General features: G+C 42.4%; 2 protein-coding genes and 1 long non-coding RNA gene across 5 annotated transcripts; 2 read left to right on the top strand and 1 right to left on the bottom strand.

Annotated features, from left to right (window-relative positions):
• Positions 1-1041: 1041 nt before the first annotated feature.
• LOC125122834 (uncharacterized) lies at positions 1042-15644 on the bottom strand. 2 transcript variants are annotated; one of them, XR_007133915.1, is made up of 3 exons: positions 15618-15644; positions 10651-10756; positions 1042-1221 (listed from the first exon to the last, which is right to left on the bottom strand). It is a non-coding gene; the product is annotated as an uncharacterized LOC125122834 (long non-coding RNA). The 2 variants fall into 2 exon arrangements; XR_007133916.1 differs by lacking the exon at positions 1042-1221 and adding an exon at positions 9701-9817.
• Positions 15645-18999: 3355 nt separating this feature from the next.
• SNRPB2 (small nuclear ribonucleoprotein polypeptide B2) lies at positions 19000-29185 on the top strand. 2 transcript variants are annotated; one of them, XM_047771642.1, is made up of 7 exons: positions 19000-19076; positions 20679-20768; positions 21150-21322; positions 25666-25806; positions 26887-26937; positions 28247-28335; positions 28823-29185. In XM_047771642.1, exons 2-7 carry the CDS (start codon positions 20705-20707, stop codon positions 28980-28982), a joined length of 678 nt encoding a protein of 225 aa, XP_047627598.1. In that variant the 5' UTR covers positions 19000-19076; positions 20679-20704; the 3' UTR covers positions 28983-29185. The 2 variants fall into 2 exon arrangements, with proteins under 2 accessions (XP_047627598.1, XP_047627599.1); XM_047771643.1 differs by lacking the exon at positions 19000-19076 and adding an exon at positions 19086-19179.
• Positions 29186-38274: 9089 nt separating this feature from the next.
• Positions 38275-41550, top strand: OTOR (otoraplin). The gene is made up of 4 exons (XM_047771641.1): positions 38275-38689; positions 39070-39209; positions 40390-40500; positions 41480-41550. The coding sequence occupies exons 1-4, from the start codon at positions 38575-38577 to the stop codon at positions 41501-41503; spliced, it is 390 nt and encodes a 129-aa protein (XP_047627597.1). The 5' UTR covers positions 38275-38574; the 3' UTR covers positions 41504-41550.
• Positions 41551-50704: the final 9154 nt, after the last annotated feature.

Here is a 50704-nt window from a genome sequence, read left to right as displayed (position 1 = left end):
TTGGCCAAGATTATCTCTGAAAGTAAAAGACGGAAAAAAGCAAACTCATATTGAACAATGGGATTTCACCCATTTAACTTAAACAAGCAAAAGCAACAGCAGTAGTAGAACACATGTGATAGCAAAGGAAAAAAAAAACTGTCATTTTCATTGATTCACAATAAATCTACTAAATTTAATGCAACATAACTTATTGATTAACCCAGTGAAGTAGGTATTAGAAACCAGTCTTGCAGGGGAAAAAAAAATATCTAGTTTGGGAAAAATTATATTCAAGAGATTCATGTTCATTTTAAACCTCAAAGTGTGACAAGTAATAAAAAATTGAGGCCTTAAGCTTCTGATTGAAATTGATTTAGGAGTGGCTTTACTCAAAGCCAAGGAAATGCAATAGAAATCCTCATTATTTCTCTTGCATGGTTGTCCTTCAATTAATTAACCCTCCATTGTTCCACACAATACTCCTGTGAGAAGGAAACCTGGAGAAGTACTGCCTTCTTAATGAGAAGGGACATGAGGCAATGGGATGTAAAATGATCTCTTAAGTCACAGAAGGAATCCATAGTAGAACCAGTACAGAACACACGTCCGCCTGGCTTCCTCTCAGGTGTAAAGAGAGAGAGGTCTGAATAAGCAGATGCTTGCTCTTCATTCTCCACCAAAGGAGGCCTTTATAACTTAAAGCGAGAGGCAGTTAGATTCTGCACCATATTTTTTGCAGCCGTTCAAGACAAGCAGCTACGATGCCATGTAGTACCTGGATTTCCCAGTATTGCATGTTTACAAAGGGTTTGAAAAGCAGAGAGAAAAATGGTTGTATATAAACCTACACTGATCTTTAGCTTCTTATGACTGGCTGCCTTCTAAAGGGAAATTGAATTTTAAATTTGGGAACGGATTTTCAGAGCATGGTGCAAGCAATGCATTGTGATGACCCAGTCACATTTCCAAACATTCTTTTTTAAAACATTTTTAAGTGGTTCTTTCACACTGTCTGGAAGGACGAAAGTAAATAAAGTAAATGTTCTGGTGGCTATAATACACTGCTGGGCCCAAAAGCTCTTTATTTCAAGATTAAGATGACTAAGAGCAATTGTAATCAGAATAAATCCGGAAAACTGGAAGGAGTGGGTGCTCTTAAGAAGTTGGCAGATAGACCGTGAAATCCCATCCGAAGAGCAGGAACAACTTGGCTCCACAGAGCTACCTTCATTCAAATTCCTGGAAGAATAAATCAGCAGCGTTTGAAATGCTTCCGAGCGAGAGTATGAATGTGACAAGCACAGAAGGAATTACTGGAGGCAGGAATCCAGCCCTGGGCATCAGGGTTACTGAGATGCACTTTTTTCACTTTCGAGCCATTCAAAGGGGAAAAAGAAAGAAAAATAGAGTGTAAGCAGATGTTTCCTTTTCAATGTGTTTAGCCAACACTCAGAGCAACTGGATACAGTTGCTTCCCTTGGTCTACACAGGCCACCATTGTACTGCAGTCGGTGGATGGTTAGATAAAAAGAGCCCAGAGGGCAAAGAGCCTGGGGGGCTTGCTTCCTGGTAGTTTGCCCACAAGCGCAGTGTTCAGGGTTCAGACTTACTTGTGAATCTTGATGTTGCTGGGGAAAAGCAAACTTCTAGCCCCAATTTAGAGGGCGGTAGTGAAGGTCCCATGATCTTGGTCAAGGACGACAATCAAATTGGGATGAAGTGTGTCCATACCTGCCGTTTCTTTTATTTATTATTATTTTTTTGGCCGTGCGCAAGGCACGTAGAAGTTCCCGGGGCTGAGGATTGAACCCTCGCCACAGCAGCTACCCTCGACACTGCAGTGACAACACCAGATCCTTAACTGGCTGAGCCAGGCTGGAACTCTGCCACTGTCTTTCATACACTGAAACCCTAACCCCCAGCACCTCAGTACATGACTCTGTTTGGAGATGGAGTTTTAAAGAGGTGATGAAATTAAAATGAGGCCCTAAGAGTGGGCCCTGATCCAGGCTGACTGATGTCCTTATAAGAAGAGGAGATGAGGACACAAGAGTGTCAGGGACACACACACAGAGCAAAGGCCATGTGAGGATATGGAAAGAAGGTGGCTGTCTGCATGCCGAAGAGAAAGACCTTGGGAGAAACCACATCTTTAAGGACTTCCAGCCTCCAGAACTGTGGGAAAATAAAATCCTGCTGTGTAAGCGGCCCAGCCTGCAGTACTTTGTCAGGCAGCCCAAGCAGCTCAAGGCACTGGTTCTTGATCCTGCTAGCTGTCCACACTCGTCTGCACAGGAGCAGACCCCCATGTCCAGGCATGCAAGAGGAGATCAACAATGTTCCCGTTGTGGCACAGTGTAAACAATCCCGACTAGTATCCATGAGGTTGAGGGTCCCCGATCAGTGAGGTAATGATCCAGCATTGCCGTGAGCTGTGGTGGAGGTCGCATACGAGCCCTGGATCTGGCATTGCTGTGGCTGTGGTGTAGGCCGGCAGGTGCAGCTCCAACTCAGTCCTTAGCCTGGGAACTCCCATATGCCATACACGTGGCCCTAAAAAAAAAAAAAAGTTTGTTGAATGAATGAATGAATGAATGAATGCAATGGACATGCCTCTCCTTCAGCTTCCTTATTTCTTTAAATAGGCACAGTTATAGTAACTCCAGAACCGTGGTTGGATGTAGCTGTCAAGTGCTTAGAATGTTGTGGCCGGCATACAGTAAACCCATAAAAGTGTTTGTTCTTATGACCTCTATTAATTTTTTTCTTTTTAAGGCCACATGTTCAGCATATGGAAGTTCCTGGGATAGATGCTGAATTGAAGCTGCAGCTGTGACCTGTGCCACAGCCATGGCAACACTGGATCCAAGCCACATCTGCAACCTACACTGCAGCTTGCAGCAACACTGGATCCTTAACCCACTGAGTGAGGCCAGGGATGGAACCCTCATCCTCACAGAGACAACACTGGGTCCTTAACCCACTGAGCCACAACAGGAATTCCTCATGACCTTTACTGTTAAGCATTGTATTACTTTTCCTCTTTTGGTGGCTTTACAGACAAGGAGCATTGAAGTAGGCAGTGAGATACACTCTTGAGCACCAGGAGTATTTTACCTCATGCAGTTCCAATAGAAGAACCTGGGCTGTTTCTATTATATCTAATTGGTTTGTGGGCCAGAATATCACCGAAATTAGAAGTAGATGTGACAAGCCCATTCTTTTTTTTTTTTTTTTTTGCTTTTCAGGGCTGTACCCACAGCATATGGAAGTTCCCAGGCTAGGGGTCGAATCAGAGCTACAGCTGCCAACCACAGCCACAGCCACAGCAACATGGGATCCAAGCTGCATCTGCAACCTACACCACAGCTCACGGCAACACAAGATCCCTGACCCATTGAGCAAAGCCAGGGATTGAACCTGTATCAATCCTTGGATAGTAGTCAGATTCATTTCCACCGTACCACAATGGGAGCTCTGTGTATCATTCTTTTTGTTTGCTTGCTTGTTGTTCTGGTTGAAGTTTCCCGGCCAGGGATCGAACCCTAGCCACAGCAGTGACCTGAGCTGCTGCAATGACAGTGCCTATGGTATTTTATATCAGGAGTGGGACTGCAGAATGTGAGGAATGAACCCATATTCTTTCCTTTCCCCACGCTCCCAGCTCTCGAATCCCAGCAAATACATGTGTCCTAAAGCAGTCAGGACTTGGGCCTGGACTGTGCATTGCGTTGGGTGGGAGAAAAGTCAAGTTCCTACAATAAGGCTTTAAGTACAATGAGTGTTGGAAAGTTCATGATTTTTGTCTTAATAACATTTCCACTATGGGCTAGATTTTGCTTCTCCTTGCTCTAAACTCCCTTAGCTTCACGTGATTATTCTTAGTTATTCCCCCTCCCCCAGAAATACTCTTCTACAGCACAAGCCCCCCAGTGAGGCTAGCAAAGGCAATTTTTGTGCTCTCAATATTTCATGATTAAGGAGCCAGCCTGCTTCATGCTCCATTAATCTCTCAAACCAGTCTCACACTTGGGCTGCAATGAAAGCGTTTCTAATTTGAACCTGTCTTGTCTTCTGTGAGGCTTTGTTTATGCAACGCTGTCTCGGAGGGCCCTGTGCTCCTTCTGTGTTCCTTTTTATGTTTAATTCCCTCACCACGTTATTTTCTTTTTTGGCTGTCCTGCAGCATATGGAGTTCCTGGGCCAACGATCAGAACCAAGCTGCAGTTGAGACCTATGCTGCATCTGTGGCCACACTGGATCCTTTCATCCACTGTGCTGGTCTGGGATGGAACCTGCACCTTGGCGCTGCAGAGACTGGCACTGCAGAGCTGCTGCCGCTGATCCTGTTGTGCTACAGTGGGAACACTGTTACCACCTTACTGTTAATTTGGGGTTTCTCATTGTGGATTGCCCATAGTTTGCACACATCCTGCACCCCCCTTTAGGTCAGCAGCTTGTGGAGAGCTTATCTGCAGGGTTTGCTTCTTCTGTAACCTGCCTTCACGTGTGAGCAGAGAGTGCCTACTAACTAAATGATGGGATAGGATGTGCTGGTCACATGTCCATGTCCCCCTTTGATCCTTCTTCCCATCCACGGACACTTGATTCTTTATTTTCTCTCTTGATTACTTTTTTTTTGAGCAGTCAGTGTAGTGGAGCGCATCAAAGTTGCAAGTATGCCATTGAGAGATAAAGCAGAGAGGGAGAGTGTTTTAGGTTTTAGATTTTGAAATGCCATGTGCCTCCAGGAAAAGCCAACAGGGCGGGCTCAGCCATTAGGTGGTTGGGTAACACAGCCCGCAGAGGACGTGTGAGCTCATAGCAGCAGTCACAACGAGGTGACTGAGACAGGTGCCAATGAGGGAAGAGTAGAAGGGGACTTGTCCCAGCCACCTGTCAGCCCTGAAATCAAAGGGTGCCAGCAGTGAAAGCTGCTGACAAGGTAAGAGAGAAAGAGGATGAAGGAAGAGAAGAGGAGCACGAAATCTATAACGTGCAGCTTCCTAACTCCCCTCTCTTCACTGAAGGATGCTCTGGCCCCACACACTGCTTGTCCCCAGGACATGGGACACATAGCTCAGGCACAGAGGGTGGCTGGTGAATACATTGCACCCATGTAACCAGCATCTAGATTAAGAAATATACCCTTCCCAACACCCTACAAGCCCTCACTGTGCCTCTTTCAAGGACAACCCCCCTTCCACCTTTTTTTTTTGTCTTTTTGTCTTTTTGTTGTTGTTGTTGCTATTTCTTGGGCCGCTCCCGCGGCATATGGAGGTTCCCAGGCTAGGGGTTGAATCGGAGCTGTAGCCACCGGCCTACGCCACAGCCACAGCAACGCGGGATCCGAGCCGCGGCTGCAACCTACACCACAGCTCACGGCAACGCCAGATCATTAACCCACTGAGCAAGGGCAGGGACCGAACCCGCAACCTCTTGGTTCCTAGTCGGATTCGTTAACCACTGCGCCATGACGGGAACTCCTCATCCTGATTTCTAATAAGATAAATCCATTTGCCTGTTTCTGAAATTTATACAAGTGAAACCAAACAGTAAGGCCTATTTTATGTTTGGATATTGATTGATTGATTGATTGGTTGGTTGATTGTCTTTTTAGGGACTGCACCCAAAGCATAGGGAGGTTCCCAGGTTAGGGGTCTAACTGGCCTACGCCAGAGCCACAGCAATGCCAGATCTGAGCCACATCTGTGACCTACACCACAGCTCATGGCAATGCCAGATCCTTAACCCACTGGGCGATGCCGGGGACCAAACCCTCAACCTCACGGTTCCTATTCGGATTCATTTTCGCTGCACCACGACAGGACTCTTGTTTGGCTTTTTACACTCAACATTGTATTTGTAAGATTTATCCATGTTGTTGCATGTAGAAATGGTTGGTCCATTTTTTTTTTTCTTTTTGGTCATACCCATGGCATGTGAAAGATCTTGGGCCAGTGATCAAACCTGAGCAATGGCAATGAAAGGCCAGGTCCTTAACCTACTGCCCACAAGGGAACTCCCTCCTTGTCCTTTTTTCTTTTAAACCTGCACTTGCAGCATATGGAAGTTCCCAGTCTAGGAGTCAAGTCGGAGCTACGGTGGCCGGCTTACATCACAGTCATGGCAGCACCAGATCCAGCCACATCTGTGACCTATATCGCAGCTTACAGCAACACCAGATCCTTAACCCACTGAGCAAGTCCAGGGATCAAACTTGCATCCTCATGGACACAACACTATGTCCTTAACCTACTGAGCCACAATGGGAACTCCTCTCCTGGCCCATTTTTATTGTCATATACTAGTCCATTGTGTAGATGTATACTTATTCCATATCTTTATCCACTATACTGTTGAAAGATATATGGGTAGTTTCCAGTTTGGGAATATTATGACTAGTGCTCTGAACATTCTAGTGCACGTGTGTTGTTTTGTTATTGATCTTGCATGTCCACAGGCATGTCTATGGAACATTAACTTGGAGTAGAGTTTCTGGGTCATAAAATATTCCTACATCCAGCTTTAACAGGTATAGCCAAACAGTTTTTGAAGGTGGTCGTACTTTTTTTACACTTCCCCAACAATATCTGAGTATTGTCTGCCTTTTCCATTTGAGCTATTCTGGAATGTGGGTTAGAGATTGCTTTTAAGACCCAGAAATTTGGGAGTTCCCACTGTGGCACAATGGGACCAGCAGCATCTTGGAAGCACTGGGTTGCAGGTTGGATCCCTGGCCCAGCACAGTGGGTTAAGGATCCAGCATAGCCATAGCTATGTCACAACTATGGCTAAGATCTGATCTCTGGCCTGGGAACTCCATATGCCACAAGGTAGCCAAAAATGGAAACAAAACAAAACAAAACAAAAGACTCAAAAATTTGGAGTAAGGTTTTGTTTTTGTTTTTTTTTTTAACCCTTAGTGGAAACCTTCAGTGAGCTAGTTAGTCTAGTGCTCCTCTGGTATCTGATGCCCACTGCTGGAGCAATCTACAGGACTCTATCAACCTGGAAATATCTAACACCTAAGGTGGAATGATTCAGAAAAAGTATGGGGCAAAGAGCTCATGATCCACTGGGAAGAATTCTCTGTATGACACTAAAAGGCCACAGTGGAGTACTAAAATGTTTGGGACCAATGTTAAACGTTCTCTTAATGTTTGCTGAATGTTGGGTGTTCACTGTCAAATGCAAACAGTAGCATCAGTCCCCAAGTGCAAACAGGAGAGATGACAAAGCACTGGGGCTGGGAAAATCTTCAGGAGTGAAACGGGACTTCAGTTGGGCATTTCGGTGTAGGATGTTTGCAGGTGGGGAAAACTAGAACAGTATTTCATGACATTTTCTGGGCAGATGGGCATGCACATCTGTGTGTATGTAATACTGAGCAAATATTTTAATATTGTCAATTATCTAAATTGCCAGCACTTTAAGGAGAGGCATGATTATGTCGGAAACACAAGGCACAGGGATCAGTCCATCCAATGTTTCAGAGAGTTAGTGTCATCCTTTATGTTTCAGATTGTCTTATATCTTGCATTAGCCATGACTTCAGTCATTTAGAGCAGAAGGGGCTTTGAAATTAGGGCAGGCGTTAAAATATGATTTGTATGCTGTTGTCAACTTTCCCACCTAACATTTCAAAATAATAAAGTAAATCTCTCATTTCTTGTAAGCTCTTAAAAAGAATAAATGTTGCTATAATCATATACTACAAGAAAGTCTTTATGATGCATTTAACTTGGTGGGTATATTTTTTTAGACTCAGGAAAGAAATGTGACAGATAGGGTCTTGCCTGCAAATACTAATTTTTCACTTTTTGTCTTTAGAAAACAAAACCACAGGCAACATCTCCTACTAAGAAGTACATTTTTCAGCCTTGTTTGTAACTAGGTGAGCTTCTATAACTGAGTTCTGTCCAAAATGATATAAATGTAAGTATATTTTGAGACTTATGAGAAGCCTATCTAAAAGATAGTGGAGCAGTTCTCGTCGTGGCACAGCAGAAATGAATCCAACTAGGAACCATGGGGTTGCGGGTTTGATCCCTGGCCTCGCCCAGTGGGTGGGGGATCCGGCATTGCCATGGGCTGTGGTGTGGGTCTGGACGTGGCTTGGGTCTGGTGTTGCTGTGGCTCTGGTGTGGGCCAGCGGTGGCAGCTCTGATTGGACCCCTGGCCTGGGGACCTCCATGTGCTATGGGTGCGGCCCTAAAAAGACAAAAGACAAAAGACCAAAAAAAACAAAAACAAAAAACAAACAAAAAAAACTAGACACTCTCGAGAAAAGAAGAAAAAAAAAAAAAAAGGACTTTCTGTGTGGCTCACAACATAACTACTTGGTGTTGCTTCTACTGTGGCTATGGCTTGACCCCTGGCTCGGGAACTTCATATGCCATAGGTGCGGCCACTTGTTTAAAAAAATAATAAATAAATAAATAAATAAATAAAAGATAGTGGAATAAGCCTTCCTCCTTCTTTCTTTCTGCTGCCTAGAATGTGGATGTAATGGCTGGAACTCCAGTAGCCACAATGGACCATGCGGTGATCTTTTGAATGAAAGGTTCGATTTGTTTCAGGCTAACATAATTTAGTAGGGTGGATCTTTAATCCAATATTTCTGGTATCTTTATAAGAATAGGAGAAGAGACACAGAGACATACAGGAGAGAAGGCCATATGATGACTGATGCAGAGATGAGAGATGTGTCTGCAAAGCTAAGGGACACCAAGGCTTTCCAGAAGCCAAGAGAAAGGCATGGAGTAAATTGTCCCCTAGACCTCCAGAGAAAGGTCCTGCTGATACCTTGATTTCAGATTCTAGCCTCCAAACTGTGAAAGAATGAATTTCTGTTAAGATACCTCATTAGTGATAGTTTGTTACAGAGGCCCTAGAAAATGAATACATCACAATCCCTACCCTTTCCACATCTGATCCACCAGCAAGACCTGTCAATTATGGTTCTAAATAGCATTTAGGAGTTCCTGTCATGGCTCAGTGGAAATGAATCCAACTAGTAACAATGAGGATGCGGGTTCAATCCCTGGCCTTGCTCAGTGAGTTAAGGATCCAGTATTGTCATGAGCTGTGGTGTAGATTGCAGATGTGGCTTGGATTCTGCTTTGCTGTGGCTGTAGTGTAGGCCAGCTGCTGTAGCTCTGATTCGACCCCTGCCCTGGGAACTTCCATATGCTACAGGTGTGGCCCCCAAAAGAAAAAAGAAAACAGCATTTAAATGTCTATTTCTCTGATGCCACATTAATTCAGCCTAACCTCATCATCAGTTGAATATTGCAGCAATTTCCTAACTGGCCCAGACTTGACCCCTCCAATTTATTCAGAAAGATCCACACAAAGCCTCAGATCATGTTCCTCCTCTGCTTGAACATCTGACTTCTATTGCTCTTGGCATAGCATCTAAATCATGGCTTGCAAGATGCTACATGATCTGATCCAGCTATACTGCTCTTTTCTTTTTCTTTTTATAGTTATTCAAATTTGGCAAATAATTCCTTTTAATCTCAGGGCCTTTGTAAGAAGTATTTACTTTGCCTGGAGAACACTCCATTGCCTTCCTCTCACTCACTATCTTTCTAACTGCCTACTCCTTCTTACATTTAAGTCTATAAAGTCTTTCCCTCCATGTCTGCTCTTCCTTCCTTCCCTCCTTCTTTTTCTCCAGTCATAAAGAAGATTCACATATCACCTACCTTTTGATGGCCCAAGACACTGAAGTTCCAAAGGTAGCTCAAATATCCTAGGAAGAGCACCCCCAGGAGAAACAACCTTGACCACTATACCATCATCAAGTTCACCCTGACCACCAAGTCAGCTGTGAAGGAGAGAGAAGACAACAACTCACTGGTTCATGCTCATTGTGGATGTCAAAGCCAATGAGCACCAGACAAAATGGGCTGTGAAGATGTTCTATGACATTGATGTGGCCAAGGTCAAAACCGGATCAGGGCTGATGGAGAGAAGAATGCATATGTTTGACTGGCTCTCCATTATGATGCTTAGGATGTCACCAACAAACTTGGGATCATCTAAACTGAGTCCAGGTAACTCTAAATACAATTTTTTTCAACATAAAATAAAGATGGCCATAGTAGTATCTCCCTTCCCACAAGTTTTCTACAGTGTGAATTTGCCATTCCCACACCAACAAATGGAATTCAGTTTCCTCCCCCTTGAATTTAGGCTGGCCTTATGACTTACTTGTAATCAACAAGAAACTTTTTAAAGTTTTGTTGTATGACTCTCCAGTCTAGGTCCAAAAGATCATGTAGCTTCCACCTAGCTTTCCTAGGATGCTTGGTATGGGGAAACCTGTCCCTATATAAGAAAGTCATTGGCCCTGAGACCACCAGGTTCTGGAAACGCCATGCCTGGTTGCTTCAGTTGACAGTCCCTTGTGAGCTCAGTCTTTTAGCCACTCATGCTACCAGACATGTAAGTGCAACTGTTGGGATCCTCTAGACCAACCCACCTGCCACCTGAGCCCCACTGAGTGACTTAGGTGGCTCCAGAAGGAGTAGAAGAAAGAAGAACCACCAAGCCACACCCTGCCTGAATTCCTGATCCACAGAGGCAATGAGACATAACCAAACAGTTGTCTTAAACCATAAGTCTGGGGTAAGTTTGTTATCCACAGTAGCTACTCACCATGCACAAACATTGACTTTTGGTCTGACACATCAGAGACATCAGAATCCCTGTGATAGCAGGTGGCACATCTATGCTTCTTCAGCTACTGTCATGTCTTCAGTACCTAAGAGGATTCAGGATGTTGTAGGTGCTCAATAAATATAAGAGGGTCCCCAAGTCTGAGGGCACAGACTTCTGGGCCACCTTGTGCTAAATGAAGCCAGAGAGGAGCTCTTGTCTTTGCCACTTGTAATGGAATCTGACATTTGCAATTTCAGTCATGAGGAAATAACTTAGAACAAATCTCTTTCAGGCTTCTAAGCTGACCAGTCTTATTTAGAACCTTCGACTGAAATGACAAAATGCATTATAAGTTATATTAATATCTTTTAGGAGCTGAAGTCATTCGGTAATTTTAAATGTCAGAAAGTAGATTCATATTAAAGCTGAAAAAAAAAAGACTATGATTAAAGGGAGACTATCCAATATCAATAGGGGATAAATACTACTTCCTACTTTTTTCACCATCCATTTTAATAAACTCATTAACCCATGTGATGATGTTTCTGCTAGTGGATACTGAAGAAATTTACAATAGTTTAACTGACCCACATTCACCTTAAACAAAATAGAATAGGAAGTACCAGCCTCATTTACATAATTGTTTTGGATTTCCCAGACAGAAATAACTTTCAGGGTTGTCTTGTCTGAACATAATCTGCAATTTAAACTACAGGCTTCTTTTTTTTTTTTTTTTTCTTTCAACTTCCTTGTGATAAGAATCCAGACTGTCTCATGATGTTAAATCTTGCCTGAAATGTTTTATACATATCCTGGTCTCTTGTCTCAAGATGATTCTGACCACCCTAAAATTAGAGTGTGAACATGACATCTCTTTATTTTTTCAGAACCCTTCCCTGAAGGTATGTGAAAATGCTACCAACCACTAATTCTTCTCTCAGTTAGGTTTCAAGATTTTTTTGTTTTTAAGGCTGCACCTGCAGCATTCTGAGACCTACACCACAGCTCATGGCAATGCTGGATCCTTAACCCACTGAGCAAGGCCAGGGAAGGAACCCGTGTCCTCATGGATATTAGTCAGGTTCATTACCACTTAGCCACAGCAGAAACTCCTCAAGATAGTTTATTACACAGTCATTTTACATAGGTGCTCAATAATTTTAGGATTAAATTATTCAATGAAGGTCACTCAGAATGTAAATCATATAGTTGTAAATTGATTACTTTGATTTTCTCCCTTGAAAAGGAATGATTCACCTCAGATATATAAACTCTTATACACTTAAAATAGTCTGTAATTATGAAACTGCTTATATCAACTCTTTTGAACTTTCTAAGAGTTATTAATCAGAGGCAGTTTAAATTAGTGTGTAAGTCAGGATAGTTTAGGATATGCTGCATTACAAATATCCCCTAAATCTTAGTTAATTATTTCTTGCTTATGTTACATGACCAGTTTGATCTGGTGTATCTGTGTGAAGAGGAGCTGTTTTCTGGTCATTGTGGTCACTTGGGGACCTAAACTTGACAGAAATTCCTCCTTATGATATAGGTCTCAGATCGCAAAGACAGGAAAACAGACATTTGGCAAGTTGTGCACTGGTTTGTAATGCTTCTGCCTGAAAGTGATGCTTATCTCATGTCCTCACACTTTGTTAACCAAAGCAAGTTACATGACCATGCCAGTTTGCAAAGGGTGTGATGTGTAAGCCCTCCGTGAACTTGGAAGGAGACAGGAAGAAGCACACTTGTGCACAGCTGCAATAACTACCAAAAACAAGAAGGTGACCCAGGACCTCAGAAACATCCAGACAACCTCTTGTCAAGAAGGAACAAAAAGTCCAGACGTTCTCATTCTCAATTAAGGCTTATTTCTGGAGTTCCCATCGTGGTGCAGTGGTTAATGAATCCAACTAGGAACCATGAGGTTTTGGGTTCGATCCCTGGCCTCAATCAGTGGGTTAAGGATCCAGCGTTGTTGTGAGCTGTGGTGTGGGTCGCAGACATGGCTCAGATCTGGTGTTGCTGTGGCTCTGTCATAGGCCCAGCAGCTACAGCTCCCATGATTAGACGCCTAGCCTGGGAACCTCCATGTGCCACTGGTGTGGCTCTAAAAAGAAAAAAAAACCAAAAAAAAAAAAAAAGACTTATTTCCAGTTGCCCAGGCACTTAAAATAAAGTACAGTTTCAGATACACAGCACTTCCTCAGAAAGAAAGAATCCATGTGTGTTTGCATAAGATCGTGTTCTGTGTCTATTGTGCAGTCTTGGATAATTGAGCAACACTCTTAAAGAGGATATGCTTAGGATCTTGCAACCCCAAATATGGGACCAGCAGCATGAGCATCTTGTGAGGACTTGCTCTACATGCAGATTCTCAGGCCCTACCCCAGCTCTAGCAAATAAAAATCTGATTTTAACAAAATGGTTAGGCTATCTGTATACACATTAACATTTGAGAAGCACTGGATTAGGATATCTGCCTGGGATATGCCAACAAAATCAATGATACATCATGCTTGAAATGACAACATTGAAGTCCCACATTTTTAAAAGTTTGCCCTTTAAAAATTTAGATTTTTTTTTGTCTTTTTGTCCTTTCAGGGCTGCACCAGCAGCATATGGAGGTTCCCAGGCTAAGGGTCTAATCAGAGCTGTAGCTGTCAGCCTATGCCAGAGCCACAGCAATGCCAGATCTGAGCCATGTCTGTGACCTACACCACAGCTCATGGCAACACTGGATCCTTAACCCACTGAGCCAGGCCAGGGATCAAACCCAAAACCTCATGGCTCCTAGTCAGATTCATTTCTGCTGCACCTCAATGGGAACTCCAAATTTGGATTTTTAAACTGTCACAGGGCTCAAGACTCAAAAAGAAAAATTTACTGCACTGAATCATAAAGCAAAACCTAAGAATTTTATCTGCATAATGTCTTGCTTGTTTGGTGGGCTGCATGGGACTGGCATCTTATTTTCCAATCTTTTTTTTTTTCTTTTCACGGCAGCACCACAGCATATGGAAGTTCCCAGGCTAGGGGGCAAATTGGAGCTGCAGCTGCTGGACTATGCCACAGCCACAGCAATGCTGGATCCAAGCCACATGCAGCAGTGTAGGATCCTTAGCCCACTGAGTGAGGCTAGGGATCAAACCTGCATCCTCAAGGATACTGTGTTGGGTTCTTAACCCACTGAGCCACAATGGGAGCTCCTACTTTTCCAGTCTGGAAGGGAATGGCAGTCGTGTGATGTTACTTCAGTGACTTTCAGAGGAGGTCAGACTGTACCATGCAGAGCACAACTTACACAAAATGTTGAACATTAAGAAGTTCAGGTTTCCTTCATGAATCTTTGAATTAGTTATTAGGTCTTCAAAGGCAAACTACTGCTTCCAAACTTTATGGGGTGCAGACATTATCATAGCCTATCTCAGATCCCTTCTATTTTGGGGAAGAGGGTATTATCCTGATGGATGTGAAAAACATCCTCTTATTAACATTAACAAAGTAGTGCACATTAGAGGTGACGGTTACCACTTTGATTTTTTTCTTCCCTAAAAATAAGAATATTTCCAAAAAAGAGGAGTTCCTATTGTGGCTCAGGGGTTAAGAACTCAACCAGTATCTATGAGAAAGCAGGCTCAATCCCTGACCTCACTCAGTGGGTTAAGGATCCAGCAGTGCCACAAGCTATAGAGTAGGTTGTAGATGTGGCTCGGATCCCCTATGGCTGTGCTTGTGGCTGTGGCTGTGGCTAGCAGCTGCAGCTCCAATTCGATGTCTAGCCTGGGAATTTCCATATGCCACAGGGGTGGCCACACACACACACACACAAAAATGACTATTTCCAGGAGTTCCTGTTGTGGTGCCGTGGAAATGAATACAACTAGGAACCATGAGGTTGTGGGTTCAATCCCTGGCCTCACTCAGTGGGTTAAGGATCTTGCATTGCCATGAGCTGTGGTGTAGGTTGCAGACGTGGCTTGGATCTGATGTGGCTGTGGCTGTGGTGTAGGCCAGCAACTGTAGCGCAGATTGGACCCCTAGCCTGGGAACCTCCATATGCCTCAGGTACAGCTCTAAAGAGAAAAAAAAAATTGCAAAAATAATAAAAAGGAAAGATTGAGGTGAAATAAGTAGAGTTAACTGTACAAAATGCTTTCTTCCCTGAATTGTGGGGCTGAGTGCTTTTTAGGAAGTTTCAGCCACCACCATCCCAACCATCTAGGAAAGGTAAACCTGATTTGATGCTCAACAATAATGCCTCAGTTTGTTTAAGGCTTGTTGTGAAATAATTTCACTCTACATAAATTTTTTAATGTAATCACCACCTGGGGAGCAAAAGAAGATACAAATTGTCATATATTTGTGGTTCTATCTGACATAAACAGGCCAAAATTTATCCACCACAGTTTTATGATTCATTTTCCTCTAAATGTGGCTCTGTCTCCAAACTACTGCAGCAAGATATTGAAAACATTAATGAGAAACATAAAATACATGCAGACAAGGTAGGAAAAATATATGTGTATTCAGCGTCACTAAGGAACGTCTCAGTTATCCTTATAATTTAGATGTCTTGACACAGTTTTTTTCCCAGATATTGGTGGTAATTTTTCTGCAACCCCTAAAACAAGTGAGCTTCATCATCAGCAGACACATTAAGCTTGGCTAGTGTCACAGCACTGCCTCTGGGTTTAGTTTGATAAAAACCCTATTTCACAGGAAAGTAAATCATGTCACCTAACTGAAATTTGAGAGACAGGACTGAGTAGAACTGGTAAACCCATTTGCTTTCCTAGTATTTTTTTCTTTAAATATATGGGTTTTTCAGAAATAGACTCAAAGACATAAAAAAAAAAAAACTCACTTATAGTTACCAAAGGCATGGGAAGGGATAAATCAGGAGTTTGGGACTAACAGACACGCACTACTATATATAAACTTGATAAACAACAAGGACTTACCATATAGCACAGGGAACTATATTCAATATCTTGTAATAACCTATAATGGAGGAGAATCTGAAAAAGAATATACATACATATAACTGAATCACTTGGCTGTGCATCTGAAACTAACACATTGGAAATCAACTATACTTCAGTTAAAAAATATGTGAGTTTCGACATCTGATTCCTGGTCTAATCCTCAAGAGGTGAATTTTGGTTATAAAGGAGTAATGGTTCTTTTCAGCACATCTCACTAAAGTTTGGGTGTTATAATACTCTGAATATAGTCGTGTAACCAGATAATGCAATGCTTCTTACAAGATCAGAAAAGCTCCTTTGTCCCTTCTTTCCTTTTTCAGGCCTACTTTCAAAGATGGGTTTCTCCAAATCACTCAGGAAACTGCCCACGGACAGGAAAATCCACTGGCTCTTTTTAGAACCTGGGAAAGAGCTTGCAGGTCATTGCCCCTGAGTTGACACTAGAAGATTTCCTCCTCACGGTGTAATGTAGAGTAGCCACTGTTTTAGTTGGTCATAGACCTCCACCTGTCCCCTGTCTTTAGGTCTCTGCATTTCCTGTGGCATTTTCTGCCAAGTAGAGTGTCTTTGCAAAGTTTTATCCCCTTCCCCCCCCCCCTTTTTTTTTTGCTTTTTTTAGGGCTGTTTGTGCTGCGTATGTAAGTTCCCAGGCTAGGAGTCAAGTCAGAGCTGCAGCTGCCAGCCTACACCACAGCCACAGAAACACTAGATCTGAGCTGCATCTGTGACCTACATCACATCTCATGGCAATTAACCCATGAGCTAGGCCAGGGCTCAAACCCACATCCTCATGGATATTAGTCAGGTTCATTACCACTGAGCCACAGGGGAATTCCCTATCTTACCCTTTTTTTAATGGTTATAATGAGCTCTTGGTCAGAACAATTTACAAACCACAGTTTATCCATCTTCATTATCATCAAACAGAATTATTGCTCAGATGCCCCGTGTACAGGGCAGCTTGTCTTTTGTTATTCAGCAATGTTTCTATTTCGTTTATTTTCTCTTTAAATGTGTTAAGGACATTCTCTTTGTATTCTCTCCTAAGTCCTTACCTGAGGCAGGATTATTTACATTCTAATTTTTATATCTACCTAATAAAATATGCCTTTCTGTGATTGTTTAATATCATTTCCTACACTTATGTGCGTCTTCCTAAGGCATCTCATTTGTTCAGTTGCCTAATATTCCATGAAGCATCATTCATTTATTCAATACATATTTATTATCAGTCACTTTTTCAGTTAATGAAGGTACTTGAGTGAAGAAAGTAGAGAAAAATCTCTACCCTCAAGAATCTTACATTATTTTGAAGATTACTTGTTGCACCTCTACATGATCTTTTTTTTTTTTTTTTTTTGGCTTTTGTCTTTTTGCCTTTTCTTGAGCGGCTCCCATGGCATATGGAGGTTCCCAGACCAGGGGTCTAATCAGAGCTGTAGCTGCCAGCCTACACCACAGATCCAAGTTGCGTCTGCGACCTACACCACAGCTCATGGCAACGCCAGATCCTTAACCAACTGAGCAAGGCCAGGGATGGAACCCGCAACCTCATGGTTCCTAGTCAGATCCGTTAACCACTGTGCCACAAAGGGAACTCCCATGATCTTTTAAAATAAAAATCCCCATCTTATAAAACAAATCTAGTTGACCCCTTTATCCATATGTCCAAATCATAGCCAGCATTTAGAAATAATATTTATGGGAGTTCCCATTGTGGCTCAGAGTAAGGACCCAATGTTTTCTCTGTCAGGATGCTGCTGAATCCCTGGTTTTGCTCATCCGGTTAAGCATCCAGCATTGCCACAAGCTAGGGTGTGGGTAGCAGATGCAGCTCAGATCTGGTGTTGCTGTGGCTGTGGTGTAGGCCACAGCTGCAGCTCTGATTCAACTCCTGGCCCAGGGAACTTCCATATGCTGCAGGTGCAGTCGTAAAAAGAAAAAAAAAATTATGAACCATTTATTTTGTGTCTGGCAATGTGCTGACTGTTTTACATTTTTAAACTCACTTAATATCACAGAAGGAAGTAGCATTATGATCCCTAGTTTACAGATGAGGACAGTGAGGGTCAGAGGGATTAGTTAAGGAGAAGATACAGGATTCCTTTTTTTCTTGGTTCTCAACAACCATTTCATACTCCAGATGATGCTTTACACACATTTGATAAGTGGATGAATGAACACACATACTTTTTGGAATTCTCCTTCAGCTTGCCATTAATCACCAACAACTTGATTACTAGAACAATCTACTCATTTTGTGGGGAGAGAAGGTGGGAAGGGTGGTAGGGAAGTGATGCTTTTTTCAGTGAGTTTAGGAAGATGATTGTATCAGTGTTTAGCTATTACTGGAGGTAACTGCTTTATCAGGTGAGACAGCTGGACAGAGACATCAATTCCCTCCAACGTGGGAACACAAATTAGGTGCTTCTAGGATTTAAGCTCTTCAGTAGAATGTTGGAGAAGAGTTCCCTCAGAGTCTCAAGAATTGGAAGAGACTTGGGTGGGTGGAGGGTACCAGCTGCCCTGAAGGTGGGGGCAGCCACCTGGAGGTGGAGGCAGCCCTCTGGAGAAGGGAAATCAGGGCACCTTCCCCCTGCAGTGGACAATAGGTGCTGCACTTGTAAAACTATTCAGAGGGTCCTTGACTTATGACGGTTCGACTTAAGATTGTTTGACTTTACAAAGGTGCAAAAGTGATAAGCATTCAATGAAAACCAGACTTTAAATTTTGAATTTTGATCTTTTTCTAGGCTTTTGATATGAGGTAGACACAGTGTCCTGATGCTGGGCAGCAAGCCAAAGCTCCCAGCCAGTATGGGACCACGAGGGTGAGCCAGACTACCACTGTGTTTTGCACTTTCAGTACAATATTCACTGAGTTACACGAGATGATTTTGTGCAACTGCAGGTTAATGTGAGGGTTCTGAGCACTTAAGGTAGGCTGGGCTAAGTTGTGATGTATGGCAAGTTAGGCGTATTAAGTGCATTTGCGTCTTACAAAGTTTTCAATTTACAGATGGGCTTGCCAGGACGTAACTATAAGTAGAAGATCTGTAGAGCATTTGGAAAGACAGAAGGCACCTGTTGCATGGGATAGACCAACGCAAACTCATGGGTAAATGAATCACTGCCTTTCGCTGTTCCCTTTCTCAGCGGTCCCAGGATTCCAGTTTAATTCCACAGGATTCCTCACAAGCCTCTTCCGCTTTTCCCACATCCCCTCTCACCTCTTCTCCCAGCCAGAGAGATGTGCGTGTGCGCGGAAGGATTCCCAACTGCCGCCTTGGAGACTGTGGAATATCGATCCACTCCGGGCTCGACTTCTTGATTTGTCGGTACTCGATTGAGGCGCTTGGCAGTGTTACTTCCGGCGCCCGGCCCCACTTCCGGCTTCCAATTTCCGGGTTGCACTGGACGCGGCTACTGCCTGGGGTGAGTTGAGGCTCTTTCTTCCTCGCTTTCTTCGTTTTCGGGCTTGGGGATTCCCTCTTGGTCCCACGCTCCGATGGACGAAACGCGGTGCTGGGGCTGAAAGGTTGGCTGTCGGGGGTTCGGGGAGGGTCGCCGAGGGGGCGAGGGGGGATGGAAACTGATGCGCGGGTCCGACGAGGTCCCCGGACTTCAGAACCTTGTCTCTTAGCGGGATGGTTCGGGGCCGGAGATCTCGTGGCCGCTTCTTGGGGCTTCAGGCCTGGGCCGTGGGCGAATGTGACTCGGTCTGGAAGGGCGAGAGGCTCGCGCATATGAAGTTATGGATAACTGGTGTCCCCTGGTTGCTGTGAGGGCCTTACGGCTCGCTTTGGATTTTCAGGTGCCTGCCGGAGGCTTACTTTTGGATCAGGGAGGCGACCCCGGTGCCCCGGCACTAGTCCTACTTTCCGTAAAACATCGCGTGAGATAATACGAGAGCCTCTCCTCTAGTCTTCCGGCTTTCTTCGCGACCCCAGACTCCCAGTTTCAGTTTAGGGGTTCGCAAGTCTCTGAGAACCGTTACCTTTCACCTGTTAATCGTACGAGTACAGTCCCCATATGTATGCTGTCAGTCGACCTAGGCTGTTCACATACTGTGGGTGTAAATATTCATGAAATGAAGGAATATCTGGGGCAATAAGAAAATAAAGGTCAAAATTTGCCACTGAAACTGTAAATAATAGTGTGGAGGGGTGTGAAAGAAAAGTACAAGAGACAGAAAGCAAGGGTTGAATTCTCAGATCTCTAGTTTAATCAGCTGTGTGACTACATGTATACAAGAGTAGGTATTAGCTTGTGATAGAAATTAATAACGTGTTGCTAGAACTTTATCTCATTTAGATAAATGAACTCTACTGGGTAGATTTTGTTCCCATCTCATTTTTTCAGAGTGGACCTGGGAGATTAAGGAATTTGTCCTCAGTCAAGCAGCTAGTGAATTCAGATCTGGCTGGCATAGACATACGTGAATTCAGATCTGGCTGGCTCTAGATTCTGAGCTCTCAACCATCTTGCAGTACCGCTCTGGTATTTCAGGTCGGTTACAGGTGACTTTGGAGGCAAGGCAAGACTGTTGGTGATGGTGTATATAAATTAAGTAGTAAATATGAAAGTGCCTGTGAAATAGTTCTTAGCAAATTTCATTATTGTTCCGTCTTGATTTTTACTGGACGTACATTTGCTAGTTCTTTTTTCATTTTTCTTCAAATCTACTTTTCCTTTTTAACGAAGTTTTAAAATTATTTCACTAATGAAAAACAGGTGGAAAAACAGTATCACTTGTAAGTGAAAGATAAGTATAAAAATAAATGTGTGGAATAAAAGAATATTATTAAAATCTGACTAGGTAATAGTGCCCCACCAAGTTTTCAGCCTGAGAACTGTTCTTGTTTTATTTCAAGAGAAAGGCTAGTAAGTTCTGGAGAAGTTTTAGACTGTTGCCAAACTGATATTTTCTGACATTTGGAATTGAAAGGATTGCAAAGTTAACCTTGTGTCCTTAATTCCACACTACCACGCAATGAATTCTCCCTGCTTATAACAGAATATTTACCATTTCTTTAGGCTGTTTGAACAGTTTAACTCAAAACATGGATATCAGACCAAATCATACAATTTATATCAACAATATGAACGACAAAATTAAAAAAGAAGGTAAGAGCTTTTTAAAAAGTAAAGTGTGTTTACTTACACCATCTTAAAAATTAAACAGCTTTAAAAGTTCTCATCTAGTCCTCTTTCTCAGTGCCTGAAATAATGGTTTATCCCTTAATGCATGGGGATTTTAAGGCTTTTTAAAGATAAAAAGTAGGTAGGGGCTGAAAATGTGTGGAATTTGTTTTCACTCATAGATCAAATGATTTTAAAAACTTGTAAAATTAGACAGCCAATGTGAATAGTATGATATTTTTATTAAAAAATGTAACTTTGTATAAATAAGTAAGGGAATGGCGGGGGGGCGTGCAGTGTCATTTTATGAAGAATTTTGTCATCATTTCATTGACAAATAACTGGTTTCTCTCTAATTTTGTGCAGAATTGAAGAGATCCCTGTATGCCCTGTTTTCTCAGTTTGGCCACGTGGTAGATATTGTGGCTTTAAAGACCATGAAGATGAGGGGGCAAGCCTTTGTTATATTTAAGGAACTGGGTTCATCCACAAATGCCTTGAGACAGTTACAAGGATTTCCATTTTATGGCAAACCGATGGTAAATCAATCTTACTATTTTGGCTTTGTTCACTATTAATGAAATGGTAGATTTGTAAATACACCCCTGAAAATATGACTTGTTTTTTGCTTTTAACTACATGTTAGAGTGGGTTAGGGCTTATTTTATTTATGTATTTATTTTTATAGGAACACAGTAGTAGAAGAGCTTATAAGTCACCACTTAATTTATGATAGTTCAAATAGCCAAAAGCAAAATACATTGAGATGTAGAATATTTTAAAAGCAGTGTTAGTATAGGCAATACTGTCCTCTCAAAAGATCTAGAAATTAATAATTACTCAGAAGATTAAAAAGAAACCTCTGTTCGTAAACTCGTAAAACAAAACAAAAATTGTAGGTCAAAGAGGAAATCCAGTCTGAGGTTTCAGAAAATACCATAATTAAATACTGTATATCAGAAGCTATGCAATCTAGATAAAGCAGTGATCTAAAGACACTTCATAGACTTAAAGTCATAGGTTTTATTAATGGGTAACAATGAATGGAAATGAAGTAGTTATATATGGAAAGTTTTAAACTCAGGAATGATATAATGAGATTTCACATTTAGCTGCTGGGTGAAGATTGGATGGTGGTAGGGATTGAAGGGAACTAGAGAACTCAGGAGGTGTTGGTATAAGTCAAAGTTGGTAGAGGGTTGGATTAGGTTGGAACAGTGCATATAGCAAAGGGTTTTACCTTTGTGAATGTGTACAGAAGACCCTGGGTATGGATTCCCAAGTGCTTTTCTACTGGAATTGGAATGTGATGGGTAGGGATGTTGGGGAAAGAGCCAAGTCCTGCAGTTTCAAGGACCCATGTTCTCATTCTGGTTCTGCTGTTAACTGGTTCTGTGCACACGTTCACCACCTGTAAAATGTAAGCAGATTGGATATTCTTTGCTCTTATTCATAGGTGAGCAAAATTCTATAAAGGACCAGTAATAAATATTTTAGGCTTTGTGGGCCATGTACAGATTCTGCTGCCTATTCTTTTGTGAGTGTGTGTTGTTGTTTTTTTTTTTAAAACAATCATTTAAAATTGTAAAAAATGAAAAAGAAATAAAAGTTTTCTGCCATTCCTGTTGTGGCACAGTGGAAACGAATCCGACTAGTATCCATGAGGTTGCGGATTCGATCCCTGGCCTCACTCAGTGGGTCAGGGATCCGGCATTGCTATGAGCTGTAGTATGGGTTGCAGATGCAGCTTGAATCCCAAGTTGCTGTGGCTGTAGCTCTGATTTGACCCCTAGCCTGGTACCTTCCATATGCTGCGGGAGCGGCCTTTAAAAAAAAAAAGTTCTTAACTCATAGACCATACAAAAACAGGTTATAGGCTGGATATGGCCCATAACTTGTAGTTTAGACCACTGGTCTGATCCCTTTATTTTTACAAATGAAGAATCAGGCACAGAAAGCTTATGTTAATAATACCAGTAGTAGTATGAAGATTTGAGGGCTAATCTAACACTCAGTACTGTGACTTTTTTTTCTCCCCTAAACAAGGATTCAGCATGCTCTCTGTAAAGGACCGGATAGTAAATATTTTAGGCTTTATGAGCCAGATGATCTCTTTTGCAGCCACTTAACTTTGCCTTTATGGCCATAGACGGTGTGCAGGTGAATGAATGTGGCCTTGTTCCAAGAAGACCTCATGTGTAAAACAGGCAGCGCTGGCTGTGGTCAGTTAGTCTGAGGACCTCTATCCCATACTGTGTAATTCAGGCCTGGGCACTTTCTGTTTTACTGGAGCAAGTTTTCTTCTCACCCTCTATCCAGTTCTCCTTTCCCCATCATTTCCCACCTGACTGGGCACCGTATATGTAGAAAGTCCCATTCCAGAAAACTGGGAGATAGAACCCACGTTCCCTGATTTTCAGTAAATTGGCATTTCCTGAAAGCAGTTTATCTTTCTCAGTAGTATGAAAAAAATAGCATACTTGAGATCTCACTTGGTGGTAGCATAGGACTGGGTTTTAGTTAAAATCTAAAACTACATTAGTATGAAGGAACGGTTTTTTCCTCTTGAGGTTTTTAGGTCTGTTTTGCTAAGTTGGGATGACAAGGTTGCATGACTGACTCAGATCCAGGAAAGCTGAAAATTGTTCACTGTGTTTGGCCCTGGCTTCACCTTGCCAACTAAATTTTTAAAATCAATGGAAAAAGCCCATTAGACTGATGTCATATTGAAGGTATTTTAGGAGGTCCATTCTCTGCCTTTAGGAAAGTAGTAGTTGCTGCCAAGTCGCCAGCATCCTGGAAAAGGAAAAGAATGTTCCTTGAGCTGTCTTTACTTAGGTGGTTTCAGTTGCTCTTTTACTTTAACTCAACATACCAGATTAGAAATGAACAAAAAGTTATATAACTTGGAACTCAGAACAAAATTATGCTCTGTGATTCAAGGATATTTGGATATTTAATTTCCAAAGTAGCTCAGTAAGACAGAACCATCTTCCTAAGGGCTTCTGTAATGAAACCTTTGGAATAAATGTAAATTTTGCACCTTCTCTAAGTTGTGAATGGACTTTTATCCTATACCAGGATTTAGTCTAGACCAGGGCTTTTCAGCATCTGATATATGGGGTATTTGAACTGAATAGTTGCTGGGGCTGCCTTGTTGGTTGTAAGGGGTCTAGAGCACCCTGGCCTCTGCCCTCTTAGCGTGACAACCCACCGTGCCGCCTTTCAGCACTGCCAGCTGTCTCCTGGGGGCAGATTCTCCCCTGATTGAGAACTGCTGCTCTAGACCAGCCTGCTGAAAGCGAGGGTTCAGGGCAGAAGTATTCTCAGGCCACAGGGACAAATACAAGATCACCCAAGATCTGTTTAGGTCAACAAGGAGGTTAAAGACCCAGGGGAGCTGGGAAGGAATCCTTGGGACCAAGTCAGAGTTAGTCCAGACCTGTCCCTTTCCATTAGATGACGACATGCAGGATTATCAAGAGTTGATCACAGCTAAGTCTGTGGTCTAGTGGCCAGAGCTTTCATAGGAAGCCTTTGGGACTGAGCGGTCCTGGGAGGCCTGCTGCCCTCTCATTCTCCTGTACATTCATCTCTAGCTGACGTAAAAGAAAGGGAGTTCCCGCTGTGGCCCAGTGGGTTAAGACTCCAACTGCAGCAGCGAGGATTGCTGTGGAGGCATGGGTTCGATCCCTGGCCCGGCGCAGTAGATTATAAAGGATGGGGCTTTGGTGCAGTTGTGGCTCAGACTCAATCTCTGGCCCAGAAACTTCCATTGCCATGGGTGAGGCCATTAAAAAGGGGTGGGGTGGGGAAAGAACTGCTCTTGGTTGTGACACATTTCTTGCTTTAAAGCCTGCATTACTTTAAAATGTCACTTGCTCCCTTCAGACTGAAATCAATTTCTTGCCATACGGGACAATTTTAGAGAGAATTGATAGGGCTGTGGTGTTTTGATATGATCACAGAGGTAGTTTCGGCTCTTTGGGTGCCAGGGAAGAAATACTCCCTTGAATTGGAAGTTGCAGTTTGCAAATAGGCACACTTGGATGACAGCATAACTTGTAGCAAAAGTTTTGGGACAGGTAATTGGTATGAGACTTAGCTATGTGACAGTGCTTTAGGGCAGGGCCATACTGCTCAAGGTGTGCCCCCTCTCCCAGAGGGTGATGCCCTCTGTGCTTGTTTTAAGTACAGACTCTCAGGCCTCAGCAGAACCACTGCATCAGGATCTGCAAGTTCACTGGGTAATTGGAATGCATGTTAAATTTGACGAAATGTAGTCCTAGACTGGGGTGTTTCCACGCTTGCTCCTTGGTGTGTGCTATGCCTCCTGGCTATGGCCTGTCAATCAGGTCAGTGGTGTAGTTGCACTAGCTATGTTGCCATCCTTTTGTTTCCTTTCAAAGCTTTTAAAATTTAAGTTGATGCCCCCATTAGTCATTTCATTTAAAAATAATAGCTCAGATTCAAAGGCAGGTCTTTCTCAATCTTTGGTACTTTAATTTCAGAAGTAACAATCCCATGCATATTTTGACCTTCTGTTGAGCATCCTTGCTAAGGGATGGACAACTTTCCAGTGCAGTTTTCTCTGTTTTTTTAAGTGGAGGAGAGCAGTGGTATGGATATTTCAAAGTCCCGTTTTCTCATCTGAAAATATATGGTTTTTTCTTCTAATAAACATAGCTGAATCTAACTTTGTCTCACTTGTAAATCATGGGCCACAATTTATTTTCATTTGGAGCTCAGTGTATTTGACATTTCCTTAAGGATGTGTTTAAAATTAGCTCATATTTGCTTAGTGAAATTTGCAAAATTAATGACAAGTGTAAACAGCCTTCAGCGGAGTGAAAAGTAACCTGTTTTCAAATAACTAAAACAGCGAATCCAGTATGCAAAAACAGATTCTGATATAATATCTAAAATGCGTGGTACTTTTGCTGACAAAGAAAAGAAAAAAGAAAAGAAAAAAGCCAAAACTGTGGAACAGACTGCAACCACCGTGAACAAGAAACCTGGTCAGGTAAGATCAGCAAATGTTCATATTCTTTTGGTGTCAGAAAATTTGATAGTTCTTTGTCTTCCACTTGAGGGGTGATCTTTGGGACATGCTTGTGCACCTCTGTGTGTTTGAAGTGGATTTTTAAGAAGCTAGAATGGTTGAGTTCTAAAATTTGTAGATTTGTGTTTAAGCAACACATTATAATGTAAAACTTTACTTACGGCAGATGTATATTCAACAGTTTTATTTGAATTTGCCTGACATTTAGTTCCATCATTCTCCAAAATATGTTAATATCTATTGGCTTATTTTTCAAATTCTGTGTATAAATAATGCTATAGATGTTACCTTCTAATCATGAGTATTCCACTCAAAGCTGCTTTCTTTGAACAGTTCAGGAATTCAAAATCTAATTCAAAATACTAGATAAAGGTGAAATTATCATCCAAAAAGTAGTTACTTTGAGATTGAAAGTGATTACAAATCAGTTTTACTAAGTATGATTTTTTACTTTTTTGTGTATTAAAAAAAAAGTGAGAAAGACTAGTTCTTGGGTTTTCTCTTATATATTTCTCCATAATTTTAAAGCCTGGAGGTTGAATTTTATGATATAGTCTAAAGTTAGGGCTAGACCTTTCAAAAATATTCTACTATACATAAATGTTTCGGTGAGTTTTTGAAATGTAAATTTGCAGCAAAAGTAAGGTAGAATAAAAAAATCTGTTAATCATACTTTTATGCAGTAATTATAAATGTAAGTATCTGCTGGGGTTTTTGTTTTTTTTTTTTTGTCTTTTTGCCTTTTCTAGGGCCGCTTCCTGCGGCCTATGGAGGTTCCCAGGCCAGGGGTCTAATCAGAGCTGTAGCTGCTGACGTACACCACAGCCACAGCAATGTGGGATCTGAGCCGCGTCTGCAACCTACACCACAGCTCACGGCAACGCCGGATCCTTAACCCACTGAGCAAGGCCGGGGATCGAACCCTCAACCTCACGGTTCCTAGTTGGATTCATTGACTATTGAGCCACGACAGGAACTCTGTGCTGGGTTTTTTTAGAAGGGTTGGAAATTGTAACTCTCTCTTATTTTTTTTTGGCTTAGGGAACACCAAATTCGGCTAATACCCAAGGAAATGCAACACCAAATCCTCAGGTAATATTATTTTTCCATGTGATACTTATTTTAAAATAAAATTATAAAACAGTGACAGAAATATACAACAACCTGCATGTCTTCCAAAACCGAAAATGATTCTATCTCTAAGCCACAGTACATTAAATTATATACCACTTTAATGTGGAAACTCACTCCTCAAAACATTCTAATTTTCTTTATTCCTTACTCTGCACAATGAATCAATAACAGATTCAAAATGACAGCTTCTAAGCTTTGTGAAGGCAAGGAGGAAAATTGATGTTTTTCCACAGTATGTGGCCCAGAGCTTTCCAGACTTGTGCCTTGGGTTAAGTTGGCTAAGGCACTAACCCATCTTTTCTAATAGAGCCAAATTGTTTTACAGTTTCCTTTGCTCTTGTTTCCTCAGCACAGATATATTTAAGTCTCCTGATACAGGTGTTTTAGAAACTCGTTACCAAGTCTTCCCAATAAAGGCCTCAAGAGAAAGTCTCGGTCATGGACTAACAGTTTCCCATGTGGTCCCTTGGGTGCTAGAGTCTGACAGGATCCTTACATCTAGGGAATTGCTTATCTACTTCTTTGTAGTCTTTCAGCAGTTACAGTTCAGTGCACAAATGCCAGCACTTAATTTTCTAAGCCCTAAGTTCTTTACATTTCATCTTTCTTCCATGAAATTAACCCGAAGATGGGGGCTCTTATATAAGAACCTTTTGCTATGATTCCCTGTATCCTTGGGATCAGGTAGCAAATGATTTAGTTTAATATCTAATAACAGTGTCCGTTTCTACTTACTTGTATGTAACTAGATGCCATGTATATCTCATTGATTTGCAGAAAACATTAAAAATCACCAAGTAGTGGTTCTAAGTGGAAATCGTTCTGTTTCCCTATGTTCTAATACACCGGGAAGTAGTAAGCAGTAGAGCAGAGGGTTTGAGTACCTGAGGGTGGGTGACATCTCTGCCTTATCTAGTTTCGTTAGGATTGGTCATGTAATCCAGAAGACAAAATCCTGCAATTCTAACTGACCTCCAGATGTTTTAACTTAAATATTGTTTTAAGTACTGTTAAAACTGTTTTTAAGATTTATAATTTTCTAAATTTGTATTAAGTGACTTGAATGTCTACCTTGTTTAGTCACTGTTAGGTTTTTGTTTATTTCTCTGGTGTCATTGTTTTTCAGCTTAGTGTTTGATGTAGTAAGATTTCACAAGCCTTAAACAGTGGAAAGTTGTTCTCTGAAGTTTAGATTTTAATGTGAGAGCTAAATGGCTTACCATGCTTTTTATACTTCTAAGCTAGCTTTGCCTTTTCTTTTTAATAGGTCCCTGATTATCCTCCAAACTATATTTTATTCCTTAATAATTTACCGGAAGAGACTAATGAGATGATGCTATCCATGCTGTTTAATCAGTAAGTGTTTTCATAAAGAAGTCTGTGTTCCGAGAGCCTTCTGACAGGACATCTACCTCTTCCCTGGGTTGAATCCATTTGTGTGTCATGTGGCAGTAATTCTTACAGCTTCATTGATTTGCTCCGGGATTAATCACGAATTGAAACCATTCAGCAGATTTAGCAAACGAAAAAGCTAAATTACCTCTAATGCTTGAATTATTAATGCTATTTGATGAGTAAAACAGGAAACAAAGCTTTGATGAAATGACAAAACCAGAATTAGTTTACATGATTTCTGCCGTTCTTCTCATGCTATTAATTACATTTCAGGCTCTTTCCCCCTGCTCAGGATTCTTGGTGGATATGATACTTTTTGTGGACTAATATCAGTGTGTTGCTTTACAAACTTAAACACAGAATAGACATTTGTGTATTTGATGTCATTTCTGTATCTATATATGTATACATTGTTTCCATATATAAAAATGGCTTTTCTTCCTTATAGGTTCCCTGGTTTCAAGGAAGTACGTTTGGTACCTGGGAGGCATGACATTGCTTTTGTTGAATTTGAAAACGATGGACAGGCTGGAGCTGCCAGGGATGCTTTACAGGGCTTTAAGATCACACCATCCCATGCCATGAAGATCACTTATGCCAAAAAATAACATTTGGGATAGTTGTCTTTAAAGGACTTGGTATTTATGGTGTTTGTTTTGATAATGTTTGGTCAGGCCATTTTAATGGGGGGAGTAGGGATGTGTATGTGAAATTTTTGTAAAGGATTTAAAAAATTACCTAGTCTTTGGTTAGCCTCAGTGAACTGTGAACTGCAAAGGCCTTAATTTTGCCCAATAAACATTTATTTGTATTTTGTATGTAATATTTCATTTATGGGCCCACTGTCCCAATCATCACATGCTAGTGCTAGTCTAGAACACATGCTAAGGGTATATAAAACTAACAGGGTGCTTTTCTAGTGTTATTTTGAGCAGCTAATGGTAGAGAAGCATGGAACCATGTTAATAAAAGTAGAGTTAGATCAAACACTTGATGAGATTTTCTGTAATGTTATTTCTTATGCGTATGAACTGCCATCCTAGAGTTCATTCTTTTTTTTTCTCTCTTTTTTAAAAAAATTGACTTTTATTAATGGTAAAATGATCATCCTGGAGATTAGAAGAAAATGAGACCTGGGCAGGATCTAAATTTCTCGTTCTTCAAATCATTGAGCATAGCTAGGATTTTGTTGGTAGTCAACATTTAACAAATCCTTTCATTCAGTTTTTAATTGAGTCAAGGCTGTTTAGAAGTGACTGTATTTATTGTTCTCTGGGAAAACAGACGGAAAGAGAGAATTGTTCTCAAACTTCACATTGTATGCACTTACCCTCTTGAGGCAAGATGGTTCTGAGAAATACCTGCTCAGGTAATAACCTAACCTCTTTATTGAATGACCTTCTGAGGAAGGATTTTTAGTCTAATCTTTCTGAAGATTAGTAGGCTGACTTGGAAAGTTTGCCACTCCTAATCTTACTACCTGTTTTTGCTTCTTAAACGTGGATGCTTATTTGATTTCTATCTAAGGCTATTGATTCAGTCCCCTGCAAGTAAAACCATGGGTGTCTTCAGAAGTGGACAATTTTTGAGGGAGTTCCCGTAGTGGCGCAGCAGAAACAAATCCAACTAGGAACTGTGAGGTTGTGGGTTTGATCCCTGGCTTCGCTCAGTGGGTTAAGGATCCAGTGTTGCTGTGAGCTGTGGTGTAGATCGAAGACATGGCTCAGATTTGGCGTTGCTGTGGCTGTGGCATAGGCTGGGAGCTACAGCTCTGCTTTGACCCCTAGCCCGGGAACCTCCATATGCCACAGGTGCAGCCCTAAAAAGCAAAAAGAAGTGGACAATTTTTTGTATGTATAGCACATGTTAAAGTGATACTGTTGACCACTTTTTATGTCTCTTTTAACATTTCCTTGAATAAGACTTATCACTTAGAATTTTTATGTACATATGTGGAACATACATTTTATGGAAAAACCACTTTTAGACCTATGTAGATTTATCATAGCACTCTTGTGCGCACGTGAGGAAAAAGCAGAGTAGGTTTTATGCCATAAACTTTGCCCCTGCAAAGGCTGAGTCTTAACTTTTTACCTTAGTTGTCAAGTTCATGCATGTCATAAAATATATTAACAGTGAGTTACTAGAAAAAGGACCATGCTCTTATGTGTTGACAGCAATGCCAATTGCTAGTAACTTTTCTGACTACTTGCTCTCCATTGACTGTCCTTAGCTTGTCTCAGAACAGAAAATGTTTTGCAGACTGGCCCTGCTTTGAATGGCTGTTTGAGAGGAAGTACGTCATAATGGATTTAGTGGGAGGGAGGGAGGGGAGCGCTGGAAGAGGGGATTATGGAGGCCTTTTGAAGGGCTTGCTTACCCTTTGAAATGGAGAACCATTAGAGGATTTTAAAAATTGAGTTATTTTCTTTCTTTCTTTTTTTTTTTTTTTGTCTTTTTAGGGCTGCACCTGTGGCATATGGAGGTTCCCAGGCTAGGGGTAGAATTGGAGCTGCAGCCACTGGCCTACACCACAGCTACAGCAACGCCAGATCCTTAACCCACTGAGTGATACCAGGGATTGAACCCATGTCCTCATGGATACTAGTTTGGTTCGTTACTCCTGAGCCACGACAGGAACTCCTAATCTTCAATTTGATGAGCTTTGGCAATTGTGTAGAGTTAATATAGAGCTTCTGTCACCCCCAAAAGGAAGGGCTCCCTGGTGGCCCTTTGCAACCCTAGGCAACCACTGGTCTGTTTTTTGTCCCTGCAGTGGGGCTAGCATGCTTTTGAGGTTCATCTCTTTTTCTGCCAGTGGCTGAGCATTGGGGTTCTTTCCAATTTAGGCCCATTATGAATAAAGTGGCTGTGAACATTCACATACAAGTCTGTGGAAATAGATTCTGTTAGAAGATTTTGAGCAGAGGAGTGACATCTAATTACTTTTGAAAGCTTTTTATTTTGATAAAACTTTCAATTTATATGAAAGTGGCCAAAATAGTACACAGAGCTCTCAGAAATGTTTTTGATCTGTCAAGGAGGGGAAATTTCCCCCTCTACCCCTCTTGAAGTTTTATGGCTGGACTAATAATAAAATTGGCACAAAACGGAGTTCCTGTTGTGGGTCAGTGGTTTGAGAATCTGACTAGTATCCATGAGAGTGGAGGTTCGGTCCCTGGCCTCGCTCAGTGGGTTAAAGAATCTGGCCTTGTGGCAAGCTGCAGTGTAGGTGGCAGATGAGGCTCAGATCTGGCATTGCTGTGGTGGAAGCCAGCAGCTCTGGCTCCGATTCGACCCCTCCTAGCCTGGGAACTTCCATGTGCCACAGGAGCAGCCCTAAGACAAAAAAAAAAAAAAAAAAAAAAAAAAGGAAAGAGACACACAAAAAATTGGCACAAAACATTAATAGGAGAAAAACAAATCTAATTTGTGCATACAGAGGTCTCAGAAATGGGATCTAGGTTGTGGCCTAAGCAGGCAACTTTCATACTTTATAGAGAAATGATACATTAGAGATGAATTGATACGGCAAGGAAGCTTAGGTTTGGGGTACTCCATTAGTGAAGATCTAAACAGTTTGGCTCGAGTTCCCGTCGTGGCACAGCGGAAACGAATTTAACTAGGAACCATGAGATTGGGGGTATGATCCCTGGCCTCACTCAGTGGATTAAGGATCTGGCATTGCTATGAGCTGGGGTGTAGGTTCCAGATGAGGCTCGGCTCCTGCGTTGCTGTGGCTGTGGTGTAGGCTGGCAGCTGTAGCTCTGATTCGACCCCTAGCATGGGAACCACCATATGCCACGGTTGCGGCCCTAAAAAGGCAATAAATAAATAAATGAAAAGATAAACAAGTTTGGTTCTGAGGCAGTAAGTTAGTAACAAGGTGTGTTTACACAGGCCTCTGAGCCTGAATTCCCTGTCTAGTAATAAGGGTGTTGTTCTACCTCCAGATGCAGGGGGCACACCTTTCACATGGGAGATTATTTCCTGCTTTCTGGGAGACACAAAGGATCAAAATGTCGCTCTTGCATCAGCTGTCCCCTAAGTAACTTTAATTCAACGCCTTTGCCTTTGGTAAAGTTCCTTTGTGGCGCAGCGGGTCTGGCATTGTCACTCTCTCTTCTTGGGTCACTGTCATGGGTTTGATCCCTGGCCTGGGGACTTCCACATGCCATGGGTATGGCCAAAAATAAAGTTTAAAAAAAAAAATTCAACTTCTTTACCTTGAAGTTTAACTCCTTGCCTTTAATTCAAAGTAATCAAAATGCCATTGTGGCTTATTTGGGAGAGGCCCTCCCTGAGCCCTAACAGAACCTTTTGAGAGTGTATTGATCTGATTGCTCATTACCCCTTCATACTTCAGTGTGGCTCTCCTAAGTACAAGCCCACTTTTCTACATAACTTCTAGGTGACCAGAACATCAGGAGGTAACATTAGTCCAGTTTGTTGATGTCCCAGTCATGACCCAAGAATCCAATCCAGGATCATGTGTTGAGTGCACTTGTCGTGTCTCTTTAGTCTCTTGTCAATTCTTGAGCTTGTCATTACCTCCATGAGCTTAATTTTATATAGAGGTATTTATATATCTATGGGTATTTCTGTACCATTATATTAAAAAATGATGAATTTACAATAGTACCTCTGTTTGCAGTCCAATAGCATTAAGTTTATTCTAGCTTTAACCCCCTCCTTGTAACTTTCTTCTCCAGGCCTGTGAATCTCCGTGTATTTACTAACTACAGTTTGAAGAAGATTCGATCAAACTAGGATCTTCTGACTGTCCTTTACCTTATTCTTATATGAGAGTGGGAGTTGCTATCCAGCCAATATAGTGGTTCTCAACTTTGAATTTATCTTTCAGCTTTTAGAATCATTCAGGAGATATTTTCAACTATTCATACCTAATCCACACACCATGTCAATTAAATCCCATTCTCTAGGGGTGAAACCCAGTCGTCAATATTTCTTAAGCTCCCCTAGTGATTCCAGTGTGAGTCAAAGTTAAGAACTAACAAGGCAGATTTTTACCCTTATGAAGTGGGCTATAATGATTAGATTATTCAAAGTGTATTTTTCAAAGGCAATCTATTGTTAAATGGATAGTGTAAAAATAGAAACTTGTGAAAGGCTCACATCTTTATTTTAAATGTAAAGGCTTAAAGTATTTTCTCTTTGGATATTTGACAGGCATTTTGTCCCTTGAAAATATATCCAGCAAAGACCTAATGATGAATGTGAAATCCTGGCTAAAAATAGGTGCTATATTTGCTTTACACTTAAAGAGCTCATCTCAAACTTTAAAGTTCAGGAGTTCATGTTGTGGTTCAGCGGAAATGAATCAGACTAGTATCCACGAGGATGCAGGTTCAATCCCTGGCCTCACTCAGTGGGTTAAGGATCCGATGTTGCCGTGAGCTGTGGTGTAGGTTGAAGACACGGCTCGGATATGCTGTTGCTGTGGCTGTGGTGTAGGCCAGCGGCTGTAGCTCCAATTGGACCCCTAACCTGGAAACCTGCATATGCTGCGGGTGCAGCCCTAAAAAAAAACAAACAAAACCTTTAACATTTGAACGAATCACTTCTGTGGCTCATCCGGTTAAGAATCTGACCAATCTCCATGAGGATTTGGGTTCAATCCCTGCCCTTGCTCTGTGGATTGAGGATCTGGCATTGCCACAAGCTCTGGCATAGACTCAGATCCAGCATTGCTGTGGCTGTGGCGTAGGCTGGCAGCTGCAGCTCTGAGTTGACCCCTAGCCTAGGAATTTCCATATGCTGCAGATGCAGCCATTAAAAGAATAAATAAATAAATAAATTCTGATTTAGCAGATCTGGGTGGAGTCTGAGAGACTTTATTAAGTGATGCTGAACTTTCTGGTCTGGGTGATTTCAGAAAGACAGCTTTGAGTTATAGCTTGGAGCAAGATCTTAAATTCTCTGTTCAGGAATTGAACCTGGGCAGCCTGAATAAAAACCAGGAGTCCTAGCTACTAGACTAGCTAGGGGCTAAAAGCAGGATTGCCCTGATTCTTGCCCCCATTGAAAGCAAGAATGTTTTGAGGAGACAAAGACTGTAAAAACAGGTACAAAATCTATTCTTAGAGCACAGTACAGGAGTTTCCATTGTGGCTCAGCAGAAACAAACCTGACTAGTACCCATAAAGACGCGGGTTTGATCCCTGGCCCCACTCAGTGGGTTAAGGATCCAGTGTTACTGTGAGCGGTGGTGTAGATCACAGATGAGGCTTGGATCTGACATTGCTGTGGGTGGCGTAGGCTGGCAGCCGTAGTTCTGATTCGACCCCCTAGCCTGGGAACCTCCATATGCCATAAGTGCAGCCCTAAAAAGAAAAAAGAAAAGAAGAAAAGAAACACAGTAAAATACATGGGAGAGCACACAGAGAATAGTCTATTTATCTAAGGCAGAAGCAAAGCAGTAATACACATCCAAAGGAGTGAGGGTGCAGGCATCCCCCTGAATGAGGAGTAAGCCAGAGGATGATACAAACCACTTACATAGGATAGTTCTTCCAGATCTTTGTCTCCCTTTGGCCAATTAGTTTGTTTTATCTTTCACAGCTGACCAGATCCAGAGCCCTCCCCTCACCTGCAAGTGCATCTTTTGGCCAGGATGGATTCCAAAGCGAAGCATGGTGGGAAGGTTGTCTAGACTTATTATGGCCTGGAACACACTCCCTTTTTGTGCAGAAAGGGGTCTCTCTGCACACGTGTAGTTGGGGGGTCTCCCTGACCCTGAGGATGGGGAGTATGTGATCTCTTGGACTTTTGTCCAAGCAGAGCTCAGCCCCCTCTTTTGATCTGGTCATTACCATTGTTTAACAAGTTCACAGAAGACAAGTACCAGTTATTTGCCTTGTGCCTGTTGTATTTCTATTTGAAGTTTAGATAGGTGGCTGCTTGTAAATGTTTATCCCAGAGCCAACCCATCTCCTGCCTCAAGAAGTGTAATTAAGAGGCTTGTTGTAAATGCCCATCCTGGAATGCATCTTTCTCCTGCCTCATGGGGACCATGCTCTGGCAGAGTATCTGTCCTAATCAATTAATCAATGAGTCTTAATTGGAGGGGTGTTATGGAACCTCTTTTTTTTGTTTGTTTGTCTTTCTGACATTTCTTAGGCCACTCCCGCAGCATATGGAGATTCCCAGGCTAGGGGTCGAATCGGAGCTATAGCCACCAGCCTACACCTGAGCCACAGCAACACAGGATCTGAGCCGAGTCTGCAACCTACACCACAGCTCACGGCAACACCAGATCCTTAACTCACTGAGCAAGGCCAGGGATCGAACTGGAAACCTCATGGTTCCTCATGGAAACCTCATGATTCGTTAACCACTGAGCCACGACAGGAACTCCTGGAACCTCTTTTTAAGTCTGATAAAACCTAGAGACTTTCCCCAGGAAAAAAAAAAAAATAGAGTACATATGAAGGTAAACACCTAAACCTACTATTTCAGGGGTATCATAGATTCACTCAACACATGCTTATAAGCACCAAATATTTTTCTGAGTGCTAGTGATATAGCGATGGACAGAATAGACAGAGTCCCCCTGTGTGGAGTTTTCACCATGGCGTTGGGGGGGTCAAACCACGACCAAGTACCTAAAAAAGGTATGTCAGGTAGTGATGTGCATCCAAACAGCATAGCACAGCCATGTGATGGTCAGATTGGATTGAGAAAGTGGGGAATGGCTGGTAAACTGGTCTGTTGGTGGAGACATATTGGCCAGAGACCTGAAGGCCTATTTCTGGAGAAAAACATCCCAGGCAATAAGCTCAGAGGGGCCTGAAGTAGAAATGACCTTTGTTTTCAAAAGACAGAGCAGCTGGTATGGCAGGAACGGAGCCAGTGAGGGAGACTGACAGAGAAGGTAACTTCAGAGGAACAGAGGGGCCCGGTCTTGCAGGGCCTTGTATGTCAAGGAGAGGAGGCTGTTTCCACCCTGTCCACTTGTCCAAGCCTATTTTTAGACCCTAAAGTAGCCACTGCCTCCATTTTAAGAACCCCAGACCGAGAAGCTAATTTAGGAACTCAAGGAAAAAAAAGTCTTTGCGGGGATTAAAGGCTCAGAGAATCCATCTGAAAGTCCAGGGGAAGGATGGAAGCAATTTTGGGACAGAGCCCTTCTCTGGCCTCCTGAATATGTGGCCACCCAAGTGTGCTACCAGGCATGACAGCCCGCTGAGTTATTCTAAGTTTAAATTCCTGTTTGTGAGCAAAATTTTACAAAGAGGGCTTTAGTCTCCAGCCTGTCTCTGCCCACTGCAAAATGCCCGTGCATCCCAGGCCTGCCCAGGATGCACTCTGAAGGCTTGGCCTCTTTTTTCTTCATTCTCCACCTTCAAATGGCCCATAATGGTTTTGCGTCAGCATCAGGTGGCTAAGTTATTGTGACAGCTCAGAGGTGGCTTTAGTGGACCTCTCCCTCTGCTTTGGGGGCCTGCCTACAGTGTGGCTATCTGAGCTTGGGCAGTGCCCATTTCTGAAAGTGCCTCTTAGATGGTAATTGTCTTTTAACTCTCCTGTGTTGAGGGCTGCCTGGAGACTGTAAGTGTCTGTAAAACAGCTGCCCGATCAGGATATTTGATGGAGGAGATTTGATCGATGCTTTCATTTTCTGAGAGATTCCCCTTAGGCCCCTAGATTATAGGAAGGAAAGATGCACTGGCATTCTGCTCTCGAAAGTGATTTCTAATTCTTTCTTTCCTTGAGGTGAAACAGGAAATAAAGAATGTAAGAACCCAATTCTAAGTTGACAGTGGATGCATGCAAAAGACACAGGACCACAAACCCACTGGGTGCTGTTTAGATGGGGTGGTTAAGAAAGATGGGTTTGGCCTATGCTGGGCCTCAGTTTCCTTGTCTATAATGAAGATGTTGGGTTATACCAGCTTCCAAATCAGGGGCAGCTGTGTAAAAGATCTTCCCCTAAAAATAACACCCCCACCCCCATCTTCATACCACACACACCCAAACAGTAAAACTTTATTACACACACACAGACACGCTTTAAAATTATGCTCTATTTTTGGAGATCCCTGGTGGCTCAGTGGGTTAAGGATCCAGTCTTGTCACTGCCGTGGCTCAAGTCACTGCTGTGCCTCAGGTTTGATCCCTGGCCCGGGAACTTCCTTATGCCATGGATGTGGTCAAAAAAATTATACTATATTTTGCTTTACCAGTTTATCCCTCAGAAAACTCTTTTGTACCTATTTTGTGAGCTGAATGCTCGTCCCTCATTTTGTGTGGGGATGGTATTTGCCAGGCAACAGGAGGAGATTCTGCTCTAAAACCTTATCATCAACCAAGTTGCATGGGGCCTCCTTACAGGGCCTCTATCCTGCTTTATTTTTGGCTGCACCTGTGGCATGCGGAAGTTCCTGGGCCAAGGATTGAACCCACGCCACAGCAGCCACAACCGGAACTCCCATGAGTAGGGTCTCGATGTGTTACAATCCATGTCTGCCCCAACAGACATGACTCCTGAGAATTCCATCATGAATGATTGGTAAACACAAGCATCCTTTACTTATCTATTCTATAGATCCAGGTGTTTATTAAATGTTTAAATCAGAAGTATTTGTATTAAGGATAGAGATCTCACATTGTCAACAGATGCCTCCAGTTAGCACTTCTTTGCTCATATATCAAAGATGATGAGGGGTGAACTAAAAAAAAAAAAAAAAAAAGTCTTTAGGAGTTTCCTGGTGGCTCAGCAGGTTAAGGATTATGCATTGTCACTGCTGTGGTCTGGTTACTGCTGTGGTGCGGGTTTGACCCCTGGCCCAGGAATTTTTGCATGTTGAGGGCATGGCAATAAAATAAAATAAAATAAATAAATTTTAAAATGACTTAAAATTCTCGTAATTCTCTCAACATTGTCATCCTGATGCAATAAACCATGAAAAAAAGAGAAGGTGACTTTAATATCAGTGGGCCATTTTGGATATGATCTGCATGCAAAAAAGACAGAGCGTTTGAGTGTTCTTGGAAAATCAGATGCTCCAAAGCCCCTAGAGCCCAATCGCTGCTATGAAAGCAGAGGAACAGTAGCTACCACCCCATTGGCCGGGGGACTTGCTCAGATGTCTGGCTTTCACATAAAAGACAAGAAGCACTGAAGTCAGTCTCCACTTCCACGCAAAGGGTGAAAGCAAAAACAGCAATAAAAGGAAGATGGCAAGACTGCTGTTTCTTTTCCTCCCAGGTCTTGTGGCCATATGTGCTGTGCATGGAATATTTATGGACAGACTTGCTTCCAAGAAGCTGTGTGCAGATGACGAGTGTGTCTGTAAGGACTTTTTATGCCTTTCGCTACCTTTCTATTATATAATTGGGAAAAAAATCCACTAATAGCATCAAACTGAATTGTACTTTGAAATGAATCTTCTCTAATGTGTTCGTGGTCAGCATTGTTTTTCCTGGTCTGGGCCTTTTGTGTCTGAGCATGAAGAACTTGCTTGGCTAAGATTCTGCTGGATGCAGCTTTAATACCTTAGTTATCTTACTCTTCTAGAACTGAACATGAGCTATAAACTAGGAGGTATTAGTCACTTTGATTCCTAGTTTTCTGATATGCTTTGCCTTTTTACTCTTCTAAAATCCAGGAGCCATTTTTTTTTTTCCTTCTAGATACTATTTCCAGATATTTTTTCTTTTTTTTCCTTCCAGATACTATTTCTCTGGCCAGAGCTCAAGAAGATTACAATGCCCCAGACTGTAGATTCATTAACGTTAAAAAAGGGCAGTGGATCTATGTTTACTTAAAGCTGGTGAAAGAAAATGGAACTGGAGAATTTTGGGCTGGCAGTGTAAGACGAGATTATTAAAATCTATACATACATCTTGACATATATTGCTCTTAATGTCTTCCCTAATTAGTTATCTTCATTGCCTTTTTTTTTTTTTTTTTCCTTTTTAGAGCCGCACCCTTGGCATATGGAGGTTCCCAGGTTAGGGGTCTAATCGGAGCTACAGCCACAGCAACGCCAGATCTGAGCAACATTTGTGCTCTATACCACAGCTCATGGCAATGCTGAATCCTTAACCCACTGAGGGAGGCCAGGGATGGAACTTCAACCTCATGGTTCCTAGTTGGATTCATTTCTGCTGCGCCACGATGGGAACTCCTTCAGTGCCTTTTAATGTTTAAAACTAGCTGTTAAGAATGATACAGAGGCTGCAGATCCAAGTGCAAAAATTCATATATATTTGCTTTGATTGCATTTTGAAGAGACAAAGACAATTTCATAACAAAGCCAAATGTAGGTTTATTTGATCTTTTGGCAAGAAAGCGGGTCAAACCCCTAGGGTCTTGAACATCCCAAAGAGCTTGAATCTTATTCAAAATATTTGAGTGGATTTGCCAAGTAAAAGGCATGCGTGTTGGCAGGCAGTCTACATTTCAATATTTTAGAGGAAATTTCAGCATCCTCTTTAATTCCAAAGAATCTGCTTTTTTTTTTTTTTTTTTTCCAGTTAAAACATGCAAGGGTGGGCCTGGGAGAAGAGATGAAGCAGGGTTGATTTACTGTCCTTGACTGCAGTGCCAGCTTCAGAGACAGATTCTCAAGTAATAAAGAATTAAATCTTAAATTCACTCAAGTATCTGTTCATTTGAGTTTGTGAAAACCGAGGAAGTCCTTTAAAGTAATAGTGTTGATTTACTTTTTTAAAAAGGGTTCAGACTTTACAGGTTCCAAAAAAGATTTCATGTAGCTCACAGGATTGCGTAAAGTAAAGGAATATTGAAGCAGTGAGACCCGTAAATCTGGGCCACAAAACAACAGATACACAATTTCCGTGGGTTGACCTATTTGCTGTGCATGAACTTCAGATTTGAACCTGAGCCCCCCCAGAATCTAGATGGAAGAGTGAGGCATGGGCAGTTTCATTAATTCCCATGGACTGCAAAGAGGATGCTGGAGGGTTTCTAGAAAAGGACTCACGTGAGCTTTCTTTCACCTCACTGTTACAATTCTGAGCACTCAGGTTTATGGTGATGAAGATGAGGACGACATGGGAACTGTGGGTTATTTCCCCAGCAACTTGGTCCAGGAGGAACATGTGTACCAAGAAGCTACCAAGGAAGTTTCCACCACGGTAAGCATCTCTGGGAGGGGGGGGAGAGGGGCTGAGAAGGACTCAGATCTTGGGGTAATGTAGACGTAGGCAGGTGTTAAAAACACATCATGTGGAGTTCCCTAGTGGCTCAGCAGGTTGAAGATCTGGCAGTTGTCATTACTGTGGCTTGCGTTCGATCCCTGGCCCAGGAACTACCCCCCACCCCCAGCAAAATGCATCATAAATACATCATGCACCTTACAAGATGCATCAAGCCAAGCCCCCCACTTCCAGTGGTGACATCTCTGAGACAACAAAATTTGAGGGAGCATTTATATCTATTATTAATGTTGGAAGATTAGTAAACTTTCTCTACAACCCCTTTTTATTTTAGATGCAAGTTATCCTGGAAAGGACTCCATGTCACAAAGAGAGAAACCAAAATAGTATTAACAGCTTCTTACTGATGGGTATACTTATTGACTAAAGACTTGGGCTGGGGAAAACATCAGCACCTGTATTTAATAAAATCAAAACATTCTGGAAAATGTTTAGATTCCCTATTTTTGTGATAGTTAGACTCTACTTATGTATGAAAAAGAAATTATACTCTTCCTAATGCCCTAGGGTCTTGTATACCCAGAACAGAAATAAAAGATCCCCTTTGAGTTACTTTGCAAGGTGGTTGTTTTCAAGTGATTCTCCTGGAACTAATTGCTGTGCAAAATAACTTCAAAACATCACCCACCTACACAAACACGTCTCACTTGTCATCGTGTCTTTGCATCGAGCTTGAATGTGCCAAATAACCATAAATTAAAAGTGTTATTTGAGAACCTGCATTTTAAGTAGCTTCTGACTTAAAAGGATACTTGTGTCGTACTCTTTGGGGTTCAACCTTTGCTTCTTTTACATCCAAATTTCCCTTTGATTTATTATGGTTTTAAATAAAGAATCTACATCTGTTTTCTGCATGCTTGGCTCAACCTTTTTTTTTGCTTTTGTTTTTTTTTTCCAGGATATTGACTTCTTCTGCGAGTAAGAAGTTAAGTCAAATCTGCACATAGAAAGGAAACACCAAAAATAAAGAGCAAAAATCACCAAAAAATAGGTGTCCCTAATTCCTGACTTTTGTTCCAAGGGTTTGTTATCTTACGGGAGGCTGGGATGTGGGGCTGGAGATGGGAGATAAAGGTGAGGGAGTCGAGGAGGGGAGGGATTGCCTGGCCTGGGCTTCCCACCTGGGACAGGGTGATGTTTGGCTCAAGAAAGTGAACTGAAAGTAGAGAATTAATTACTTTTCAGCCTAGAGAATATTCACCACCCAGGGACCATATAGAAGATGGTTCATTTGTAGTTATTGCTAAATAGTAATTCCCAGCTCTATGGATCCCTGTAAAAACTAGCTCCTAGATCTTTTCTTTGGACATAACGTTTTCTACTTATTTGTCTTTCTGGTCGGTTAGAGTGTTATAATGTACCCAAAGGGACATATAATGTACAAAGGGACTATGTTATCAAGGAGTAGTCCAGGATTGTTGCTGTTTTTAATATTTGATGTCTTGGGATCTTATGCTTTTGGGGGATAAAAAGAGCTGTTTGGACATAGATGTTTGGACTATGCTTCTAAATTTCTCTTTAAAAAATGTGTCATAATTATTTCAGTTAAATAATTTTACCTTCTAAATAATCAATTTACATCTCTCCACATTTTAAATAAATTTTAATATTAGTACATTTTAAATTAATTTTAAAACATTTTAAGAAATTTTAAATTTAAATTGAGTTTTAATATAATACATTTAAAGAATTTAAATTTTAAATACGAGGTGGTGGGGAGTGCCCATCATGGTGCAGTGGAAACGAATCTGACTAGGAACCATGAGGTTGTGTGTTTAATCCCTGGCTTTGCTCAGTGGGTTAAGGATCTGGTGTCACCATGAACTCTGGTGTAGATTGCAGATGTGGCTCGGATCTGGCGTTGCTGTGGCTGTGCTGTAGGCCAGCAGCTGTAGCTCCGATTAGACCCCTAGCCTAGGAACCTCCACATGCCACCGGTGTGGCCCTAAAAAGACAAAAAAAAAAAAAAGACATAAATAAGTGGTGGTGGGATGCATTCTGAAATATTTATGATGGAATAGTTTCCCCTTATTATGTGCTATTCCTAGATATTATCTAAATTTCAAGTCAAAAGATACAGAAAAAAAGTCTGTGAAGGAGTTACCTTGTGGTGCAGCATGTTAAGGATCCATCATTGTCAAGTGGCAGCAGTTTGCATCACCACTGTGGTGCAGGTTAGATCCTTGGCCAGGGAATTTCCACATGTTGCAGGCATGACCATCTCCAGGTTGCTTTTTTTAAAAAAAAAATTTATTTTTGTCTTTTTAGGACTGCACCTGTAGCATATGGAAGTTCCCAGGTTAGGGATCTAATTGAAGCTGTAGCTGCCAGCCTACACCAACTCGGGATCTGAGCCACATCTGCAACTATAGCTCATGGCAATGTGGGATCCTTAACCCACTGAGCAAGGCCAGGGATTGAATCTCAGTCCTTGTGGATACTAGTCAGGTTCATTACTGCTGAGCCACAAAGGGAGATCCTGTTTTCTCTATTTCTATTTTAATTTTGAATTTCCTTTCCTGGGCAAATTCCCCTAGTCAAAGTTGACATGCTAGGAAATCTGGTGAGGGCATACAGGTGGTTTGATAGAACTACAAGTTTTTCTGTATTTAACTAGAAATTAATTTTGATTGTATATTACTGATGTGATTCTTTCGATGTAGTCATGAGCTTTTTTTTGTTTGTTTGCATGTGATTAAAATGCCTTACTATACTAAAAAAAGAAAATTCACAATTTCTGAGTTAATTTTTTTAAAAAAGCACTTTCACCTTGAGGTGTAGAAAGTCTGGGAGGTGGGGGCTGGGAATGGGGTTTGTTCCTCAGTTTTCTGGGGTGCGGCCATCCTGCAAGGAAGGCATTTAGGACAAGTTGGAGACTTGGACTCCAGAATGATCTTCCAGCTATATCCACTGTCACTTTGGGTGAATGTGGAAGTCAGTCAAATAAAATGGTACCCACCGCACCTCCCAAGGAAAAAGTCTCCTAAACACAAACCCACCCCATGTATTTTTTTTCTCTCACTTTATTTCATGAAAGGTTTCAGGCAGCATCTAGGGCTCCCAGCACAGGGTTAAGGTAAGAGGCATTTACCCTACCTCTCCATCTGCCTCTTACTTGCTGCCCCCCCCCCCCCCACTCCAGACAACTCATCACTCTTTGAGAAACCAAGTTCCCCCATTGTGTCCTCAGTCTGCCCAAAGCCCCCATCTGTCTTGCCTCAGACATACAGCCTCTATCCCCAGGCACCAGGTTTCCAGCGGTAGGTTCCTTCCTGGCCCAAATCTGCTCCCACCCACAGGACTGCTCTCATCCAGGACTTCTGAGATCATCAACTGATTGACATCTCCCTGGGGCTTATCTACCTGAAAAGAGTAAGTGTGCTCGCAGGAATTTTGAATGTCATGGTGCCACTGGGAATTTGAAATGCCATTCCTGGACCAGGAGCTGGTCGGAATTCAGAGTCTCAGGACCCACTGTAGACTTACTGAATCAAAATCTGCATTCTGGACTTCCCTTGTGCTGCAGAGAGTTGGGGACCCAGTTTTATCACGCCTCAGCTCGGGTCACTGCTGTGGTGCAGGTTTGATCCCTGGCCTGGGAACTTCCACGCGCCATGCGCAGAGACCAAAAAAAAAAAAAAAAAATTGCATTTTCCTAAGAGTACCTGTTATGGTTTAGCAGGTTAAGAACCTGACATAGTGTCTGTGAGAATGCAAGGTTGATTTCTGGCCTCGCTCATTAGGTTAAGGATCCAGCGTAGCCGTGAGCTGTGGTATACATCGCAGGCGCAGCTTGGATCCTGAGTAGCTGAGGCTGTGGTGTAGGCTGGCAGCTGGAGCTCTGATTGGACCCCTAGCCTGGGAACTTCCATATGCCACAGGTGCCGCCATAAAAAAGGAAAAAAACCTGCATTTTTCTATCAGGCCATCTGGAACATCTAAATCAAAAGTATTTGTAACACTTTCCAGATTGCATATTTTTTGTAGTTTCATTTAAAAGAATAAATCACCTGAAATTGTCTGACATAGTCTCAAGTCATTCCACCAGCCATTCAGGGATGTGGTGTGGAATATAGGAGTATAACTTAGATTTGAGTTCCCAGTTCTGGTCACAGCCCTCCATCGACACCAGCAAGCAAGGGTCACCACATCTTATAAAGATCAACATACATAATTTGCTCACCCATTACACCTAGAGCCAGACAGGTACCAGCATGTAAACTAATCATATTTAGCTCAACCAAGTAGAGCTGTCTCATTTGTACATGACCAACCTAGTAGAGTGTAAACTCCAACACCTCTTGGGAAACTGAGCTCAGAAAAGCATGAGTACCTTGAGGCCACAGCTTGAGTACCTTGGGACCACCTGCTAGATCTACAGGGTTGTATGCTGCCCCTCTGCTCTCTGGATGCTGGAAGTTCACATCTCTGGCCTTTTTGACCCCTGCTCTGTTGAGAGCCTTGTACAAGATCCAAAACACATGACAGCCCAGGCGGCCACTGGGAAGAGAGAAAGCCTTCTTGGACCACGTGGAGATGGAGGTACTATGGAGGTTTCCACATCTTCTGTAAAAAAATATGCATGGGCGCAGAAAGCATACAAATGGGGAGATTATTCTTGTAGCTTACTAGAGTACATGATGTTATGTGGCTACAGCTTTGTTATGTCAGATACCCCTACAGTAAGTACAGGTAATCAGAACAGGTGCTTATGGTTGGTGCCTTGTGTTATCTCAAAGCCAGTGGGATTCATGGAATGGGAATCACTGTTCCTTTCAGACCTCTTGAGACTCCTCCATGTCATATGAGACTATGGCTCAGACTTCTGTTGTTTGTGTCACCACATTCATGTCGTTTAACCTCTCGCTTTTTAGTTCGCTCATCAACACGTGGAAATAAGAATGCCTTTGAGGCTAATAATAACTAACTTTGGGAGTAACTATGGGGATTAAATTAAATGAGATTCTGTATGTCAAATCGCCCAGCAGGCTTACACAGTGCACAGAAGGCATGTAATAAAGGTTAGTAAAATTAACTCCAAAGAGGCTTTTAAAACATTTTCAAGGGAATTCCCATTGTGGCTCAGCAGTAAAGAACCCAGCTAGTATCCATGAAGACCAGGTTCCATCCCTGGCCTTGCTCAGTGGGTTAGGGATCTGGCGTTGCTGTGAGCTGTGGTGTAGGTCGCAGACACTTGGATCTGGCGTTGCTGTGGCTGTGGTGTAGGCTGGCAGCTATAACTCCAATTTGACCTCTAGCCTGGGAATATGCATATGCTGCCAGTTTGCTCCCACAACCTTCCAAAATAAAAATAAAATTAAAATAAATTTTTGAAATCTTTGAAGAATGGCAGGTTCTTTTTTTAAATGAACAAAAAGTACATCTTGAGCAGCTTTTCTTTCCAGAACACTTCTGTTTTTCTCCATAGTTTTTTGAAGCTGTTTGCCAGGGACCCTGCAAATACTTAGCAAGATGCAAACACACATGTTCTGTCCCTCTCTCTCTCTCTCTCTCTCTCTCTCACACACACACACACACACACTTGATAAACGTTATATTTAATTTCTGGGATGGCACCTTTTCCCTGCCTTCATTACCAGAGAAATGTCTCTGGTGCTCTGTCAAAAAAACATTTAAAAAACACTTGGGCACCAGGGAGATATTGTTCCCTATAAGCCCTGATACTCTCCAAATTCAAGTTCTTCTTTCTCCTCCCACTCCTGCATCCTCTAAGAATGTTGAAGCTGGCAGGGAACCCCCAGACCCTCCCTGCTCCCTGGTCCCCAGCCAATAGCGATTTCGCTTGATTTCAGCCCCTCTGTCTGAGTGCTTGACATTGTGACATATCTTTGGGATAACAAACAAGTAAATGGCTAGAGGTCTGTTGGAGTAAATCCCTTGCAGTTCTGCAGAAATGATTAATGTTGACCTAATTAATGAGTCTATAGATCTGCAAGGCACCTCATTTTCAGACTACAGGCTTTAGAATTCTCTTTCTTGGCTATGTCCCTGGAAAAAACATTCAGCACATGGCAAGAAAGGGCAATTTAAGGCAGGGCTTTGATTACCTGCTGAAAGCACTGTGAGCTCACCCCTGCTGGTCGGCAGCATTTTCCTACTGTCCTAACATTCCCCTTTGCTAAAAGTCATACCTCTTTTTCAAGGGGCAGGTGGTTGGGCTCAATTCCTTTGCTCTCTGCAAACCTGCAAGAGGTAAAGCAGAGTCCCCTTCAGATATTAAGACTGGTGACCCCTCCTTTCCATTCCTGGCCATGAATTCTTAACACCCTTTGCTAACCAGATCTAGCAAGAGGTTTTTCAGACTTGCCATGTGAAATGGCAAAGAGAAATGGAGTCACTTGATTGTCAGGCCTCCAGTCTACTCTTACCAGAAAATTCCAGATTACTGGGGTCCTACTTCCCTTCCTGCCCCAGCAGCTTTTGTGAAGACACTGGTTGTTTGAGAAATATTTGAGTCACTGTTGACTTAGTTCATTGTTCACAGTGGGATTCAGTTCAGCAGCAGTTTTCATACAGTCACGTTTTGGAAAACCCTAGCATATTCATAGGCTTAGAAAAAAGATAACGGTGTCAATTTCAGCATCATGCATTCCTGATCCCTAATAAGTATGGGCCTTTATCGCTTCTCATGATTATTGGATTTGACCTCATGGATCAGATTCAACACAGGGAACTATGAAACTCTTTCATACAGTATGTATGTATGTATTCACTTTTCAGGGCCGTACCTGTGGCATATGGAAGTTCCCAGGCTAGGGGTTGAATTGGAGCTGCAGCTGCCTGCCTACACCTCAGCCTTGGCAATGCTGGATGGAAGTCACATCTGTGACCTATGCTGCAGCTTGCAGCAATGCCGGATCCTTAACCCACAGAGTGAGGCCAGGAATCCAATTTGAATCCTCGCAGGCACTATATCAGGTTCTTAACCCACAGAGCCACAGTGGGAGCTCCGCATGTAATATTTAAACAGATCTCTGGAGAGAGTGGGTATTTCAGCCTTGAATGGAAAGAAGGCATAGGAGCATGCACTAGGAAGAAAATCTCATTTCTTCAACAATCAGCCATATCTATATGAAATAATAAAACAAAAAGAGAAGGAAATCACACAAACTAATACTATTCCATATTCTATGTTTGAACCATAATTTTTTGTGTATGTGAGATTTAAAGTCCTTTCCATGCTACGATGTCTTCTCAGCTGTAACACCTCCAAATACCATGGTGTACCGGTAGTTTAATCAGGAAAACAATGTATTGATCCACACACTTGATATAACCTACCCTCAAACCCATCATTAACAAAGGCAGGGAAGCCTCCCCGACCCCATGATTTAAATATTCTTCTCAATAGAGATGACTTTTCCGTCACATGGGAGCAATTGTTTCAATCATTTTTCTCAAGAGTACGCTAGGCTGAAGCCCATGTGCTTTGGAGGTAAAAAATGAGACTCTGCTGTTAATATTTCACCCTCCTTTCTTGTCTCTCTTCTCCTCTTTCCCTCCTCTCCCTTTTCCTCTTTGCTGCAGCAGGTGAATTTATTCTGGGAAAATGAATCAGTCGAGATGGGAATGCTAATTTGTTTGAGCATTTCTATGTCAAGCTGGGGAAAAACAAATAAATAAAGCCCATACTGGCTTTTAGATTTCTACAAACCAAGGCAGAAGCAGAGCTGTCACTCCTGGGTGTCCATCTACCCATCTCCCTGGACCCGCAGTCACTCAGCCTTGGCAGTGCCCTCCTCTTTCTCTTCTTCCCTGTCCCTCATGACCTCAAAATAACTTAAAGGTTATTTAAGCTGCTCCTAGATCCTTCCCTGGAACTTAATTGCTAGTATTGTTGCCAAAACTCAGCCTCTGTCCACCAGTGCTGAATAGAAATGCAGAGATAGTTTTGGGTAAAGGAGAAAAAAAATAGCTGAATGGCTTCCCCAGGCAAAGAGGGTCACAGCAGGCTAATGCCTTAAAGACTGTGTGCCTCCCTTGGGAGAGAATAGGAAGTAGTTATATAGTTTGGGTGTAGAAAATAGGGCCACAGGAGTTCCTGTCATGGTTCAGTGGTTAATAAATCTGACTAGGAAACATGAGGTTGCGGGTTCGATCCCTGGCCTTGCTCAGTGGGTTAAGGATTCAGCATTGCTGTGAGCCATGGTGTAGGTTGCAGACACGGCTTGGATCCTGCATTGATGTGGCTGTGGCTGTGGCTGTGGCCGGCAGCTGAAGCCCCGATTTGACCCCTGGCCTGGGAACCTCCATATGCCATGGGTGCGGCCCTAAAAGACAAAAGAACAAAAAAGAAGAAAAAAAAAAAGAAGAAAAAAAGAAAATAGAGCCACAGAGAAGGATCAGGGTGGAGGCAAGCTTGCATTGTTTTTCAAAGCTGGTGTGGCCCCAGGATTGGTTCTGGTGGTCCTTCTTCTTTCCCAAATGAGGAATGCTTCATCAAGTCTTTCATTTGTGGGGGTTTTGGCTCTGCAGAAGAGCTCCAAGATATTGTTATGTGTATTCCTAGAGGAGGACCCAGGACCCTATCCCAAGGCTGCGCTATTGTTTGTTTGTTTCTTTCTTTCTCTCTTTTTAAATCCTTTCAGGGCTGCACTCAGCGGCACATGGAAGTTCCCAAGGGGTCAAATCAGAGCTGTAGATGCCAGCCTATATCACAGGTACAGCAATGCCAGATCCGAGCTGCGTCTGTAACCTACACCAGAGCCCATGGCAACACTGGATCCTTAACCCACTCACTGAGCGAGGCCAGGGATCGAACATGAATCCTCATGGATACTAGTCAGATTCATTTCTGCTGAGCCGCAATGGGAACTCCTGCACTATTTTTTCTTGACTGCTCATCCCTGGTCTCTGCATCCCCTCCCTTCTCTGATTAGTGACTGTTTGAAGCTGCCCTTTGGAACTCAGGGAAGGTCAAGGAGGCTGAATGAAGCCTATTTCCTAAAAAGAAATGGGGGACACAGAAAATCTTTTGTGCCCAGGAACCCCACAGGGCCCTGCTCTGTTATAGCATCAATGCCACCCCAAATGGATCAGCAGACAAAGCTTGAGTCTTGATTCCCGAGGACTGCAAGAGACACAGTGGTTCCTGGAATAACCTCAGCTTGGCTCAGAGGGTTAGTGGACTGAACATAGGGCAGCTGGATGGACTCAAGAGTGCTGGTCTTCCTGGAGGAAATGGTGGAGGGGAGGGGGATGATGGGGCACTCTGGATAATGTGAGTTCCTAACTCCCCCTGTTACATGAAGCAGATTCATGATCATGGGAGAAAGAATCAACTTTTGTTGCCTTTTTTTTAGGGCCACTTGTCTGGCACATGGAAATTCCAGGCTAGGGGTAGGAGTACATCTACCAGCCCATGCCAAAGCCACAGAAACCCAGGATCAGAGCCACGTCTGCAACCTACACCACAGCTCACGGCAATGCTGGATCCTTAACCCACTGATCAAGGCCAGGGATTGAACCTGTATCCTCATGGATACTAGTTGGGTTCCTTTCCGCTGAACCACAGCAGGAACTCCCAAGAACCAACTTTTTTTTGAGCATTGACTGTAAGCAGTGTCTTAGATGAGGTTCCCCAGAAGCAGACCCCGAGATGGGTTTCATGTATAGCGATTTATGGAAGAAAGGGTCCCAGGGGAAGCAGGGGAGGCAGGTAGTGGGCAGCAGGACAGGGGAGGAGTTCAACCAGGAGCAAAGCAACAAGGCCTTTCAGCCCTGGTTCCTACCTTATCCCCCTGCCCCCCCTTCCCAGGCCTCAGGTACAGGGAATTACATCTCAGGGGCTGCCAGGAAGTCAAGAAAGCTGAGCATTCTTCTGTCTCATTGGTCATTTGTTTTTGTTTTTTTTTTTTCTTTTGGGGTCCACACTTGTGGCATATGGAAGTTCCCAGGCTGGGGTTGAATCAGAGCTGCAGCTGCTGCCTACATCACAATGCAGGATCCAAATGGCGTCTATGGCCTACAATGCAGATTGTGGCAATGCCAGATCCTTAACCCACTGAGCAAGGCCAGGGATCAAACATACATTCTCTTGGACACTATGTCAGGTTCTTAACCCAGTGAGCCACAACGGGAACTCCTACCATCAGTCACTGAT

The sequence above is a fragment of the Phacochoerus africanus genome, chromosome 3 (assembly GCF_016906955.1).
Source record: "Phacochoerus africanus isolate WHEZ1 chromosome 3, ROS_Pafr_v1, whole genome shotgun sequence".
NCBI lineage: Eukaryota > Metazoa > Chordata > Mammalia > Artiodactyla > Suidae > Phacochoerus > Phacochoerus africanus.
This window is presented reverse-complemented; position numbering and strand designations above follow the sequence as displayed.

What these genes read in the sequence shown, in the direction of transcription:
- SNRPB2 (XM_047771642.1), top strand. Translation starts at nt 20,705, where the DNA reads ATGGATATCAGACCAAATCATACAATTTATATCAACAATATGAACGAC. An exon ending in CGACAAAATTAAAAAAGAAG is followed by an intron (nt 20,769 to 21,149) that starts GTAAGAGCTTTT and finishes AATTTTGTGCAG; the next exon opens with AATTGAAGAGATCCCTGTAT. An exon ending in CATTTTATGGCAAACCGATG is followed by an intron (nt 21,323 to 25,665) that starts GTAAATCAATCT and finishes TAACTAAAACAG; the next exon opens with CGAATCCAGTATGCAAAAAC.
- OTOR (XM_047771641.1), top strand. Translation starts at nt 38,575, where the DNA reads ATGGCAAGACTGCTGTTTCTTTTCCTCCCAGGTCTTGTGGCCATATGT. An exon ending in GAGAATTTTGGGCTGGCAGT is followed by an intron (nt 39,210 to 40,389) that starts GTAAGACGAGAT and finishes CTGAGCACTCAG; the next exon opens with GTTTATGGTGATGAAGATGA. An exon ending in CCAAGGAAGTTTCCACCACG is followed by an intron (nt 40,501 to 41,479) that starts GTAAGCATCTCT and finishes TTTTTTTTCCAG; the next exon opens with GATATTGACTTCTTCTGCGA.